We start from the raw sequence: 62,531 nt of genomic DNA, 5'->3' as shown, positions 1-62,531 counted from the left end.
CCCCTCACCTCTAATGTCAAGAATGTCAAGAATATGCATGGAAGCGAGATAATCGTTAACAAACAACATAATTATTTTACATTCTATTAAACAAATCGTTGCTATTTCTTTGAGATTTTATATTTGTACCGGTTCTATTTCATCGCTTTAAACGACTTGATGCAAACAAATTTGAAATCGATTTGATGTCTGGGTGAAACTACATTACCTGTTCATTGCAGTAAGACCTAGTATTGTTACAGAAAATATAGAAGTAAGTCACCATCTTTCTTTGTAAACGATTTCTGTTTAATTCTGGAAGTAGCGTCACCTCGAAGCATCACTGGCTCTTTTTTCAACGCACCCACAAAAAGAGGTTGAGCAATTATTTATATATATCTAAACTCCTGCGTAACAGACTACAAGTTGCACAAAACAAAGTAGTCATATTTATATATGGTTATGATTATAGAACTTGTTTGAAAGTGTCAGATTTTTGTAATCTTGGTTGACTAAATGTTGATAACAGAAGAGTAAAGCAGATTAGGCTTAACAATATTCATAAAATCTTTTTAAATATAAGAAATGTATATCATATCAAAATATGAAAATTTTACACTTGTCTTCAGGACTCACTCATATAACAAAAGTAACAGTTTAGACAATCCTTTGTGCCTCAAGTAGACGGTTTTACATCAAATTCAGGGCAATGAAAAATAAGTATACTTTCAAGAAAGAGGTGAAACAGCATCTCTTTGAAGATATGGAATAAGTTGAGAATGCAGATTTTATTTTGTTTTAGTGTAATGATTTTTTATGAAATGAGTACAGTATTATGGAGCTATTCTGTGATCCGTATGTCAACCTTCATTATCCAAATTTTCTGTGATAGGTCCAGTCTGTGGTAGATAAGATACAAATTATATCATAGTAAATAGCCACATTTCTTTACCTTTGAAATTTGTCACCAAAGGACCCCATAGGAAATAAGTTGCAAAACTATATTATATGTCTCTAACCTTATTAATAAGCTCCATTTCCTATAATGTAACAATATCTGTATCAATCATGTTATCTGTGTGACCATTGTGATAACTACCTGTGATATTTTGTGATTACATTGACATACATATTACGGATAAATCTTATTTTATCTTATAAGCTTGTATATAAAAAAACAAAAAAAACAACAAAAACAAAAATAAATAAAAAAAAAACAAAAAAAAAACAAACAAATGCATCTGAAAGCATGTGCTTCCGCAAAGAAGATTTTAACTAGGTTATGAATGTAATGAATATACTTGTATTATCCTTACTTTTGTTTACAAAATGCTTTACGAATTTATCTGATAATTCTACCATAAAATTTATTCTTTTTCTTTGAGATGACAACACAGAAATATTTTTTCTCACATTAATAATATGAAATTCTTATTTACATATTTCACACAATACGACAATAAGTAAGCTGTCTTGAAAAGTAAACAAAATGTTCATACTTTTGTCAAACGTAATGAGTACAAAGGACATATTATACCTAATAAAGAGCTGTAATTTAAGAGTTAATCAAGTATCCACATTTAAGTCATAAAACATCCGACAACTAGAGTGTTTTTTTTTCTACTCGACACAAAATCTATACAATCACTAACTATTTTATCTGATACCATCAAGAATGACACTTGATATCCTTGAGTAATGACTCGGCGAAAGAGAACAATGAGACATATTGTATTACACAGCAAAACAAAATTATGACTATTTTTCAACGATTTCTTCTGTTTGAAATGGTAGTACTTTGGAAACTAAAGTTTAACGTCTAACGATTTAGTATAGATTTAAATTCATAAATACATCTACCCGATTTTACACAGTACCCCGATGTCGAAATGAATAATATCATTAAATTCTACGTTCGATTTCACAAAGGAAATAAGAGGGAATAAAATTGCTTTTAAGACATATAAAGATAATGAACATTTTATGGACAATTTAACGAAAAATTACTAAAATTTATTGACCTACCTAACAACCTGTCTGTTACAGCAAGACGCTTAATTTAGGAGTTAAACTCCAGGGCTCTCTTCCGGCATGTTTATCTTCCATTAATAATTAATCATTAATTGTTCTTCCTGTTTCACTGCGCATGTGCAAATGTTTTAATCTGGTATTACGAGAAAGTCACATTGTGTTTGTATTTTTTCAAACATGTTTTTAGGACGTGCTTGTTAAGAAAACTAGTATTCGAATGCTTCAAAGGTGTTTTAATATTAGTTTCTACACAATAAAAAACATACATAAGGAATAATATCTGCAATATACACGTTTAATTGACAATAGATCACCCTTTTACATGAATCTGAAATTCTCTCAATCAGATTCCAAAAGTCTTTCTTTGGAATATATATAAAATGACAACTATATAGTTAGGTATTTAATTTGAAAGATATACTTCTGAAATTTTATTGATTTAATTTCAGACTCCTATGCTCTGTTTCTCCTGAAAGTGGTACTGTAATTTTAAGGACTGATAGATAACAGCGGATAGGGATATCTCACAACAGAGCAATTTCATACCGTATGGAATTCATTCTTGAAACATAGGTCATGTAATTGACTGGTACTTATCATAGGAATGACTTTGTTTTTCTGGTTTCAGTGCATTTATAATGATTGCCAGATCACATGCAAACTGAATCAAAACCGAATCTTTCCGTGCCTACTAATTTCAAATTATGATCCCAGAGGCAAATTTCTCTTTCATATGACATTTTAATGCACGGGGTGATTTGACATTGCACCGATCTGTTTGACTTCAGTTAATCATCGTGAGGCTTTTACACAGAGTTCTGTTACGGCCATTGTTGCCTCGATTTGTCGCCCGCGACAAACTACGGTACGGCACGACTCGCAACATTTTGATGTGAAGGTGTGATACGACCATTGCATCGCAATAAGGCCGTACAGTAGTAAATAAATTTGCTATATGTTCTATATAAAATTAACAATCTTCTGAGAGATGTAACACATAGTCAGGCCTGTTTTTAAAACGAATTACTAGACTTGTATTCTTAAATGACCTGTAAACCACAACGAAACACCAAGAAAAGTAGGGGTCGTGTATCTTCTATAGTAAGAGAGATTTTTTGTTTGTCAGGTCAACACTATGGAATATATTCCAGACTGACAACTAACTAGCCCGGAAGTGCTGCTTGATTACTTATTTAGTACTATTGTTCCAATAAAGCATATCATGTCTTGTAGGTCAGGACAGACCAATTTCTTTTTCATGGGACTATAGATAACATGTGATCTGCCAAGGCATAAAATATGTCCAGAAAATTCCAAATTTGAAAGTTATGCCAATTGTTTAAAAGTGCTGCAGGCACTTCGACGATGCCGCAGCCCCTTCGTGGTTCCGCAGGTACTTCTAAAAGTATAGGGGCATACATTTTGCCCAAAACTAACCAAACTTCCTATAACTCGCACTCGTACGATCACGCCAAAATGATGTTATATTCGTCAGATGCAGTGTTTCCCATTACTTGGAAATTCCCATTACTTTTGCACACTGTTGTACTTCGGTCACTATTTCAAACATATTATTTACATACTCTCTAACCAATCAATTAAAGTTCCATTATATACCCAAATAAGCATATGGTTCCAGAGATTAAATTCAAACAAAACCTTTCTGTTATGCGATATGTTATTCTTGTGTTTACAGGATCTTTGTGTACAACTTGGCTATGTTTCTTAATAGCTTTAGCTGGTGATGTTCAACCGAATTTACCCTTGCCCACTGTCAGTGAGTTCCAATAGTTCTTCCTCATCCACTTTTTCTTCAATGTCGAATACTTTATCTGAAATAATAACAAGTACTAGATGCCTTTCAGTCTTACAATATAATGTACAAAGACTTTTTTAATAAGACTGACCTTCAAGGTGCAGAGTTTGGTATCTTTTATGTCCTTGCATTTACAGAAACATGGTGAAATCCAAACATATCTTATAACGCCATCAAATTTCCTTGCTTTCACACTCCAGAAAGAAAAGACAGAACTGAGAATGGCTACGGCGGAGTAACTGTTTACTTAAAGGAGACCCTACACTACAAACGAAGGTTAGATCTAGAACACAGAGGTCTGGAGTGTATCTGGATCGAAGTGATCCCTTCTCATTCCAAGCATATCCTGTTTGCTGTTTTTATCGTCCCCCAACGCCGGTGTAATGAAGTATTTCGACCCCTATAGAATAATGACCCCCCGGTCATAGTATTATGACCTCCAGATCATAGTACTATGACTCCCCCACGTGAAGTAAACTGAACCTCACGAACAATATTGACTCCCATAAAAAAATGACCCCCCGTCATTTGGTCAAATTTAGTGATACCTCATGTATCTAAGGCTGCATTTTATGCCCCCACTCGTGGGAGGGGAGCATATAGATTTGCCCTTGTCTGTCCGTCCATCCGTCCTTCCGTTTGACCATTAGCCCCAGATACCATCACTTGACACAGAAATCAGAGCATTCCGCAACGGGAAAGGGGATTCTATTTCTAGACGCTGTATCTTGGTGTATACATTTTTTCAGGAAAATAACAATTCACAATACGTTTACAAAACACACCAGTGTCAATAATCCCTGCAAACTTCGGTATGAAGTAATTCTTCAGAAGAACCTGCACAAGAAACTGCTAGCATAGAACTTAGTATTAATAGAAGTTGCAATACTTAGCAGTGGCAGTAAAGTACGGTAGCGGCAACAATAGAAAGTAGTAGTAGTAGTAGTAGTAGTAGTAGTAGTAGTAGTAGTAGTAGTGGCAGTGGTAGTGGCAGTTGCAGTAGCAGCAGCAGCAGCAGCAGTAGAAGCAGAGGAATAAGTGACAGCAACAACAGCAGCAGGAGAAGACGAGGTAGATGTACAAGACGTATTAGTGGCAGGTCTAGTAGTATCAGTAGTAGCAGTTGTAGTAGTAGTAGAAGTAGTAGTAGTAGTAGTAGCAGAAGAAGAAGTACATGTAGTAATAGCAATAGAAGTAGCGGCACCAGTAGTAGTAGTACAATCAAAATGTTAACTATTGGCAATGGAGGGTATTAGAGTTGTAGATCTAGTAAAATTGTCCGTTAGGTTTGGTGGGGATCACTTTTTAATAGATATTGTCGTCGAAAGTCTTTTTAGGAGCCGGTGTTTTACACGGAAAGAGTAACTTTTTTAAATAGAATAATGTCCGGGAATCGATATTGTATGAGAGTTCGAATGTAGTAATTTCGGCAGTGAGTATTTTACATGGAAGGAGTCACTTTTTCTATAGAATAATAACCGGGGTCGTTATTCTATGAGATTCGAAGGGAGTATTCTTTAGGGAGTCAGTATTTTACTTGGAGGGGTCAGTTTTTCTATAGAATAATGACCGGGGGTCGTTATTCTATGGGGGTCGAAATACTTCATTACACCGGCGCCTATCATACAAATCTGATTGAAGATTCTCTCGGTTTAGCATTAGATACAGGTATATCAGATTCAATGCTAATGTCTGTGCTTTCTTCAAAAAAGGTGACCCGTCTTTACCTAACAAGTACTGACCGATTTCGCTGCTTTGTTGCATTGAAAAGGTATTCGAGCGCATTATATTTAAGTATCTTTTTAATTTTCTTCGTGATAATAACTTCCTATCTTCTTTACAATCTGGATTTACTCCAGGGGACTTGACCGCGAATCAGCTCACTTGTTTGTACAATACCTTCTGTAAAGCTCTCTATGATGGTATCGTAAGAACAGTTACTGTCTTCTTTGATATTAGCAAGGCCTTTGATAAAGTTTGGCATTAAGGTCTTCTCTTAAAGTTGAAAAATGCCGGACTGGATGGACGGTTATTTAATTGGTTTTCTGATTATCTCTCTAACAGACGTATGAGCGTTGTCCTACCAGGCACTAAATCCAGTTGGTCATCAGTTGATGCAGGGATTCTATTCTATGCCTTCTTTTATTCCTAGTATTTATTAATGATATTGTTGATGACTTGGGCTGTCATGTACATCTCTTTGCTGATGACATCAGTTTGCATATTTTTGTTGACCATCTTTTTTTCTGCTGCGGTAACTCTTCAATCTGACGTCGACAGGATATGCAGTTGAACTGATAAATGGTTAGTTATATTTAATCCTTCCAAGACAGAAACGATGACCATCTCATGTAAATCATCTAAACCTTTTCACCCGTATCTTCTAATGCATGGCCAACTTATTTTCTCGCTATCTTATCACAAACATTTTGGTGTCTACTTTTCTGACGATGTTCTTGGCATTCTCATATTAACTTTATCAAAGAACGGGCATGGAAAAGAATAAATATCATGAGAAAACTCAAGTTTCAATTTGACAGAAGATCCTTACAAGTAATATACTTATTTTTCATCAGACCTCTTATTGAGTATGCTGGTGTAGCTTATATCAGTTGCACGCAATATGGGAAACTCGAACTCAACAAAATTCAGGATGAAGATTCCCGTATTGTTTATAGGGCTACATCTTTGACTGAATCTGACAGATTCATCATGGAATCCAAGATTTATTGTTGTTGAAGATATTTTGCAAGTTTGTATCAAATCAAACCATAAATGAAGTCTCCATATGGCTGCAAAAGCCAAAATAGCAAATTTTGGACATTTAAGGGGCCATAACTCTGGAACCCATGATGAGATCTGTCCAGTTTTCGAACGGAACCGAGACATTATGCCAGTACAAATTGTGTGCAAGTTTGATTAAAGTTGATTGCAAAATGTTGTCTCTATCGTGTTCACAAGCAAAAAATAGCAAATTTTGGCCCTTTAAGGGCCATAACTCTGAAATCCATGTTGGGATCTGGCCAGTTTTCGAAAGGAACCGAGATGTTATGCCAATTCAAGTTGTGTGCAAGTTTGATTAAATTTGATTGCAAAATGTTGTATCTATCGTGTTCACAAGCCAAAATAGCAAAATTTTTTGTCCTTTAAGGGGCAATAACTCTTGAACCCTTGATGGGATCTGGCCAGTTTTCGAAAGGAACCAAGATATTATACCAATACAAGTTGTGTGTAAGTTTGATTAAAGTTGATTGCAAACTGTGGTCTCGATCATGTTCACAAGCCAAAAATGGCAAATTTTGGTCCTTCAAGGGGCCATAACTCGGGAACCTATGATGGGATTTGGCCAGTTTTCGAGAGGAACCGAGATATTATGTCAATACAAGTTGTGTGCAATTTTGATTAAAGTTGACAGGTGAGCTAAATCAAAACTGTATACGTCGGATTAGTTCGACTATATTCACCAATTGATTTAAAGAAGCACTCAAAACAAAATGAATTAGTCTAATTACACATTCAAATTACTAAATGGTATCACTTCATAAATTTATTTCTAATAAACAATAACAATACAGTAAGCAAATTTCATTGGAGTAAAAAACATTGACAACAACAGTTTTTTTTTTAAATGAATATACAGCAACAGCAAAAAAAAATGAAATAAACAAGACTCAGAGTTTTCTTTAAAAACGAACTTACAGTACAAAATTAACTCAGCAGAAGAGTCAAACCAGCACTTGCCGCGAGTTTAGTCCAACAAAGAGATATTTTTTTCATACGGGCAATATCCCCACTCGCGTCAAACACTCGAAAGACCAAAATAGTGGAAGCAATTTCCGATGAAATTTTCATTGTTGTCAACGCTTTACATGCTATAGGTTAAATGCCAATTATGTCACGAATTGGCCATAAATTCAAATAAAACTTACATGTATCGAAAGTGGATTCAGTTCTTCATTGATTTATGTAAAAATTATCAAAAAGTATCCAAAATTACAAAATTTCTGGTGATTTAAAGCTACGTATGTACTGTACACGATTAACGTTTACTCTGTCTACACGCAAATATGCGCAAACGATAAAACCAATAACTTTACACGACTGTGATATATCTTCCATTATTTTGGTCCTTCGAAGTTTTGACATTTAGACTGCCCCGTCACAAATTTAAACAATCTGAACGTCAAATTATTTTGACTAGCCGCGAGATGTATTCTAGTGCTCGGCATTAATGTTGTAAATTTCAAATAAATCAATAATATAAAATAATAATTAATTTTACAGTAAGGTCAAACAACAATAATCATCATTATCATTTACAACCGTGTCATTGTTTTAAGATATATCATTAACTTAATGTAGCACACACGGAGATAAATATCGTCAGGTAATTCGGCATTGTTCCGACATAAATATCTGTATAGAATCATTCAACATGAAAATAAGCCAGGCATCGGATACACCAGTCTAAAAGTGTTTAAATTCTGAAATCCGGGATAAAAGTTCGTACTACCTCAACTCAAGAACTTTAGAATGATGTGTAATATTTGAAAAGTAAAGAAATTACAAACCGACAAATGAAACTGAAAATTGTAAACATCAATAACTGAATTACATACTCATATTTATACTCTTCCAAGTGGCACGAGCAAATTACATACATCAACATTTTTCCATACAGTACAACCTGTCTTAAGCAGCCAGCCAAGAGAGTGGGAAAAAGTGGCTATTTACAGCGGGCAGCTGCGTTATGCAGGTAATTTATAGAATAAATGACCATTTTGGGAAACGAGAGCAGGCTGCTTAAGACAGGTTGGCTGCTAATTAGAGGTGACCGCTTAAGCAGGTTTTACTGTACTGGCAATTTTCGTATCGGGTACGTGACGTCATTTGTAACATCACTGTTTTGATCTTTTAACATCAAAATTTTCAATTTTACTTTGGTTAAAGAACTTATTTATTTCATCTACCAGAATAATTCTAAGATTAGATCTAACTATGTGTATGTAATGAAAATAAGCAGCTTTGCATCCAGAAATATGAATTTGTTCTTTCTCAGAATAATATTGCGCAAGTCCAGCTCTGCTGCAGAAATTATGCATATTTTTTGACAAAAATCTAATCATAAAGTCAAAGCAATAAATATATTTGTTGACAAGACTTAGTGTTAGTAATGACTTAGCAGGGCTTATGTCATATGACACAGTTAATTTGACAACAGTTACTGTCCTGTAAGTGACTTCATGAAATACATTTATTAAATCCAAAATCTGACCGGCTTCAGCAATACCGAAGACAACAAGAGTTTTTAACATGGTGTAATTTATGAAACTATCATTGTCCTACTGGTCATAATATACGGTCGGTGTTAGAGTTTATGTTGCATCTTGGCAATAATGTTCCATTCCATATGTGTGAAAGGTGCCATATTCTCGGTGTCAGAGTTTATGTAGCGTCTTTGCAAAAATGTTCCATTCCATATGTGTGAAAGGTGCCATATTTCTGTGAATAGGTTATTCTTTGGCAGTGATTGGCCAGAAGGTATCATCGTCATTGGCTCCCCGGGCGGGACCTCTTTTCATTCCAGGGTAACAATTTGAACAATTGTGGTAGAGGACCAAAAGGCAATGCTACATACCAAATATCAAAGACATAGGTCTTGTGGTTTCAGACCACTGAGATTCTTTAAAGTTTCTTTTCTAATATGTCTATGTAAAACTTGGGCACCCCAGGGCCGGGTTTCTTTTTAATCCAGGGGCATAATTTTAACAACCCTTGTAGAAGACTATTAGATGATATCTCATGCCAAATATCAAAGCTCTACGCCTTGCGGTGTTTGGACAAGAAGATTTTTAAAGGTTTTTCGTTCGGTTGTCATGGCAACCAGAGTTCTGTATGGAATTAAGTTCTTTGAATAATATTTAAAGAAGACCATCCAAGAAACATCCTTGTGAAGGTTCATCAAAATTGGTCTGGTGGTTAAGGAGAAGATGTTGTTTAAAGGAAAGTGTGGACGGACGGACGGACGCCGGACGCTGAGCGATCACAATAGCTCACCCTGAGCTCAGGTGAGCTTAAAACCAGGTATGGAGTTTGAAAAGTTGTTGAGTATAATTTTAGTACTGTGGCGAGTACCGCGTGGAGGCTCAAACTTTTAAATTTGAAATCAATAAGGTAATTACTATGTATGGCGCGGCAACATTGAAAAACAAACATCTAGTTCAGAACAGGATGTGATTTCTAAGCCATTCCCATAGTGCACACAATGCATACTCACGTATGCACGTACACACTCATCTAATCGTATCTCGCATTCAAAATTATTGAAAGTAATATCTAAGCTGTTAGGACTGTCGAATTTAACTTATTAATTTAGCGTTGGTTTTGCGACATTTAACGGTGGGAAAATTATTGCGACATTTAACGTTTAAGGTGCGACATATTGCGGCAGATGATTTTGCGACAATTAGCGGTGGTTGCGACATTTAACAACAACCCTGTGACATTTAATGGTGGTTGTGACATTAAACTGTTGTGCGACATTTAACGGTGCCACAGTGCTTAAAGAAGAACTTTGTATTTTGATTTGTCCGTCATTTTAGGTAACAAATACAACAGTTGCCGCTAACAATAACCAGACCGTGTAAGAAGCAAATCGTTTAATCCTACTGTTGTAATAAATATATACCACTTGCTTCACAACAGTAAAAGTATGAAACTATCTAGTGGTACCCAGTTAACCATAGATTAACATCTTGTAAATTCTAATCATTATAAACACTATATACATTTAAAGGTATATTACAGGTATATTGTAAAGGTTTTAAGGCAAATATGTTTTTTGCTTGTAAACATGTTGCAAAACGTCGGTGATAAACGCAACATACATGTTTTACTTCTAAACGACTCACCTCATGTCTTTAAAAGTATTAGCAAAATCTGTATCTTGGTTTGAGTTTCTAATACCAGATGCATCACTGTCTAGACTTTCATCTCTAGTGTTTGTTTTTAAGCCCTCATCATGAAAACCCAATGCTAGTCTACCTGTGTTTTGAGACCACAATAAGTGAGGTAACATTCTGATTTATGTTTTCGATTGATACATAGGCAATGAAACTTTAAACAGACTTGTAAAGACGCTTGTATCTGCTTGTTGATCGAACCTCTCAAATATTTTTGTTGGTACTGGAGTCACACTGGCTCAATTTAGGTCGTATAGCGACGTTTCCAGTTTTTGATGTTTGAGGAAGTCACCAGGTGCCCCTCTGGCATTATATCAGGTATGTGAAGGCACCTGGGTAGAACCGTCGGACTTGAATAATCCAACTGAATGGCTTCCTAACATAAAGAATTATACACGTGAAGCGAGGTTTCAAGCCCAAAGCTGTGAGGGGAAAGTGATTCAGATCAGCGACCGTAACTGCTCTACCACGAAGGTAACCAACTGAATATTTCAGGAGAAAGGCATAGTTGTCGTGGATATTTAAATGATTCAGAAATAGGGTGACTGGAGAGTGATGACATTTATTCCTCATAGTATTAATCTATTCTGAACTTATACAAAGGAAAAATACCCTGATAAATGCATAAACTAAATCGCCAAAAAAACTGCTGCTGCTGACTTTGAGTTTGAAACTGTAGCATAAATATTTGACAGTGAATAAGCAGATTTTATTGACACATTTTTCATTTTAAAGGGACTAACCAACACATTTGAGGCGAAAAATAATTTCTCTTAAAAATCCATAAAAAGTGAGTACTCTGAGAAAACCTAGTGGTACATACTTATTAATATAAGATTTTTGCAAGATATTCTCCCAAATAACCAAACATATTGTGCAGAAGGTAGTAAATTTATCGTTGTTATGAATTCTTAAACACGCTTTTAAAGCGTCTACCCGACATAATTATTATGATTCGGATTCTTAAATATAAATATCACCCAAAGGCAAAACGCCGCCACGGTAATACATGTATATATACATGAAACTAAATGGTTGATACGTTTCTTGTTTCCAAAATTACGGAACAGTCGAGTTTTTGAAGTTTTTCTCCGGCACTTTTGTAATCCATGATGACCATCTCGAGCAGTGATAACAATTCTGGCTGCATGGTTTTGCACTCTCTGAAGTCTGTTGATCTGATAGTCAATGCCATTTACTAACTTTATATTTTCGAATGATACCGCGGTACCAATTATCATTAACGAAATTGTTATTACATTTGATCAAAACAAAATTATATCGCAATTGATGATTGTTTATCAATCAAAAGAGGGGACAATAACATGCTACTACCGTATAAAAATACACCTATTACGTTACTCCTAACGACTATACATATATAGCCTTACTACCGATTACGGGCGTATTCAGATTCTGGAAATTAAAATATGTACTCACTGTATCTTTGAACATGGACTTCACGGCCAAGAATTTTTATTGGTCGCTTATGTAGAACTATATCGACAGCTGCAAATGAGGTAAAGAAAAACTCAGATAAATTTGTTTGACCAGTATGTGTAAATAGAGTGATGTTCTAATTATAATTGAATAGTAATATTATCATTATTATCAATATTATTGTTACTTTATCAAGGAAATGTTAAACTACAAGCTATGGTACAAACATCGTAACAATGTGAGAAAAAATACTGTGCTTTCATTTTTGTATTTTTCTTTCGAAAAGTAACACTTCAAAATTAAACAGATAATAACCAGTGTTATTTTATTATACACTGTAAGGGACTAGTCTGTAAACAGGAAAGTGATAAAACTGGAAATTCAGTACAGTGTAAAGAAATTATAATAAAAACTAAAATGTCACATAGCTTTAAATTTGAAGGATTTCGAATCCTGTTCTGACCGCTGTATATAAACCATTGCTAATGTTAAAACTATATTTCCGACATGGAAGAAAATATAATTGCCGTTTTCGTAGACGGCGCTTTGAATGCGATAACATTTCATAAAATACATTTGTGCACACGCCATGATCCTTATTCAATATATCTGCTTAGTAATGAAAGATCTGTATACGCGGAACCGTTTTTAAAATGAGGTTTGGAAAGAAGATTTAATTCGACTTTGATATTTTTACCTTTTTCTTCTTCGAATACGACAAGAGCAGATCCATCCGTTTTGTTGATACAGACTTTTTTGACATTTCCGCCGCCTTGTCTCTTCTCATTTTCAAAAAACATGATTAGAATTTCTTCTGTAGCAGCTTTTGGTATACCTGATACTCTAATTGTACTGCATTTCTCTATTGTTAGTGGCGTTACCTGGGCTGAAATGCGCATCGTGAACGCCTTGAAATACAGACATGTACTTCATTGTTTTCAGTGTTCCATGTTTAACTATCTGGTTATTGATAAGTTTTAAATCTATCATTTACGTCTTTTGAAAATTCAAATATATTTTCCCCTGGGACAGGACATCAAAAGATAATAATTAAGGGTAGATTTCTCGGAAGCACAGAACACCACAAACACAGTCCCAGAGCCACGCATTTGCAAAGCAGGCCAACAACAGAAAGAAGCTGTAACGAAAAATATTATAGACGGGTTGCTTCAAAACTCCAACAAGTACATTTTAATTTAATGTAAAATATAAAAAAAGGGGAGGAAAGGGTAGGGGGTAAAAATGGGTAGGGGGTTGAAGGGGAAAGTGGAAAAAGGATGAATATTAAAAAGGGAATGCTACGTTTCTTAATCACAGTTACCCTACAACGTAAACCACAACAGTACAGACACTGGTGTACAAAAGACAAACACACACCCACACGTACACACATATCAACTTACATAGATAAAAAGACAAGTAAGACATATGTATAACAACACTGAAGGGCACCGCCTAAGACACACAGACGCACAAGCACACAAACTCACACACATCAGTAGGAATAAACAACACTCGGGCACCGCCTTAGGAACCCGGCAGCCAAAATAAGGTGAGCACGATAACATCGTAATATTTAGTTAAATTATATAAATACGTGAATTGCAAGACAGATTAGATTTTATGTAAGATCCAAATATTCTTCATTCGTACATATATATTTGTATTATATTTGGTGTTCACTAATAAATTTCGACGTTACATTTTAACAAACAAAGGCCATATTCATATTATTAAAATGAATGCGTTGGCAGTTTGATTACTGTGTATTACTTCTATTATCACAAAGCTAAGATTGTTTATCGAAGTAGGTGCAGTTTAATACCACTGTATCTTGCCCTTGATACATATCATTGAAACTCGTGCAGGTTACTTTAATAAAGAAATTCTGCATTACCGTCATTGAGTAAAATATAAAACCTCAATGATTTTCTAACACGGCCTAACATATATTGTAACCTTTACTTACTTCCTCAAAACACTTAACGGCTCACAAGAAAATAAGCATAAATGAACGTATGTATTACAGTTTTGCTTTCTCTGTAAAAGTCAAAGTTCTTTTAAGGAATCATCATTCTGTTACAGTGAAACATAACATGTCTGTGCTAATACAATACATGCGGATTAAGTACAGTTCATATTCAACCGATGTCATTACAACTCTCGAGCATCAATCTTATTTTTGTTTTCTACATATTCTGTCAGGTATTTTTAACAATCCGACTAGACGGAAGGCAAGGATGCCTCAGAATTGATGAAATTACGGGTTCAGTGATTTGTGCAATAAAATACATCTTCTTACAAAATTAAGAAGAAAAAAATTTGTGATCTAACAATTTACATCTTTAATGCAAATGTATAGGTTGCTGAGGCTTGTATATGTTTAAAGGTATAATGGCTTTATTATTTAAATAATTATAAAATTCCAGTCCTGGTTCGAAAAGGACTCTTGAATAAAATGCAACGAAAGAGATCAAATGAGTGAAAGTCCTAATATTAAAAAGAAAAGGCTGTTTTAACTTTGAAGAAACAAAATTTGCCCTTTTCCGTAGATATCTAATGTTGAGGAGAAAGTTGAAACTGAAAAGGACGGAAGATCAGGTTTGGAAATTTTGGGTAAAGTTGATTTTTGTTGTTTGACAGATATGTTTAGTATATTTATTCAATCAAACATATTATCTATGACAAGCTTTAGATTTAAACTATTTCGGAGCTTTATTTCTTGCTTAACTTTTTTGTTTGCTTTCATTGCAGTTACATTTTGATTAGATATTTCCTGAATATAAAAGCAAATTATGTTAAATATTCGTTATTGTAATATGATTTATCACTTAAACTCATCTAATACACTCGCTTAAGCAAAATAAGGTTTCGTTAGCAAAAATGATATTATGCTTTTCAGCTTGATCCAGATTTAGCAGACATAGGAATATGCAAACAATTATGAAACAAATCGCTATATAGTTAATTTTTTAGATGGACCTGAAGGTTTTGTTATGTAAAAGGAAAATAACAATTTATTATAAGCTGAAAAATGGTAAATATGATACAGTGTGTTTGTGGTAAGTTTTTTTGGAAAGAAGGTCGGAGAGACTGCGGAGGGAGAGGAGGGATATTGCTAATATGCAGCAACATAAAACTGAAATCAAAACTAACAAATTGTTCGGAAACTTATGAAATGTCAATTCAGATTAATAATTTGATGAATTTGTTTGTTTCAATCTACCGGCACATGAACGTGTGGGGGTTGAAAGTTACGCTGTCTGTGTGTGAAAAAATAGTGCGGAAACTTGTTGCAAAATTTATGTTTTTACGTAGGATGACAAAGCAACAGTAATTCAAATACTCATGTTTATGACTGCTGGTTATGAAATATTAAGGCGACGAATCCATTAGGTTTCTATCTGTCTTTTTTGCCATCAAAGTCATTGCAACAGAGTTGGGTGTCAATTAAGGTGTGTCTCTCTGTGTTGACATGTTCAATTATACGCGACCGAATAAAATGAATTTTCCAATTAGATATGTACATATGCATACGAATTGCAAGTCTGTTTGGATTCCCTAACAATATATTTGTCGACTTCTTGCATGTTGTAAGGTAGATGGCATTTTCTGCTTTGCAATTTGTTACCCGTTTTACTGCAGACTTTACTCCATTAGATGATGAGAATGTACAGGTACTTTGCATGGTAGCGCATGTTTGGCTGGCATCTAGGACATCACAAGGATCTGACTGTCCTTTATTGATTTTGCTTGTAGCAGACTTCATTTTGGCCCGTACCAACATTTCCCTCAGACTTTAAGGCCTTCTGTAGGAGTTTCTCTGGAAACAATTTGCTGAGTTTCTGTGATGACTCAATTGTCAGTGTCTTTCTATAGTTGATTTTTGGTAGATCTGGATGATAAGTTACGAAATAACAAAAGGTATGCGCATATGTATGAAAATACACTAATAACAGCCACCAGGATATCTTTGCAAAACCAGGATTTTGGCAAACTTCACTACCATTTCTGAGTGACTTAGAAGCTTCTGTTTTAGCTTGGATGGTAGTTTAGGGGCCAAGGAGCAATAAATAATATAGTTTTGCATTATTATTAATTTCCTTATGTACAAAAAAATTGATTTAAAAAATTTGGCCAATTTGATTTTTCCAATTTCCAATCGGATATATGGCGTCCGATTGGAATTTTTGAAAATCCAATCGGACATTTTTCCAATATTTTGACGGGCTGGATTTTTTTCCGGGCGGAAAACGATAATTTTTTTATAACAAATTTAAAGGCATATCTGTGTTACTTTTGTGTTTAACTATCTTTTTGTCTTGGTTTGACAGCCATACTATGGTAAATAAAAAAATCCCATTTAAAAAGCTGGAAAAAAATCCGATTGGATATTTTCAGAAAAAAATTCAGATTTATTGTAAACACTTATAAACAGGATCAATGAACACCCTTAAACATAAGTAGTGAATAACGATGTTTTTAGTCAGTTTAAAATGGTTTTAAAAAAATCTAAATCCAATTGGATTTTTTTCCAATTTTAGGAGTTGGAATTTTTTCCAGCTTTAAAAAGTTGGAAAAATATCCAGCTTAAAAAGAGACTTTTTTTCCAAATGTGAATGAGTGTGATCATTTTAAAGCTAAAATACTTCTTTTCTAAGCATTTTTGAACTGCATTGATATAAATTTACTGACGTGTGAGCCATAGAATACGGTCTGTTATTTGATACCTATCTATAAATTATTATGAGTTCCAATGAAATCTGAAACGTCAATATTTTTCTAATATAATGTTGACGTCCAAATAAATATCATATAGGGCGTGCGACGTCATTTGTGACACCAGTTTCATGTCTGCCATTGCGTTTAAAAGTTTTTATAAACAGGAATTTATACCATTAAAATAGAAATAATATACTTTTTTAAATGTAACAAAATGTTTGTATTGCATCTAGAAATGGACACTCTATATTTCTCGGAATAATATTCCACCCATTACGTCGCCGAATATCTGAAGCATATTTCCAGCGTATTTTCTCAATTCTTATACAAATCTAATAACCAATAATTATTCCAATATAGAGACTAAATATAACTTTCTTCCGTTTTATGCTATAGCGCAACAATTGTTTATCATACTATATAAAGAAATAAATTTTGTTGTTGCGTTTCAACATGTGACATTTTTAGCCTGCCGAACGGATTTTGTTGTTTCTATGATAAAAAAAAGAGTGAAACACCAGTTTCAAGACACTAAATTTTGAGATATGAATGGTCCAAAATACAATCCTTGTGCGACCTGTACCTTATTATCTGCAAATGACTGGCCTAAAACATATGTATATTTATAAAGCGTGCGACCATATTTGTAACCATGCACTTTACCACAAATTTAAGCTAAACCTGGATGGATGGATGACCATTTCCATTTTATCTGAGTTCCGGTATCTTAGGTAAGATTTTAGACCAGACCATCTACATGAAGCTTCAAGCATTAGTTTATTTTACATAGTAATTACTCATACGCAGGAGTCCTTCATTCTATAATTATTATTAGTAACCATTTGAATATAAATGCCTTTACAGATCTACCTGTTGTAGTGAAAAAAAATCGTACTAGACCATAATACGAAACAGGCCCCTGCCACTTAACTTAGCGCAGGTTTTAATTCACACAAAGCGATAACACGTATATTCGTCAAATCCTGACCATAGTATTTACAGAAATATGAGGAAATGGTCTTAATGTCAATCATTTTGTAGAATACTACTTAACTTAAATATTTCTTTAAGAAATTCACCGATTTGTAACTGAATGACAAGTCATGGACATAACCGAATTGTTTGTTTTTATTTCTTAATTCCATTTTGGCGCATTTAATTTATCTAGAAACATTAATAAGATGTCAGTATCTACTCGGAAAGCAGGAGTGAAAAGGCTTTTTGCGGTTACGGTTGTATTAATAAAACCCGACCCGGCCCAAACCGCGGAAATAGCCGATTTCGATTGTACGGAACCCACCAGAAACTTACGGATGGAAGGCTTATATAATTACGAATGATATCGTGTCGATATCAAGTTACATTCTGTAACATATATATTTAGAAGTTAAAGTCATTTGTTTATCTTAATATTCATAGCTTTATAGTCACGTTCTCTTGTAGACCAATAGCCAAAGTTTCTAATTTAACTGGCATTTATCAAGATCAACGATTTTCACCTGCTTAAAAATTGTAGGACAGTTCTTATTTATATTTCCCCCACGCACCCACACACCCACCTGCCAGTTTGTGAAACAGTAGGACGAAAAACACATGCAGGCGACTGTACCGACACAGTAGAGGCCCCTTCGCCGTAGTACAAAACCCAGTGTCACACAGTAGTTGTGAAAGTAGTTCATAATTACGTAACATTAACTAGTCTGTCAAGTTCTGTTGAAAATGTCCAGCCACGTGTTATTTCATGTCTGCGCGTTACACAAAATGACATGTTGATTGCCGAGCTCCATTGAGTTTAATTGAAACACCTAAACTATCTCGTTATTTTAGGTATTTGCTTATGTCAAGTGAAATACCTCATTGAACATACGTTTCATCAATATTAAATACTTATCTTGTAGTTCTGTAATGATGAAGTAAATTACACATTTGCATTGACTAAGATGATGGTATAACCATTCGTAATTATATTAGCCTTCCGTCCGTAAGTTGCCGGTGGTTTCCGTATACATATACAATCGGTATCGGTTATTTCCGTTGTTTGTGCCGGGCCGGGCCGGGTTTTATTAATAAACCCCTTTTTCCTGGTCATAACCTCTGATTTTCCCTACCTTCCCGCTAGTAGGGTTTATACCAGTTTATCAATACAAAAACACAAGTCTTATTTATCTTATTTTTTCCTCTTTATTTTCATTTTCTTATTTTAATAATTATATTTAACGAAGACACAAGACTTATATAAATAATAGATACAGTTTTCCAAAAAATAATTCAGATACATCATTGATTAATTACCTCCCTTTATTATTTTTAATAAGAGTTGTCTTGTAGAAACCTATAACTTTCTTTAAGTAGCGGATGGTTTTTTTTTTAAGTATAAAGTATGTAACCCAAATTACGTCGATTGTATTGTTCACGTAAACGTCACTTCCGTGATTCCATATAAGGTTACTTATCATGTATTTGTTAGCCAGAATAGCTGCAAAATATGTAATCTAAGAATTGTGCATGTGACTTGATAAAGGCACTGGGCCGAAACGTTGTCGCAGTTAGTGATAATAAAAGTTAAAAATACATAATTTCTAACGATATTTATTAAATATGTACTTCAGTACTGGTATATAACTTTATATACAGTCTTAATAAAGTTAACACAATAAAAAGGTTTGAAAATTAGCATAAATTAACTTTAAAAAGCAGTATCCGGAATTTCGTTGGAATAAAAGGTCTATACCCCCTATCATTGACAATCATCCAACTGAAAACGAAATGAATTTCCAAAGTGATGTCCGACACAAATTGCTTTCTTTTCAGCACTTTGATTTCTTTCATGCTTCTTTATTCTAGTGAAACTTATTTTTCTCGTTTGTATTGTTTAATCTGAGTCCATTTTTATTGGCCAGACCAGACATCTAAAATAAAAATTTGAAATTTTGCAAATCAAAAGGAAAATATCTTCATTTACGACATACACTGCCGCTGCACTCACATAAAGCCATCACAAATACTCCGCGCGAAGAATTATTCAAGTTAAACTAATGGGAAATTTGCATTGGACGTTTATGTGAGGTATAATTAAGAAATGAAATGATTTGTTTCGGTGTTCATGCGAAATGAACGACAGAATAGGATCGACAAATCCATGAATCGCGCTTATGTTTAATTTGCGGATCCTATTCTGTCGTTCATTTCGCATGAACACCGAAAAAAAATAGTTTCATTTCTTATATTTACATTATATTTCCTTTCCATTTGTGAACTATATAATATTATGAATTGCATATAATTTGTAGCATTTAGCATAACAATCAGCTTCCTGGCCATTTTGTTCAGCGGACGGAACAACTGCGACGTCATCTAAGGAACGTTCTCCCTGACTATACGCGGACGTCGTCAAAACAGCAATCAGTTATCACTAAGCAGCAATGACGTAACTTTCGCGCCTTTCCTTTTGCTGTTCATACGAAATGAACGTCAAAAGTTTCAATGGAAAAGAATAGGGCGAATGTAAATATTAATATATATTTGTGAATATGCATACTAGTAATACTTAGTCACCATACCAGTGTATATACAATTTTGCAAAAAGAACTATACCCTTTTTACTACGATATTGTTATTTATATACATTCTTTCTTTATGATACTTTTGAGGCTTTTTAAATATGATAAAAGTTGAAAAATAAATTAATAAAGTGCATATCCTTTCCGCTATGGTAACGTAACGTAGTAAAACATATTAGCGTCTGATGACCCTTTTACGCTTCTGTAGAATCAGTATTTATTACTTGAAAATATTTATAAAATTTCTAGGTCTGCAGTTCAAATACGGAAATACCTTACAACCGGGGCATATATAGAGAATATTAGGTTACTGTCTTTCTTAATTTAAGTTTATCCACCCGAGGCTTGCCGAGGGGGATAAACCTTTCGCAGACGAGGTTTGATAAACTTAAGTTAAGAAAGTCAGTAACCTAATATTCTATTTATCCTGCAGTCAATAAAATTTGTGTATAACATATACTTAATTTCAAGATGTTTTTTCTATACAAAAATAATCCAGAATTTCACTCACTTGTGAATTCCTACGCCCTTCAAGTTCAACCCCCTTGTCTGCTTGATCCAGTTACACACGATTCCTTACAAAAAAACATTATTTCATGCCTCATACTTTGCCTTATGAAGTTCTGTGTATTATAAATCATCGGTGCTAACAGGGCATTCGCGTACAAAACAAGCAGAATGGTTTTGACTCGGATAAAATACAGCCGAAAACCACGACGCTTGAGGTGAATTCAAATGCCCGCAGTCTTAAATTTACTCCAGTTTCGTACAAGACAATGTGAGATAATGAAATTCCTTCCATCATGAATGGTTTAGATCCGATAATTACAATAAACGACTGCTTAAATCTGGTTATTTGTGTAAATTTCTAACTAAAAATGAGTGAACAAAGCCACGGTCGATTCACACAGTCTTTAAAAAACCGTCACAGTACCATTCCGTACGGAGGTTTACTAGGATAGAGTGAACCAATTTTAAATTTTTTTTTTACCGTGGCCGTCCTCATTAAATGATGAAATGTTTGAGCTTCGAACACAGCCCAGTTTACATCGCCTATAGCACATATACTTGAAAAAGTAGTCCGTCAGTTGCATTGACGGTATAGTAAACCTGCATTGACTGTGTAAAGCTCAAGTTTACACGGCAGACAGATATCGGCCTGGAAAATGCATAGTGGTAGGATAAAATGACACTTTCAGACAGCATAAGAAATGACCTTTGAACGATTTGACGAAGTTTAAAAAATCTCCACGAAACCTTACTCCGTGACTGTTTGTGGTTTTGTCCGAGTTCAGATATTTTTTCGTAGATGTAAAGCTGATATGTCGACAGTCGTGCTTATAAGCCCAGATGTTTTTACGGTGTTCCGTTAGGGCCAGCGCCAGCTCCCTGTGAACTCTAGTATATATAGAAATATACCAGCATTTTATAATTTGAAATCCTACTTTCACTTTCACATGCCAAGGTACGACGGCACGATGGTGAAGCGCGACAGTACGATGGTGATAACACAACAGTACGATGGCGAAGCGCGACAGTACGATGATAGTTTTTAGGTAACTAATGTGAACACATTACCAAGACAACACATTCTTTCTAGTTTCAACTTTTATCTCTTCATCAGAAATCAAGACAGTCCAACATTTTATTTATAAGACTATCTTGTCAAGTCTTGATATTCGGCACGGCCCTCTACACCGCCCGCGCCCGTTCCAGCAAACAGGATAGTAGAAACTACGGTGTTCCTTTTGAACAATCGTGACTTTTTATTTTATACTAAACCGCGATGCACGATGGTACGATGGTGCGATGGCACGATGATGAAACAACGATGGTACGATGGTGAAAACGCGATAACGCGATGATTTAATCGCGATGGTACGATGGTGAAATGTCGATGTATTATCGTGTTTTCATCATCGTACCATCGTGTTTTCACCATCGCACAATCGTACCATCGCGTTTTCACTATCGTGCCATCGCGTTATTATCATCGTACCATCGTGGTTTCACCATCGTACCATCGCGTTTTCAACATCGTACCATCGCCTTCTGGTTAGAAATGCGTAGTCCCGTACACTCGTATTTTTGTCAACAATAGATGAATGTATCTCAATGTATTTTGTGAGAAGAAATTTACCATTTAGATTCTGCTGTTTTGCAAAATATTTTACAGAATGTTCAGTGCTCAGTTCATTAAAACTATAAAATCTTCAAGGCCACGTTCTTTATATTTTATGTATGCATGAAATTAACTAAAAAGCTTGGTGTAATAGTCACATGGTATTATTCAAACTCAGCTTATTCTTGTAAGGATGTAGAAGGTACATAGTGCAATGTGAAAATGAGATTGCATCAAGCCTGTATTTTACTGACACATATACTGTACCACTGCGCATGCCCACCGGAAGGTGATGGTACGATGGTGAAAATGCGATGGTGCGATGGTGAAAATGCGTAGTACGATGGTGAAAACGCGATGACACGAGGGTGAAAGCGCGATGGTACGATGATGAAAACGCGATGGTACGACGATCTACGATGGTGAAAACGCGATGGTACGATGATGAACACGCGATATTACATCGACATTTCACCATCGTACCATCGCGATTTCATCATCATGTCATCGCGTTTTCACCATCGTACCATCGTTGTTTTATCATCGTGCCATCGCGCCATCGCGTTTTGGTAATCGTACCATCGTGCATCGCGGTTTAGTATTAAATAAAAAGTCACGATTGTCCTAACAGAACACCGTAAGAAACGGACAACATCGTTAGTTTTTGGAATTCGTCAATGTACAAACTTAAATTTAATGCAGACTGGACATTATCAAATGTCGTTTATGTCGCAGTATCGGCATTTCAGTCTTTTATCAACTGTGTTATGAAATCAGGCTAGAATTTCACCGGTTAAATATCGTGCATTTTACTTGCGATGAATTAAGTAACGACACTGTAATTTTAATATATACCAACCTGTTTACAAAATTTCTGTAGCTTTAATGTCATGATTGTATATTATCATTTCCTGTTTATATTCTGACTTTAAATTATAATTGATATTTTGTGATAAAATATAATTTATATAAGCTCTAATATTTCTTATTTGAATAATTTATTTCTATTTTATTAGCTCCCTTTATTGTTGTTCTAGTTTTTTTAATGATTTTCGATCGTAGCCTATTGTCATTTTTTTCTATTATATTATGACCTTCATACAAATAACACATTTAAACTATTGAATATGTCCTCCCAGTCATAGTTATTGACTGTTGGAAGTACCATGTAGATGTAGATGTTCGATTTTACCACTGACAGCTAGAAATTAGCAATCTTTAGACTACGTACGGATATGCAGCTCGTAAATAAAATACACCGAAAACATTGAAAATGTGATATTTTTGTTTTGCAATAAATTTGTCATTTTTATCAAATTCTAATCAAAGTAGCCCATTTCCAACTTTGCATTCCAGGATTCAGATATTTTTTATTAGAGAAACAAATTAACGAAAAAAGCATCATCGTCGAGGCATGTAGCGTAGAGAGTAGATGTAGGCTATATTAGACTGGCTCCCGTCCCTATGTTTGTTCTTATTATCATTTATCTGTTTTCTTCATTAAGAGGGAAAGTAACTCCAGCAGGTTGTTTCTACATTGATATTTTTATTGCCCCTGGCTCCAAACAGATAAAATTATGCTATTTTAGAGGCTTAAAATTTTCTTATAAAATGTTTTCAGTATTTATATAAAACAATAGCCATGCAGCCAGGGGCCAGGCTATGTGTACTTGTACGAAAGGCGGTATCCTGGACAGTTTTAAATATTACTATGTTAATGACGGCGTCGGTGCATTTTGGGACTAGATTCAGAGCACCCACTATTACATTTTACTCGTCAACACTATTTTCCATCGTTAGTCTGGTCTGGACACGTTCGACGAAATGATTGCGTTTACTTATTTAAAAAGATTTGCCTAGCTTTCTCTTATTTTCGTAACACGTCAGACTTACTGAAAATATCAGATATAAAGAAATATGCAAAAAGAATTCCCGTCGGATTGGCAGCGCTGTATTTCATATAAGCTGAAAACAACAAAACTGGTAAAATTATTAAAACACAAAATAAATAAATAAAAAATTTGTATTTTAAATGTAAGATCAAAACATCTTTATCCGAGTGAACAGCATATCAAAATAATTTCGCAAGGGAATACGGACGACCCCCCCCCCCCCCCCCACCACACACCTCCCCCCACCCCACCCCCACTTCCTCAAACAACCCCCAACCCCCACGCCTGCCGCCCCTCGCAATTTGAGCGCCTTTAATTTTTTAATTGTATCTAAATTTTCATTTCATTCCGTTTAAAAATCTATGTTGATCATATTATTTTTTTAGGTTTACAATAATCTTTGTCCGTCCGTCACGTCCGTGCGTGCGTGCGTCCGTCCGCAGCCATTTCTCAGTACCTAGCTGGTAGAATTTCATGAAACTTGAAATAAACATGAACCAACATACTGCGATGATGCCCGTCAAGTTGTTTTTCTTTTTGATTGGTCAATTTACCGTAGAGTTATTGCCCTTGATTTAATGAAAAATGCCCAGATATGTCCGTCCGCAACCATTTCTCAGTAACTATCAGGTAGAATTTCATAAAACTTGAAATAAACATGCACCAACATACTGAAATGATGCCCGTCATTTTTTTTTTTTTTTTGATTGGTCAATTTCCCTTAGAGTTATTGCTCTTGATTTAATGAAAAATCCACGTCTGCAGCCATTTCTCAGTAACAAGCTGGTAGAATTTCATGAAACTTGAAATAAATATACATACTTCCATGATGCCTGTCTTTTTTTCTAATTGGTCAGTTTTCCTTAGAGTTATTGCCCTTTAAATGTTTAAAAATCTACAGATTTGTACATAACAAACCAACCAATTGGTAGAATTTCATTAAACTTCTTTCATTCTTTTCCATGAACATTTTTTAGAAACATGTGAAGTGATGTACCCACACCTGGTCACACCCCCTTCCCATCAATATTTATAATCAACATGTGATGTTTTGTACCCTCACCCGGTCAGCCCCGCTGCACCCGCCCGCCCCCCCCCCACACACACCCCTGAATTTGCTTGTTTAATTTGCTTCCAAGCTTACGCCTGAAATGTTGTGTAATTTAAATTTGTATTAAATTTTCCTGATACAAGATAGTCTGTGTGTATACGTTCGTTATGCATTGCCACTAACTACATCATGTTTAAATTCAAACTATCATGCTATGTATGTTAAATATACGCACTTTGGAGACCATGAAGGTAGGTAAAGGTAAATAAAACAATATATACTTCATACTTATTGAATTCCGGAGACTTAGGGTGATACGAAAAATCTGTGATAGGAAGGTAGAGTTTAAGGGTGCACTTATACGTCCTTTCTATTAAGCTAGCTTTTATCGCAATGCAATAGTATTCACCTTAATTGTCTGCAACCACCTTTTGGATCTCTGTCGTTTATGCTCTCATTAGTCGTGATAGTGACCCACTTATTTGGACTTTTTGGCTGATATTTTACGGAAACTGTGTACAGGTAAATTTTCTTCACCACAAATTTTCAAAATTATCTTCAACTGTATGTCTGGCGACATACCAGGGGTCCAATGCTATACTGCCCCTGAAAGGGCGAATGGACCCTTTTTAAACTTAAACACTGACTGACCGTCCGCCTTAGGTGTGATAGGTCCCATCAGACATTAATGTTTCAGCATGTTGCAAATATTCACCTCGAGATATAGGAATACATGATAAATTAATATGAATCAAATATGAATACAGTCCTCTCCTGGAGTCATAGTCAAATACATGTAATTGTCTTGGTGCTGTGTGTTTGTGTCTTAGATTTCTGTGTCGTTATTCACCTCGTCCCCCACCCATACCAAACCCCCACAAACATACAACATCATTACCAAATCGTATTTAGTTAAAAGAAACCTCAGAATACTTCTGTTCTAAAACACTTGCCCTATTACAAAATAATAAATATTTTTCTTGCGTGACTGTCCAAGCAAGGTGTGGAACTCAGGTGGGTGATCTAGGGCCAACAAGGCCCGCTTGTTGCTATACGTAACAGCACTTATCATTAAGATAATTATTTGTAAATAAAACTACATAAACCTGTTAATTTTTCTTCACTCAAAAAAGTAAATATACACAAGGAATCGATAGTCACAGTGTCAAATAGAAAGTGCGACATTTAGCGTTGGTGTTGCGACATATAACGGTGGGCAATTTTTTGCGACATTTAACGTTAAAGCTGCGACATTTAGCGGCGACGATTTTGCGACATTTAGCGGTGGTTGCAACATTTAACGTCAACCTTGCGAAGTTTAACGGTGGTTGCGACATTTAGAGGCGTTGCGACATTTAACGTTGCCACACAGTTTATCGTAGTTTTAGCCTTATACGTTCGGTAGCAGATTGCGTTGCTGAGTATCTAATTATTTAGTATTTATATTGTCTTTCTAAAATGAATGCAGCTACACATGGACCACCTCATTTCACTTCGCTGACAAGTCTGATTAGGTGGTAGTCTGATTTCTCGGCACTGTCCTGTTCTATCCGGCGTACAGTGATTTTCACTGGACTAAGCTACAAATAATATACTAGTATTTTCGCGATATAAATTCGGATAAACCTTTGAAATTTTGTGTTTATCAACAATGAAGGAAGAAATATAATTCAAGAAATATTTGCTTTCTAATCTAAACAGGACAGAATAGGAATCAGTAAAGGTTAAAAGTCTTGTTTTTTAAAGCTCACGGAGCATTCGTTGTTTTAAAGACCGGTGAGATTTTTTTCTCTTGTCGTTCATGCGACCATCAAATCCCCTTGGGAGGAAAATAAATTGAACCAAAGAGAATGGGCGTATTCGACGGTTATAGCTCCAGAGCTCATTTTTCATTTGTCTTTTAAATCAACAGATATCGGAGCTTATAAACAGCAGTCATCCTCGTCTAACTTTTTATCGAAATATAATGTACTAGTATGCATGAAATTTTAATCAACACACGTACCGCTGTGAAATATAGTTAAAATGTTGAAAATGTGTTCCTTAAATAGACCAGTAGATGAGGGATTAGTACAAGATTCGTTCAAGATGGCAGTATTTGGTATTGAAATAGGAACTAAATTTGTACATTCAACAGTAATAAAATATAATTATACCAAATGACAGGAAGAGGTCTTACTTAATGTGCTACTCCGTTTCTACTTTCCAAATTAAATCAGGCGGTTACATTCCGCATGTCATTTTATTACAAATGCATAAAAGCCACAAATTTCCAGAGTTTAATCACAACTTATGAAAAATAAGACGGCAAATAGTGACTGTTTGAAGTCGTTTAAATAAAATAAATACTCGAAATCACCTACTTTGAAGATACAATGTATTGATTTAACAGGGTTACTGTCACGTAACGTCATGAGTTTCTGTTTTAATTGTTAATTATTTTTGGCCTTGTTTAACAATTAAGTGTCAAATCACAGACAGGTTTACGTAATTGTCCATAAAAGTGTAAAAACAAACACCTATAGTTGTTGTTAATGTTGTTATACACCAAGTTCCGTTTCTGAATAGACATGAGAACATTAGAGTCTTATGACACACTACACAATTAACTGGATTGCGTGATACCTGGAGATTTGTTATAGACATCGTTGAATATATTGTTTGATAGACATCGTCGTCTAAATTAATTTGAACGATGATAATTCAATTTATAAGATTAACATTCAGAATAATATCAAAATAAGATAATAAACAGAAATAAAAGAATACGAGGGTTGTCCAAGAAAATAGCGATTTTTTTAATACAGTTAGCTCTAGTCGGCGCACACTTAATTTTACACATAATTCCTTTTAAATTCATGTAACTTTCCCGACATGCACCCACACAATTAAAATCTATATCGTCGTTAAACACTGACTGCAGTCAATTATTTAAAGAATACTCAAATAATATGAGAGGTATTCAATTATATATATAGAGAGAGAGAGTCCTGTCGAGTATGAAATACCAACAGTTAAAATGTTAAAATAATTATTTCATGCGTCGCTTACTTTCGAAATAATAAGAAAAGTTCGCGATTTGCTGGGATAATCCTCATATAATTATTATTTGTCGCCACAAACCACGATTTTGTTATACGAACAAAAAACAACATCAATTGTAATAATAATAAAAAAAAAAAACGTTTTCAATAAAAAAAAAAACTCCAATTGGACCTTTTTCCAATTTTTTAGATTGGAAAAAAAACCAACTGGAATTTTTTCCAATCGGAAATTCGTCCGGGCGGATATTTTTCCATTAAAAAATGTTGGAAAAAAATCCCATTGGATTTTTGAAAAGTTCTAGGAGACCGCTCTTTGATACAAATTACGTTCTTATATACACTATATACAATAACCAATTGTTTTTACACACTTCGAACAAAAAAATGTTTTCCGCCCGGAAAAAAATCCAGCACGCCAAAATATGGGAAAAAAATCCGATTGCATTTTCAAAAATTCCAATCGGACGCCATATATCCGATTGGAAACTGGAAAAATCCAATTGGACAAATTTTTTAATCAACTTTTTTGTACATAAGAAAATTAAAAATAATGCGAAACTATATCATTTATTGCTCATTGGCGCCTAAACTACCATCCAAGCTAAAACAGAAGTTTCTAAGTCACTTAGAAATGGTAGTGAAGTTTGCCAAAATCCTGGTTTTGCAAAGATATCCTGGTGGCTGTTTAATGAGGTTACCAACACAGTCAAAGCCGGATATGCAAATAGAGCCTAAATAGCTATTATTGGCGTGTACAGATGAAAAAAAAAGATATTAATAGTCCTGTACTCACTGTATTTTTGTACATCAACTTCATGGCCAAGAATCTTTATTGGTCGCTTATTTAGAACAATATCGACAGCTGCAAATAAAGTAAAGAAAAACTCAAGTAAATTAATTCGATCAGTATATGTACATGTAGATAGAATGTTGTTTAAATTATAATTGAATAATAATATCTGTTATTATTATAAATAATAACATTAATTATCATTATTATTATTACTTTATCAAAAAAAAACATGAAACTGTAAGATGCGTTTAAAACAGTAGCAACAATGCGCACAAATGATGGTTTCTTTGTTTATTGTTTTTTATAAAGTACCATTTTCAAATTAAAGAGATATTGACCAATGCAATTTCATTATATCAATCTCTAGCTTACTAGCTATGAGAAACTAAAAGTTCAGTACATTACAAAGAATTACTGATAAAGACGAAAATGTCATATAGCTATAATTCTGTTCTAACCGCTATTTTTAAAATATTGCCAATCTCAAAACTATATTTCCGACAGGATAGTAAATATATTTGCAATATTGTGTTGACAGCGCTTTGGCTGCGATCTTTATACCTTTCATAAAATACATTTATGCACACGTCATGACCCTTATTCAATATATGCTTATTGATGTAAGAACTATGTTGGCAGAACTGTTCAGTAAGTTCACTTTTGAAATATGATTTTATTGATTCTGATATTTACCCTTTTCTTCTTCAAAGTCAACGGCCGCAGATCTATCCATTATGTTGATACGGACTTCTTTAACTTTTCCACCGCCTTGTCTATTCTCATTTTCAAAATACATCATAAGAATTTCTTCTATAGCAGCTTCTGGTAGGCCTGATACTTTAATTGTACTGCATCTGTCTGGTGTCATCGGTGTTACCTGGGCTGAAATGCGCATTTTAAATGACTTTAAATACAAACTTGTACATCATTGTATTGAATGAATTCTTGTTTTACATAAAGCTATATCTGATGATTGCTCATTTAAAACATGCCATTTACTTTTTTCAAAATATGAAGTATATTTTCTTTTAGGACAGAACATCAAAACGTCGTAACAGTTAGTTAAAACTGTATAAATTCTTGAAATGAAAGCCACTTTATGCTACACGCAAGATCAAATTAAACTTTATTCACACATATTCATTGCATCCGATGTTCACTTACTTAAATAAAATTATTCATTACACTGTAACAAACACATGCAACATGTGTATACAATGTAACAAAAACGACTGAGTTTGATTTCTGTGCACTACTTCTATTATCACAGTTTTATTTACTAAGGCTTGTGAAGTTCATCTTGCCCGTGAACTCGGACATGTTATTTCATTAAAAGTGTATTCCATACGACTGATCAATGATAGAAAGCTCAGAGATCATCATGAAATAATATAGTAAATATTATTTTTGAGGTATATTCATCTAGATATTGTTGTAATAATATGCATTAACTAAGATTGATTTAGTTTGTCTATCTGTCTGATCTCAAGAGTAAAAACGAGACCCTTCACATACCACGGCAATTTATAAAACATTAATTCATCAAAATTGTAGATAGCGAAACCGAGAAATAGTGTATGAAGCAATGACTTATTTTTAAAATGAAGTCGATTTTTATTGCCTGAATAAATATGCAATACATTTTCTTATCTTACAGTGTTTCTGTTCTTTAAAAATGTTGCTCTCAAATAACTAGTGATATAGTCTTGAGATAAGGAAAATGAATATAAAATGTTTATTTGGCATCAGTAAATAGATACTTTGTCGTATAAATACGTCTCGATGCTCCATCCTCGTTGAGAATTCAGTTTTCTTTTAAATCGGGGTCGTAGGATATAGAATGAATGCGATCACGTAAAATCCAATATGAAAATCATTTTTGCTTTTATCGACTTCAGATATTTGTAATGTCCTATAGAAAAAACATTTTGATAAATATCAGATTTCTCCATGAAAAATAAAATAGAAACAGAAACTGGCTTTCACTGGGAATCACTTGATTTTCCACGGTTAAGACTTCAGATCGCATAAATTGGGACATTAGGGCTTTGGTCCAAGTGGGTAAATATACAAGCATTTTAAAGACACATCTGACAGTTTTCTATATGTATGTATGCAAAAATTTTCCTACGGACAGAATTTCTTTACAGTTTGTATACTGACTAAAAAAATCAAATCTAAAATGGAAATGTGTATTAAAAATCATAGGTACCGGTGCTTGATCTTGAATTATCTGCCCTTGAAAATCAGAAAATACCAAAACCCAATTTTCAAGGGCAGATAATTCAAGATTAAGGCAAGGGAACTTTGCATTTTAATTTATATTTCTGTTTTAGCCATCTTTGCATTTAGTATACAAAGGTTTAAGAAATTCGGTCTATAGGAAAGACCAAGGACTTTGAGGTATCATTTTGTCATGTTCATGCCACAGTGTCTATATTAACACACAGACACTTGGGGTTCGGACCCCATCCATCCCGCTCTCATCCGCCCCTGGTTAAGTTTAGCCAATAATGTTTAGCATTTTACCATGTATTGAGCGTAGGCGACGATCATAAAACGCATTTTGTAACATTTTAGCGTGTTTTAAAAAAATGTATTTTTACCATCAATGCTCTCAATACCACAAGATTTGAAACATCGCACGGACACTAGGGAAACTATAGCCAATTAAACTTTTAAATTGACCCCTACCAATGAATCACTGGTATCAATCGACGTGTCTGTTACCATTCTGTCAAATGACACCGGTCTTGACAACTGTCATTTGTATTTCGACGGGAAATCAATAAATATTATAAATTATTCAATCTAAATTTTTATGGAACACTTCCTTGCGAATTGATCCCTGCTTTGTACTGCGCATATCGTGGCCGGATACCAAAATTAATACCGTTACGACTACAATATACCGGATTATCGCTTCAGCAAGAGTTACACGAGGTTTGCTTACATAGCGGAACTGTTTGTTTGCACCTTGAAATGTTACAAAACACGCTGAAATGTTACAAAATGCGTTTTATGATCGTCGCCTACGCTCAATACATGGTAAAATGCTAAAAATTATTGGCTAAACTTAACCAGGGGCGGAGGAGAGCGGATAGGATGGGGTCCGAACCCCAAGTGTCTGTGTATTAACATGGGGCTAAATTTTCTTACGGACAGAATTTCTTCTTTAATCTATGTTTACTGACAGAGAATCAAATCAAAAATAGAAATATAATATGAAGCAAATCATAGGTATCCAGCCTTGGTCATGAATTGTCTGTCCTTGAAAGTAGGAAAATACTAAAAAAATCTATTTCCAAGGGCAGATTATTCAAGATCAAGCACCGGTACCTATAATTTTTAATACATTTAAACTTGATTCTAATTCAGTACGCAAAGTTTAAAGAAATTCTGTCCGTAGGAAACATTTTGCCCATATACACAGGAAACTGTAAGATGTGTCTAAAATGATCGACCGACCGACTGATAAAACACAAGAAGATCTTGTTGATATTCAGTCTCTATTTGCTCATTAAACATGATGATCAAAAGTATACTGAGCTTTCTTTATTTTTCAAAGAACTCATGAATCAGAAGTCATACGGCTATTTGACGTCATAATTAACGTCAAAATATCCACTCATTGGTCTGCGGGCCAAGCGTTCCTCATCGCTGACTATAAAATGCGTTTAACTATCTTCTTTGTTAAAACGACATAAGCTCGATTATTATGTTGAGTGAAATTGATATAGATTGGGAAATGTTTTACTCCCGGCACATGCAATGTCACATAAATTCTTTGATATCAGTTAATAATAGTTATCTTATAACTTTTAACCCTCATTGTTGTGCTCCGCTGCATAAAAGGTCGCAAAATAAAAGGTTGAAAAATAGAAATAGACCTTTTGAAACATAATTGTGTAGGCGTCTTAGCTGCACACGAACTATTCTGAGTTTGCGATCAGTCAAGATCTGCACTGTTCGCCATTTAGTCAGTATCTTTTGTGGTAAGCACCCCTTTTAACAACTAATGATACTGTCCAAAATTGAAAAATGGACAAGTTCATTATAGACTTAGAAATTAAGCGGGGTAAGAGTTAAAGAACGCTTATGCCTTATGGGGCGATATCAAATCGATTCAACGCTGATAGGGCAATTTAACCGAGGATTCTTTAGCTTTTTTATGCGCACATTATTAGCAGAATTATGTTTATGGTGTTTATGGGAAAATGTCTGAAGATGTTTCGTAGATACTTTCATTTCTCTCAAGATTGATCCATTTCTCTGAATGTGAAAACAATATGCTTTATGTAAGTAGATTAAATTGATGCCCATGTAAGCAATGTTAGTGGGCAGTTCTTGGGACAATGAATGAGATTGATAACTATTTGTTGGGAGTTGGACCTGATGTCATTTGTTTCTCAGCACGTTATTTTATACAGAAATATTACTAACAATAACAAGCCACTTTCTTTATTTTTATACGAAATACAGAGTACGCAATATAACTTATTGTACGTCAACTGTCTGTTGTACACAGTCCATACCAAAGTAATTATTTATAAGAGGTGTATTTACTTCCAGCCAACACTCTTAAATTACATTGGTTTATTTTAAATTCCTTTAAAATATTTAATTCAAGCACACCCACTTTATCCGTATAAACGCACACATTCCGCTGTAGTCGACCGGTAACTTGTTTTATAATATCAATTGTCATTGGCTATTGATTATTGTTTATAATCCTTATATTGAAAACCGCGAAATTTAGCGTCACTTAGTTCTCGTTTCATTGTTGTGTCACGACGTATTTCAAAATTAAAGTAATAGTGAAGGAACTAATAAAATAATGGATATTTCAGTATTCGAAATTATGGATAAAAAACTATCGTAGGGTTATTCTAACATTTTCATAAAGACATTAGGCCCTTTTGGGGGTCTAAAAAGTTAAAAAAGTGGCGTTTCAGCATAATGTTATGCTGTTAACAAATAACTGTTTCATATTGTGTAACAATCAGTGTAGAAAACTTCGGTTTATTAATTTTCTCTCAGAGACATTACTTGAAGATCAATGGCAACTGGTAAAAAGTCAAACAAATAATTATAAAATGATGAATGAGCAGGGTTTGATTCACACCGAAGGTTCTGAAGAAAAAGACAGCGGTAGAGGAGTCGATAAAGATGAAGGAGAAAGCAAAGGTTGGTTTTCTCGCCAGTGAGAAAAGGATTGAGTTTAGAATCGAGCACATCTGTTCCGAAAGCGTTAGACTCTGACGATGAGGAAATTCTAGCATTACAGAAAGAGATGGTAGCTTTAGAAAGAGACGAAGCAAAGTTACGAAAGGTGAAGCAAAAAGAAGAACTGCGACAAAAATTGGTAAAGAAAAGAAAAGACGTTGACGCTCTGAAAGGTTTGGACATTTCACCATCTTTCAAATCTAATGCTAGCATTGCTAAAGCAAGCAACCCAGTATACAATGGTATATAGCAAAACTCTTAGAAGTAAAAGCAGTGTTTTAGACTTAGCTTCAGTTACCATAGCTGATTTAAGAAAAGCCAAGTCGTTAAGAAAACAGACAAATAAGCAAATTAAAGAACTGGGTTTGGTAGAGTCAAGTGATTCCAGTTCGGATAGTTCAGAATCGGATAGCAACTCCGAAAGAGACAGTTCTGATGAAAGTAGCGAGGATGGCAAAACAAAACAGGAACAGGTTGATAAGATCAATAATTCAAAATCAAAACATCTGGTATAACTATATAATCTTCGGATAAAAATAGACAAAAGTATCCGCACGCACAGCTTAGAAATGAATTTGTTAACCAACATATTATTTTTCAAAATGTAGAGCTCAATTAGTAGCGGGTGAATTTGAAATAATATCAGATACCTCAATCAAATCAGTAGAAAGAAATGGTAGGAGAGCTTTGCTCAAAAGAATTATGTATTTAAATACTTCATATGATTTTAAAATTTTGAAAAAAAATAAGCAGCAGTTTTGAGGGGAATTGAGCTTGGAACCAAATATTGGTCGGATGATTTTACATATTTAGAGCTTATTATGTTAAGTAAACCTTCATACAACTCTGGTATGCATCAGAGTGCTAGAGGCAGGAATAAAGGTAACATGAATCAGCCTTTCAAACAACAATCTCCTGAAGATGAGTCGCCAGTTTGGTTTTGTTCCTTTTACCAACGCAACATCCATTAAAGAAGTTCAGTCGTTATTAGGAAAATTAAATTTCATTGGTGCATGTGTCAAGTACAGTCGGGTTTTTATAAGTCGTTTGCTGAACTGGTTAAAACAGCTATATGTGTTCAAGGATAGAGAGTTACACAAAATTCCAGAGGATTTTAAAAAGGACATGTTATGGTGGAATAATTTTTTACCATTGTATAATGGGGTGTCTCTAATGTCATTGGGGTCATAGTCGGCGGCAGATTCTATTTCTCATCAGATGCATGTTTGCAAGCTTATGGAGGTTTTTTGAGTGGAAATTATTTTCATTCTCGGTTTCCAGAAAGCATTTTATTGAGAAATTTTCACATTAGGAACTTTAGAAATAGTATCGTTGGTGGTGTGTCTTGATTTATGGGGAAAGTACTTTAAACATTTAAGAATAGTCATTCTGTGTGGTAATATATCAGTCTGTATCACTTTGAACATAGGCAGGTCAAGATGTCCATATTTGCAAAGTTGTCTTAGAGAAATCTGTTATATAGCAGCATTGAATGAGTTTGAAATTAGAGCTCAACATTTAAAGTCTGAGGAAAATCGTGTTGCAGATCATTTGTCAAGGTGGCCAATATCATGAACATGAATTCAAAAAATTAGTTGAAGGTTTAGAATTGACAGAATATCAGGTTCTAGAATCAGATTTTGAGTTTGTTAATAACTGGGTAATAATTATTACAGTTATTCTAGTTGGTTCAGGCAGTGTTGTACATTGTTTTTTTTTTCAGAATCCCAGTTGAACAAATTTGAAGAAAGATCTTAGAGTGGCTGCTTACGCAGATGGATCTAGTAGAAATCTAAGAATTCAATGGGAGACTTTTTAAATGTTTTGTTTATATTTCAAATTATGTTTTTTCCCCAGTTTCAACTGAAACACTTCAGTTATATGCACATTTTTTAAGCAGAATCATCTAGATCAGTAGACTCAATTAAGAATCATATAAATGGTGTCATAATAATGCAGCAGTTATTAGGTTGTGATACAAATGATATAAATGCCTTTTTTATTGAATTTATCTCTACAAGGTATTTCAATATTAAAACAGCATATGGTAAAACAGGCAGAAGCAATTACTGCTGAAATTTTGAGAAATATTTATTTGATATTAGACTTTTCTAATGCGGATGATATTACTTACTGGTGTTTGTTTTTGTTTGCTTTCTTTTTAATGGCAAGAACGTTTTCGAATTTAGTTCCGACAAGTAAGAAAGATATTCAAAATCCAAAATATTTACTTAGGAAAAATGTAAGAGTTAAAGGCGAAGAGTTGTTAGTCTCAATGCATTGGACCAAAACCATTCAAGCAGGGGAAAGAGTTCTTCAGACTCCCTCATCAGCTATTAAAGGTCCTTGCTTATGTCCAGTTACAGCCTTTCGCAATATGATTAAAGTTTTTCCAGCCAAAGATGATATCCCTCTCTTTATTTTAACTTCTGGAAACATAATCACATATCAAATGTTTCAAAAAAATTAAGACTTTGTATTGGAAAAATTGGTCTAAATGCATCAGACTTTTCAACTCGTACATTCAGGAGAGGTTTCGCAACATTAGCTTTTCAATTAGAAATTCGTTCTGATCTCATTCAACTCATGGGTGACTGGCGCTCTGATGCATATAAGATTTATATTCAATATTCCTAAACTGACAAATATAAATGTTCTCGTTTTATTGCAGAAAATTTGATAGACTCAGGAAAATTACAGTAAAATTAAGTTATTAAATTTCACAGTAGTTGTTTCACAAGTTTTGTTCATGCCTTTGGCTTCGTTGCATATATACCTGGGCATTTCGTCTTAACAGAGAAATGATCTGTTGTCGGTTAGATGTATTGACTTTTCGGACAGAATTTTACCCGGGTATGTATGTGACGGGTTTGGAGTATGAAGTAAAATTCGTGTTACACATTTCATAGTCTAATTTCTTGCTGACTTTTTGTTCAGTTTAAGATATATCGTTAGTATAATCTTTTTTTACAAAGTTTTTATTTGCTATGTTATACAAGAGTTAAGGTGCAATTAATAATATGGTAATTTTTTGCTTTGATTTCTGTGGTGATTTGTTCTTACATTATTATTTATTGTTACAAACGTTCGACGAGTGTGCATAATAGGAGATTTTATCATTAAGCATCTTCCTTCCATTGAAGGTGTAGCAGTATATGCGTTTCTGGGGGCAAAAATCGGGAAATTATCTTTTTTGGTTGGCTCAATGGCAGTTCCGCTGGAAGTCTTCAGTTTTTTTATTATACATACTGGTACAAATAACATCTCAAATGGTCATTCTTTACAAAATATGTCCTCTGACTTTACTAATCTAATTGCTACCATTCGCACAATTAACAGGGACATATATTTCTATTATTGTCTCCTCCGTTTTAACCAGGCTTGTTGATAGTAAGCGCACAGATTCAACAATAGGCCAGTTTAATTTTTATCTTCAGGAAGTATTGGCTGCTGATTTAAATTTTAAGCTCGTAAGTTCGTATAGACCATTTTGTTTCAAGGGTGGAATCAAAAGGTACTTATTTTCCAAACTGGACGGAGGTCTTCATCTGAACAATGAATGCTCTAATCGTTTAAGATTCTTTTTTCTTAGAGTGCTATCAACTTTGTCTTATATTGTTTACAATACAACTTCTTACGTTTGGCTGGAGTACGTTAATTCAGCAGGTAATAGTTACTTATCGTTCGTCTCTAGCTACATGTACATGTGCATACTATACGTTATTCCTTAAATTACAGAATTTACAGTCTTCTGTAAGGTAGGATTTTGTTGTGTTGTGTTGATTTCATTGTCGTTCTTACATGCCTTACGTGACACTTATGCTGACATTAAATCAATTTAATTATTACCTTTTCGTGTTCTTTATCCTTAAGTCTAAATACTTGGGCTTTAATTGGTTTATTTTAAATTCGTTTAAGATATTTAATTCAAGCACACCCACTTTAGCCCTATAAACGCACACATTCCGCTGTAGTCGACCGGTAACCAGTTTTATAATATCAATTGTCATTGGTTATTGGTTGTCGTGAATACAGTTTATTTGATTGGATATTTATAATCCTTATATTAAAAACCGCGAAAATGAGCGTCACTTAGTTCTCGTTTCATTGTTGTGTCACGACGTATTTCAAAATTACCTGCCCTCCCATGGTCAATTCCCTTAAATTTTGTTTGTATGTATACTGTATAATATTTATGTTATGCATTCTTCTGATTTTATGTTTCGTATTGCGTTATATTTTATTTTGCATAGTTTCTGCTTAAATATTTATGCATGTTTAATTTGATTATTGCTTCTTTTAGTTGTGTTTCATAATTGTACTTTAGCAATGAAGGTTGATAAATTAATGTATGTTGAAAATTTACATACATTTAGTTTAAGTAATTCATAAGTAATTCATTATGTTCTGGAGGTGTGCAGATAGTCAACTTTCTTTTAAAAGTGAAAGTATAAGAAGGAAATTCTAGTATTTGACACAATTGACACTTGTATAGTACAGTGTTTAGTTCATGGAATATGACATTGTATGGAAAGTTGGAAGTGCCTTTATAGTACACTCAGAGACATATTAAAGTAATGATTCTGAAGTTTTAAAGTAATTTATGCTGTTTGATATCTGAGTTAATTCAATTAATTGTTATTTATGTTAGTTCATAGCATTGGTATGTAATTGATATGTATAAGGATAGAAAGTTGATATTATGCGGGTATTTCAGTTTTCACCTGGATTAAGAATTAGTTTTTATCCCCGTATTTAAAATTAATTTCGTTGTCGTTCTTACATGCCTTACGTGACACTTCTACTGGCATTAAATCAATCTAATTATTACCTTTTCGTGTTCTTTATCCTTAAGTCTAAATACTTGAGCTTTAATTTGAATAATAATTTCAAATTGTACTTACTAATTGCCCCTATCTGCACCTCCGTACCACGTATTACAATTGGTCGTTTCTTCATGATAAGGTCAATGGCTGTAATATGAATTATCAATTCATTAAAACATAATTCATATAAGGTATTGTATTACAATGTACAAGATTACGGAAATGCAACAGTTAAATAAACCATTTTAAAAATATTCCATACTAGAAGGTGAGATTAGGTCGTATCACCATCGTTATGTCTCCTCAGTCTCGAAAGAAACGCAAATATCGTAGAGCTACAGCATAGCAGGACGTGTACCTGTCGTGTTGTTTGAACATTTTATCAAAATCTACCCTACCTGATGGTTCCTCAAATTCAACAATAGCTGAGTGCTTTTTGTCGTCAACTGTTGCGCATTTTACTTTACCACCACACTCTCTAGTTTTGTTTTCGAGAAATATAACGAGAATTTCATGTGTTGCCCTCTCAGGTAATACCGATACTTTAATTGTCTTTGGTCGTATATATTCTGCTGATGTTTCATTAGCTACAATTGATAATAGGCATACTTTAAAAAGTGTAAATGGCTGTTAATAGTTAGAATGATTTTGAGACATATGTTTTCTCTAAATGCGAAAGTAACACCAGGAATTATACTCAGATATCTGAATATGAAGTTTATAGTCACAACAAGTATTAATTATTTTGCTGAGTTTAACGTCGCACCGACACAATTATAGGTCATATGGCGACTTTTCAGCTTCAATGGTGGAGGAAGACCCCAGGTGGCCGTCCATGCATTATTTCATCACGAGCGGGCACCAGGGTAGAACCAACGACCTTCCGTAAGCTTGCTGGACGACGGCTTCCTCACACACAGAATTGAACGCCCCGAGTAAGGCTTGAACCCACATTGATTGGTGGTGGTGGTGGGGGGGGGGGGGGGGGGGGGGGGGGGGGGCAAGTGATTTAAAGTCAACGATCTTAACCACTCGGCCACGAGGCCTCCACCCCCATAACCGGTATAAGTCTACAATGTAATTTAATGTTGTCATATCAAACTGAACCGCCTGAACGATCCATTAGTGTAGGACATATTGAAATCTGTTTCTAATAATTTATTTAATTGTTCCTTAGATTGTTTATGAAACAATCATTTAATGGCCTAATACACATTAGTGTGTTGGCCCTCGTGATACATACATGTGACGATTTATCCAAGTTTAGTCTCGTGTTACTTTATATATCACATTTGTTGGCCAAAACTGAAAACATGATTAACCTTAATAAGCTTCATTAAATGTACTGAAAGACGGAAAACATACCACTGTAATTTCAAAAGATATCATTTATTTTTTATTTTTTGGAATCACTGTTCAATTTTTGAAATACCTGAGTTAACCGGAGCGCACTCCCGATCAGCTGTTTCATCTGCAATGAGTTATAACAATGTTATTAGGCTAACTATGACTGATTGTATGTATGTGCCTCTTATCAAGATCTGTTTCATTGAATACATTATTTAAACGCATATTTGTATATTCATATGTTGTCATTACACTCTAATCAGGTAGACTACCTAAAAATATAACATTAAATTAATCTTAAGAGTCCGCTCGTTATTGCTTATTTCCGATAATATAATTATAGTGAAAGGAAAGAGTTTTGTAAGTAAAAGCAAACATGGGAAATTATCTATTTGGTACATTTAACGCGTGATGTGTTACATGCCTGGACATTAAAGACGCAGGTTGAAACGGTATTTGGATATGTAACAAAAAAAGAAGGTTATGATATCAAGAATACCTTCTGAGGAGGTAGTTTACCGACTCCTTCACTTTTCAGTACGAAATGCAGTAACTAAATTACAGTGATACGATTTATTTTAAGATTATTATATCATTTCGCGTAATCTCTTATCATTTTCGCCGTTTCTGTTATTTGAATATACATAAATAACTTTTGTTTTACTTTCAGTGTCAATAATTTTTCAGCCAGCTGAAATGAATCCAAAAAGCAGTTAAGATTTACTATAGACAGAAAACTGATGTAAATTAACATGTATATGACATCACTTTGAAGGTTAACAATAGGTAACACCGTTGGATGTTCTCTGAAAATATTGAAGCATAAGAGGCTTTTCTGTCACAAAGGTTGTGTTAAAGAATGATGTGGTCAGCCGGAGTTGTGGATCTTTTTACACTGCACTCCCTCTCACTTATCTTTATGAATAAGTAAACTATCAGGGAAATACATTACACAGTATTCGAATTATGCCCCGGACAAAGTTTTCAAAAAGTGAGATAATTAAAAAGTTACAGATCCTTGTCGATGCACTTTCTCCAATTGACCTCTATGAATATGTCAAGTAAATACTTTACATAGTATTCGAGTGTACTGGTCATGGCTTTCAAAAAAGGGAGATCATTTAAAAATGGATCCACCCACAGTAATGTTTCTTTATAACTTCACTCCCTCTCACTGACTTCTATATATAAGTAAAGTATGAAGACAAAACCTTACATAATATTCAAGTTATACTCCGGAGAAGATTTTAAAGTAAAAGGGAGATAATTAAAAAACTGTGACCACATATAGCTATTGATGTCTTGTCACTACACTCCCTCTTGCTAACTACTATCAGTTTGTATGTTATAAAGTCAATCTCTTATAGTATTCGAGTTATGCTCTGAATAAGTTTTTCAAAACAAATCAACAATGCGACTGCCTAGATTTATGGTTCCGTATAATTGTACTCCTTCTCACAGTCCTATATCAACATGTAAAGTATGAAGCCAATACTGTATATTATTCGAGTTATGCCCCGGACAATGATTTGAGAAAAGGGAGGTAATTCAAAAATGGGACCACCATGATTTTGGTTCCTTTTCACTGCACATACTGTCAAAGAGCTCTATCATGGTTACATCTTACAACCTTTTAATATTCTATGAGGTATATTCCGGACAAGAAGTGTGACGGACGGTCATACGGACTAACGGACAAGGTACACGTGGCGTCTATTTGCTCCAACATTTGGGGAGCAAAAGAATGGACCATTCTATTGATTTGTCTTGCATAATTGCGATGAGTTATAACAACGATATGAAGGTTGTATTTTGATCAGCCATTTACCTACCATATATTTTAACAGACATTGTGGTTCCGGATAAACATAAAGGTAGCTTCTGCATTTCTGCTTCTACGGCTGCATCGAAAAATGGGGAAAGTCAAAAATTATTTCCTAAAAGAAGGTTTTAAGAATTTACAGGAAAGAAAGATTTTGTCAACCTGTTTAGTATAACATTTTCGTTTATTTCCGTACAACTCTTTAATACACCTAATCAAGAGAGTGTTTTTCTTGAATTTCGGCTTTATTGTTTAAAAACCATATAATTTAAAAAACTATACATCATTCTAAAGGTCTCGGAGTTGGAGGTGGTAGTCGATCGTTTTAGAATTTTATGATATCTTTACTGTCAAAATGTTTAAGATGAAACAGGTGCTTCTATACCAAGGAACAAAAAGACAAAATTGAACTTAAATGGCTAAATTTTACAATTGAAAAATACCTATTTTATCAAAAATGTTGTTGAGAGTAAATGCAAAAGTAATCAGGATACTTCTGCAAATTTAAATAGTTACAACCACATTCTGAGACCTCTATGAACATGAATAATATCAATTGTATTGAACAATATAAATCAAGAAAAAACCTTGTTAAAGAAACTGTGGATCATCAAGTAAGTTACTGTTCGTACACATTAAGGGTTTTCTACATCTAGATAAATTATACACTTCTGATAAAGGCCAAGCAAACCACACATGATAGGTTAATTCAGTTCAATTGTTTATTGTCATAATTTTTATCAGTTCGATTTTTAAACATCTACAACGCTTTAAGACCTTTTAGTGCATTCTGTAAAATATATAAAATACAATTATGGGAAATAGAGTAAAAAATTTCAATTCTTGATATTGCGTGTAAATAAAATTACACGTTATATCTATATTAATAAAGTAAAGATAGTATCAGAATGCATGTTACAAGTATACCATTAGTATGTAGAAACTCGACGATTGCGTACTGGCCTTCTTCGTCAATGATCACTTCTTTTATTTTACTGCCACTCTTATGTTCAAAGAACATTTCCATTAATTCTTTATCGATCCCATCCGGTAAACATGTTACTATAATTTTTGTGGGTTCTATAGAGTCAGTCTGGTTTGCAAATTCTGAAATGAAAACTTAAGTATTCTGCTGACAGCATTTTACTGTGTTTATTTTTGTCAGCATATGCTGCAGATTTTATTCTGCTTCAAATCTGCAATTGTAAGAACAATATGTTTTATAGTTGATTAATTTGGACATTGTCTACATTTTCACTGAATTCAATAGAAACGTATTAGCACAACAAACTGCTATATATCAGCTAGGAAGAGTCGATTCAATGCGATCGACACTGACGCATCATTCCGGGAAATATGGTATTTTTATCTACAAAACTAAAGGTAACTGTTGATTCATTCTCGCAAGCAAGGACTGTACTACCAATATAACCCTTTCCATATAATACAAAGAACCAAACTATTTTTAGAAAGGTGTTTTGAAAACAACTATAGGTCCATTTAAGATCAGTATGCACCAACTTACGTTGTATTTGTGTGTTGATATATCATAATAAAAAATTATATGAAAGAAAAGACCGTACTTTATTTGTAAAGCATCCCAATTACAACTCTAATACTCCTTTAGAATGCGGCTTATAAGAAAACATATACGACAAAATCAAGTATTTTATCAGTTACATCATGCCACATAAACATCATATCAATATCTGTGAAATGTTTTCCAAACTGTACAAACTGCTTTAATGACGTAATGTATGTATATTTCGTTCTATTTATCTCAGTTGATCCCCTTGTACTACAAAACAAAACCGTATAAACACCTCTGAATAACTTCTACAACAAACCTTTCTTCGATGACATGGTTTGTTGCTGGGCGACGGATGGAGAATCATACGATGAACGGTCAGTGATCATTAAAGCACAGATGAGCTACAAATTAGAACTGATTAGGAAACACACAAAAAAAAAAAAAAAAACAAATGCAGAGGGTTGGTGGAGCATTGACCACAGACTCTCACTTGAGATTTGTTTAGAAACGTGTTTTGCGAGTGAATCGAACAAAATATTTTGGGAAATTCTGATTACTCGGAAATGTTTTGTTTTATGATGAGGTATCCAGTATGAAAGATGGCGGAAAAAGAAATGAATGGCATTGTATAGAATATCTTAGCTTCTATAACTTCGCTTAAATAAGCCGAGCGGAACATTCGGATAATATCTTATACAGAAGCTGCAGCAACAAATTAACTAATGACAAACCATAATAATTGCACAATTTAGCAACATGGACACCTCTAACCGGTTTTGCGAGTTTGCTGGCATGCCTGCTTTGCTTAAATAAGCATTGGCTTGTCTTGATAAAATGACATGTTAATTAAAATACATTCAAAAACCACAAATGATATGCCAAAAGCTTTAGACCTTGAGCTGACAATAACCTTCCCCCCCCCCCCCCCCCCCCCCCTCTAGGGATATTTCTACACTATGATTTTCTTTAAGCATATAATATGAGCTATCATTCCAGAAATTCTGCCACCTGGCAGTCGGGTTCTTTTTACGTTACAGCCCATTTTATACGTTACCATTAATAATTTCTAGAAAATACTGATTGGCACTACAGTTAGCCATAAATAGTTTACTAGCTACACAATATATCAATATATAAAGATAGAATATACAGATTTATATTTTGCAGGTAAAATTGACACATATAGGCATGTGCTTTACGTTATCAAATGTACGTTACCAAAAATTGTAATGAAAATAGAAAATATAACTATGTGATTTTTTTTTTTGAAGTGTCTATTTCAAAAGTGTTATAAAAAGAGGTTGTGGTTATAACAGATAAGAGCTTGACATAATTATACTGGTTGTTAAATATTTCTAATTATTAAGAAAAAATAAGCGGTAATGTATAGTAAAGAAGATAAAATAATATAATGTTGATAATATGAGTTTCAAATTTATAATAATTATTATTTTTAAAAAAAGTCGAAAAGTATTTAGGATGTGGTAAAATATTTTGTTTAAACAGATATGTAACATGTACAAATTTCATAAATATGTATTATATATTTTAAAACATACATTGTAAATATATCACAAATTATAAATCTATGTAACGAAAATTACTAACATAGCAACATAATGACGTCAAAGCGCCATCTGCCGGCTCTTACTAAAAGCGGGGTGTTTCTGTGTTTTCTCGTTGTATCTTTTTTATTAGTGCATCAAATTAAAAATTCAAACTATACTTCAATCGCGAAGTAAATATCTATGAAAACATTACTATATAATTATTCGTCTTTAATTCTCCGAGTGTGTGTAAATCAGTAAAAATGCAACGTCAAAACGTTATAAACGTACCTGTTCTAACGCACTGACGTTGCAATTTTACTGATTTACACACACTCGGAGAATTAACGACAAATATATAGTAATGTTTTCAAAGATATTTTCTTCGTGATTACAGTGTAGTTTGAATTTTAAATTTTGATGCACTAATTAAAAAGATACAACGAGAAAACACAGAAACACCCCGATTTCAGTTAGAGCCGACAGATGGCGCTTTGACGTCATTATGTTGCTATGGTACCGACGTCAGAATAAAACAAAAAGTACATAAAACCAACGGCAGTTGTATCACGTTTATTTAATCTAAATTTGAAAGGAATCCGACGACTTTTTAAAAATCTCGACAAAGGGCGCATACTACCTTAAGGATGTACGAGCGTTTTTTTTCAGGATATCCGCCATTTTGAAAAATGTTTCTTCAAATATTGCCTTCCAACAAATGTTTTGCCGAAAATTAATGCTAAATCATTAAAATATGGCTAATAAAGCTAATTAAAGCAAATAGATTCTGCTTTTTGTGAAAAAAAATTTTCACCCTTATTTTTGGCTGGCATTTGTCTAAAATTGACGTAAGTTTTACAATAGGGTAGGGGTAGGTAATTTCAAATATCTACGAAAGTAGATCAGGTTTCGTTTTGATATTTTCCTGACTGATACATATAATGATAAGCTATAACTGAAATAAAAGTTTTCAAGATAGCACTTTTTTTCTTTGTGGAAAATATAAATTAAATAAAAAAGAACACAAAATATCAAAATTCACCAGTTTTTGACAGTTTTTTCTTAATAAATCTCTTAGATGCACGGTGACCCCTACTTTTTTTTCTTTCCATTTTAAAGCATTTTTGTGCGTCATTAAAGCTGTAAAATATTTTTAAAATCTTACCGTCAGAATTTTTTTTGTAGATCTAAATATATTTTTTCCATTGAAAATAAAGTGGGTGGGGTAAATTATGTCAACGTGTAAAAATGAAAGGGATTTGTTTGTGACATTTATGCTTATATAATACTGACATCACCTTGTATTTTCATATTAACCTGTAAGACATGAAATCCCTATAACATTAAATGGGATATTATATGTTTTATAAAGTACAACCATTTTTTCAATTTTACAAAATTTCAGAAATTCTTAAACAGTGGGTGTAGAAAATGCCCTATAAAATTAAAACGAGTTCGGTGACCTATGTTTTTCTTCTCTTGTTTGTCTTGAAAACTAATATTCTGCAAGCTCACAGAGTATGAAAAAAATCTTAACGTTAGAAAAAATTCGATCGTACATCCTTAAGCTTGTTACAAAGAAAACACTTTTAACATTTCGTACATTTTTATCCATAATTATGCTTTCCTATTCATCTTTCAAAATAAGTCTCACATTCCATATTTAGTGCCTCTGCACCTTAACATTACAATTGCTTTCTATCCTTCCCGCCGGGTATGGATAAATTGCGTTTTCCGTCCGTCTTTCAGTCCATTTGGAGTTAATAAAATAAAATATGGTAGAAATTTGAATTACTACCTTGAAAGTTTCAGTCAGATTGTCTGAGAAAGACAATGTTTATCGCCCTTAGTACATCTATATAACACAAATATAGTGGTTTATTCCAATTTCCATATGTCCGAAGCCATAACCAAGATGTGGTTTAGACTGTTTTAATTAAACATTGTAGAAATGTAAACTGCTGTAAGGAATGCGGTCATGTAAGCTTCAGTCAGATGAAGACGAGTAAATGCCCCTTGTACTTATATACATATAGTTCTCATTGTCTTTCTATCCACACGTAACCATATCTAAGACAATGACTTTAACTGCCATTTCAAAATGCAGCACTACACAAGAATATTGCCCTGAGTACTTGTATAATGTGTACTATACAGGGCATTTCTTCGCAAATTGGATGTGGCATCCACATTTTGTACATATTAAGCTTTCGTAAGTGAAGCACGCGCTCTAGTCACCGGGGTGAATGATAATGTAACCGTAACTAAACATAGAAAACTTATTTTCTCACAAAAATGAGATAAGCATACCAAACCTGCTAGATGTGCAGCCTTCAAAGACAACAATGTATTGAAGTGCATTTTTGGTACCTTGCGTCACTGTTACTAAATTTTGGCCAAAGATTCAGTACAAAATCGGAAGCATGGAAATCTACACTCTATAGCCTGAATTCTCGATTTTCTGTAGACCAGTCCTGAAAACACTGTGATCTGATTATTATAATTAACATAATATTAAAAAGAATCCGCCACACGAGACAGCGCTCTTGATAATTTGATGGTGGATAGTGAAATTGGGCAAATGAGAAAGCTGGAGCTGCCACTGGAGTGTTTAATGATTCGTGTTTGGTATCATATTTTAAATGAATTGATGCTATAAATGTTGCTAATTGTTGAAAAAATGACCGCGACATTCTGTAATCATCTCACTTTTCAAAATATTTCATATCGAAAGGCAAAATGCATTTGTCTTTTCCAAAAACGTTTGTCAAAAAGACTGAATGAGTTCATTCGTCGAAAAGATAGCAAATCGCTTCGACAAACACATCAAGCATACCAAGTAAAGTCTAGGTACAATGTTTATAAGCTTCGTATATTTGTAAATAAATTGTGCTAAAATATCTGATCAAAGAGAATAAAAATAAGTCGACTTTCGCAAAACATATCATCAAATGGAGACCCATAGCTCATTTATGCTTACCATACTAAGTTCCTTTTTGCGAGTAGAATATTTTATTTGTTTTTATTTTCTAGATAACGAAAATAAGTCAATATCAATTCAGTCAGAAGAGACATGTTCCACTTTGGATATACACACCGAAGATTAGCTACATGAAGGATACGTACATATTGTCATTGACATATGATAAAAGGGCTTTGCCAAGGAACGTTTGTTTTAACAGCACATGAGCGCAAGAATCTCTCTGTTAACACAAGTTTACTCTGTTGTTAAAGCACACCACACGCGTCACAGAATAACTGTATTCTTTTGTTTTTTCCATGATGGAAATCGTACACGATTTGCTTGAACTATTAGTTATTTTGCGAAATACAAATATCTTGTAACAAATTAACAGTGACATACATTAGGTCAAGACAATGTGTTGAATGTCTAAACATTTTTTGAATGAATGTAGCGCAGTATTTGATGTATTGAGTTTCGAGCACATTTTGTTTCAACAGAGTGAGAGTTCTTTATCTGTGTTTCTAAAACATTTCTAAAAAGAGATTGACTAAATAAGTTTCGCAGAAGAATTTATGAAAACACATTTAATCATGAAGAACTAAAATGTCATCTTTTAGTATAGATGTGTTATATAATAATAATAATAATTTCTTTATTTTACGAAGGTAAACTCATTATGCAATCACATAAGCATATACAAATGAAATCACAATGAGGCCTTCAACAAGGTACAAATCATTTAAAAAAAATCATATTAAAACAATACAATATAAAAAACAACAAAAGGTAAAAACGCATTTGATCTGAGCACCTGTAGCATTATGATTATGCAGTGCAGACTTCATCAAATAAATGATTTTGTAACTGTATTGGAAAGAGTTCACATTCGCTGCATTTCGGATAAGTAATAGTTATAGTATGTTTGAGAGTGTGTTACCAGGATATATCAGAGCTAGGGGTACATCGAGGGTATTTTTCTCTGCACATATCGTCGAGGCCAGTAGGCCGAGACAGATATGTGAAGAGAAAAATAACGAGATGTACCCCTAGCTCTGATATATCCTGGTAACACACGAGCATTACATATTATAACTGTTTTATCGCATAGTTTATCATTAAAATTTATATATTATTTTCATTTAAATTTGTTTATTATTATTTTTACTATTTTGATTCCCTTTCTGCGCCTCGCTGACTGAAACACTAAAACTTCTGTTTTAGAAAATGTGTTCCCCAGATAAAAGTACCCAACAAATTTCTGCACTGGTTTTAAATCTTTGCATTTCATTGGCCAGACATATTGTAAAACTTGTTGTTTTGTTTGTAAAAAAAATCAAAGAAAAAGAAACATTTGAGTAATCTCAGAATTTCATATATTTCATGTATTTCTGAATTTGGCAATAACTATCAAGTTTTTGAAATATTCTAGTTTATTTATTCTTTAACTTTATAAATGTAGGTGTTTATGACAATTCTTTCTCTGTGAACTGTAAATTGGAGCTAAAATCATCTTTTCTTTGAAAGGAAAAAATTATACTCCCTTGATAGGACCTCAATAGAGAAAAAGTGTTCCGATATATATCGGAACAGTTTTACTGTGCTGATATATATCGGAACACTTTTTTTCTTATGAAACTCCATAGAGATTTCCGTGTTGATATATATCGCAACAGTTTTGTAAGATATCAGCACAGTTTTGTAGTAATAATGTGTGTTACTATGTATAACATGCTGCAAAGATCAAAGGAAAATTGCCGCACTATGCGATAATAACTGGTATAGAATTCCACACTTTCATTGATAAAAATTTGAAAGATTGTTTCATATAATCTGAATTGAGTCTGAAATGAGTAATTAAACATTGGGAATTAGATCTTAGGTTGTATGACTTGTTGTCAGAAACAGTAATCAACTGAGTAATATATTCCGGGGTGGAACCATGTAGAGCCTTAAACGTCATTACAGCTTTATGTAATTTATGTCTGTTTTCGACAGAAAGCCATTTCATTTCTTTAAACATAGCAACAGAAGAAGTTAACAAAGGTTTTGCTAATATCCATCTAGCAATACTTTTCTGAAACACCGAGCCTTTTGAAAAGTAAGTTTTGGGAGCATTACACCAAATTATCGCACCGTAGTCAATAATCGGAATGATGTAGGCATTATAAAACTTTTGTTTCATTTCTAGTGTAAGAAATTTTGAGATCTTTCGTAGAAGTGTAAATTTGTTAGATAATTTTTTTGCAGACATTTTCTATGTGAACATCCCACTTTAAATGCTGATCGATATGTACACCTAAAACTTTTTGATTTGTGACAAAATTTATACGACAGTTATTCACTGTTAGATTCAGAGAGGCAGAATGTCTTATTTTATACTGGGAACCTATCAGCATCGAAGTAGTTTTTACAGGATTAAGTACCATATTGTTTGCAACGCACCATTTATCTATGATATGTAAGTCAGACTGTAGATTGATCTCAATAAGAGAAACTGACCGATCAGCCACATATAAAGTTGAAGCATCAGCATACATGTCAAGGTTAGAATTTTTCAAATGTAAAGGCAAATCGTTAACGTATAAGAGAAACAATAACGGACCTAAATCTGTATTATCAGAATGATTTTCGCGAAGTTCCTGTGAGAAGTAAAGTTAGGTCATTAGGTTGTGGTGTCTTTAAGTAAAACTTCGAATTCTCAGTTCATATATTGTTCTTCTGCAGCGATGTTTGAACTTATTGTTGTTTTGGGGTTTAGCGCCGTTTTTCAGCAGAATGTCAGCTTTGCAATGGCAGTTATTTAACATAACCAGTGTTCCTGGATTCTGTGCTTGTACAAATCTGTTCTTCGCAAGTTACTTCCCTGGCAACTTCCACACATGAATCAGAGGTGAAGTACGAATATTCAGACACAATATCTTTTATCAAATCGTCACGGAGAATATACGCCTCGCTCGGGGATCGAACTCGCGAGTCCGCGATCTGTAGATCTGCGATCTCCCTTTTAACTAAGCGGGTGCGTGTACTTGAATATCATTCAAATACATGTTTTGTCCACCTTTAAAGCATGCACGTTTGTACACAATGACATGTAATAAATATAGATTTTCACGACGACCTTTTGCATTTATATATAGTTGACATTTTACGCCCTAAGATAAACATAGAGATATAAGGAATATCTAGTTAAGATAACGATTTTAATATCGTCTTTTTAATGTTTGTCAAAGTATTTACTTTAATATTCTAGATTCCTTGTACCTAATGTCAAGGAAAATGTTAAAAATCAATGTAAGAATAGTTCATACCTGCACGATAGAAAGTCCTGTTCCTGCTATCGTCTCGGCCCCCACATTGTTATCTAATCACAAAGCGTAGATTATCAATACAACGATCACATGACTTAACGGAAAAGAAAGTACATTACTTTCAAAGCATTTGCGGATCTGACAAGCGTATGCTGTAGCCATTTGTAATCTTAGTCATCTAAGAGAAAAGCTCACAAGAAAGATGCCATTAAATGGATCTAAGATTTTTTTATATTACATTGATAAGCATGGAAAGGTAAAGCTTATTTGGAGTTCTGGGTTAACGCCAAAACTGGCGAGTAGATTGCAATCAAATAGACCTCTAATAAATGCTTCTGAATTTATTCTAAGAAAGAAAATGCAGATATCGGAACTGATTTCTGTATGGATGGAGTACGTAAATAATGTCCTTTCATTTCTATATGCATCACTTTCAGGTAATACATGTCTGTTGTCTGTTTATATCCTCAGTTTCTATTCAACCCTTGTCACACGAATAGTTTCTTACAAAATGTCGATAAAGTAGTATTTTCACAGCACTTATAGCATGGATAATTTCGCTGTTTGTATTTAAAAATAGTCATAAATTTAATGATGTGACCAATTCACTTTTTGCTATAATGCTATTGAAGTCTTTATCTCTTATTATCTCTGTTTGTTCATTTCTTTCACATGTCGTTTTGTTTCTTTGTTATCGCCTTTTAATGGTACATAATTTGCATCATATAGTTTACAATAAAATGCAATAGTTATTATTTATACAGGATTTTGCATGTTTCAGGAATGAAGCCATGCTGATTTGTGTAGCCTTTCATAGCAAACAAAGTTTAGTCCGTAGTTGAAAAGCCTTCTCGAAAGATTATTAGTCGGTATCAGTTTTCTTTGGTTTATATTCTGTTTCGATAGAAAACCATCTTATGTGTTTAGAGCGATGTCTGTTTTTTATGGGAGTTGTGGAATTTATTTTACAGCTTATTGTTCAAATCTCTGGATTTTTGTTTTGTCAGCTTTCGAAATATTATGCCATATATATGACGGTTGAATAAGATACCTTTTTGACCAATGATGAAAATGTTAGAGGATTTATATCACGACATTGTTTTCAAGAGGTTGTACAGAAAAGAGGGACGACTGACCTTCATTAAATGACTTGTGGAGTTTTATACCAACCTGTGTGACTGAGTCGCAAGATTTTATTTCAGAATCGCCAAATTTCGCTTCGAATGTGTTGTCATGTGATTTCCTGTCAAATTTCAATATACAACATTTGTTATAGTTAAATTCGTAGCACAATTTATTTGCATACGTGTTGACAATATTAAACTGATGTTCCAATGACATAGCGACGGGCCTAAACGTATCAAGTTATCGGCTTATGTTGTGTTTCCACAGGCAATATTCCCGGAGATGATACTTTGATTACTGGATTCAAGACTTTGCAAAAGTTCGCCAATAAAGAGTAGATAGCTGCAGGTAGACAATATACCTCACTGTCGAATGCTTTGCACAACTGTAAATGTATCTAATATTACACCATTTACTGTAGCAGTTTATCATAAGGCGTAGAAATTTTCTTTTGATACCTAGTTGTTGCATTTTCACTATTATAGCACTGTGTCTCACATTGTCAAAGCACCTGCTGTATCTAGAAAAGCGGCATAGACATTGTAGTTGCTTTCCGTGTATGATAATACAGATTCTTGTAGATTCAATGTCACTGTTACGGTTCCTAAATGTTTTTGATATGCATTTTGCCGAGTATTTGAAAATTTTAGCTCTTTGCATTGATGCGTTGATGTAGAACTCATTCGAAAAGCTTATAAATAACTGGGAGAAGGGTTATCAGTCGGTAGCTTTTAGGCTCTGTTTTATGTTTTCTATCAATATGAATCTAATGCCGCATGCTTCGGGAATGTAAGACTATTGAACCATCATATTAAATACAGATTTATTGCAAAATAAATATATTTATGTAAGTACGGGACGGTACGGGTTTTAATATTATTCAATTGCGGAGCAGGAAAAGCTTACGCGCAAATTATCAAGAACTTTAAAATTGTCAATAGAAGAGGTTCTAGCACGTACAGTTCTGATGTTTTACTACAGTTTGATGTCCATCGCAAGTAATGTTTTGCTACAGACATCGCCGTAGTGTACAATACAGGACAATCGTATTTGTATTGTTTTAATTTTCTTTATTCGTACTCGGTCATTTTCGACCCAGTAAGATATAGCTTTCTTGGTGCTAGAGATGTCTTTGCTGTTCATGGGAGATTCTCATAGAGCTCGGTTTGAGGCGCATATTGATAAACTACAAAATTATGATCCATTTAATATTGATTCGGCAATTGACGTGAAGTTCGGCGGAATTTGGGACGGTTGTTTAACAAACTCGAACCATGTTCAGTTCTTTCAAGATTCATTAGTGAAGCACAATTCTGACTATGGTGTCATGTTCATTGGTGGTAACGACATTGATTAACCAGGCTCTAATGCATTAAATGCAGAGACCATACCATTACGAATTGTTTCAATTGCTAACCTTTGCTTACGTCGCTACAATCCTAAACATATCTTTATTTGCCAATTAATTCCAAGGCTACACACCCGCCACATCCCAGTGTACATAAACAGTGAATTTATTATTACTGAGAGAAGCAAACAGGGTCTTTAAACAAGAACTTGTTGGAAATGAATATTTATGTAATGTACTGGAATTTGAAGGGAATGAAACTTTCTAATGCTAACATTTTACAGATAGATGGTGTTCATTTCAACAACCTGGGATTTGAATTTTTTCCGCAATGTGAGAGGAATAATTTTTAAGTGCATTGCAGAAATGTAATTCACACATGTACTGGAAGATACTGTATTCTTATTGGTGGCACATTTGTATGTATATTATCATATAGCAGTAAGTATAGATATAGTAAGTATATGTGCTTGTCATATATGATAGAACCAAACCCATATGGGGTCCATTTCAATTAGACAAACAATACTTTCTGCAAGCTTATGAACATGTCAGATCTTGTATATCACAAATTTTTTGCCCGTTTGTGGTAAAAGACTAAATGCAGTTAGGCCTAAATGGATTTATAGAATTATAAAGTCTAGACACATTGTCTGTATTTGTTTATACGTTTGTGGCCGAATAGATTAAATGTAGTTAAATGGACTACTAGAATTGTAAAATCTAGACACATTGTCTGTTTTTGTTTATATTCTGTTCCACTATATAAATAATGGTTACAGACAAATTATCTGCAGTCAGATACACCGCAAGTTGTCAAATGGACAACAAAAAATGATTGTATTTGACAACTGTCTACATTTATGTAGTCAAATGGGCTGCATGGAGCCAAATGGGCTACTAAGTCTGTGTTACTCAGATATTTTGTCCGTATTGGTGTAGTCAAATGGACTTCAGTATAGCCAGATTGACTACTTTGTATAGTCAGATGGACTTCTTTGTATAGTCAGATGGACTATATGTAGTCATATGGACTACTTTCTTTAGTCGATGGATTATTTTTACTGTATGGTTAAAAACAGGATGACTGTCATACAGTTGTAAAATGTTACAAGAAGAGATTGTTGTAGATACAGTATATCTCGTGAAAGTTGATCTTTACATGCTCTAGTATATGGTTTTCTATTTCATATGCCACCCAGAAAACGACAAAAACAGCGAAGGCTGCTGCAGCTGAGGAAGCTGCTAAAACCAAATGAAGAACAAACCAAATTGAGCAGGTTATAGAAGCTAACACATCCAATTTATCAGAAAAGACTTGAACACAATTATATCAAATGTTGTTCCTGCTGTCACACAAGGTGTGTTGCAAGTTTTTAAAAGACTTTGAAGGTACTACCGCCTGACAATACTCAGAAACAAAACTTCGGAGATTGGTATTGGTGAAAAAATCAAAGCTAAGATTGTATCAGATCAGTTGTGGAGTTAGATTCCATATTAGATAAAGGTGATTATCAATATCAATTAGTCGAAAATGGCAGTGGGGAACCCTCGTTCAAAATTGTTTTTAAATCGTCGACCAGTATAAAAACGCTGGATCAATGGTTCAATGCATTTCATATTTTTCAAGTGTTTACACAGACAGACACCCAACATCTGCTCCCGCTGTAATGAAACACTGCGACAAAGTTCATAAACTTGCAAAGCAATCGGGGGGATCCCGCTGCCATTTTTTACGATAGACAATTTTGTCTCTTAAAAGAAGCTAGGTCGGCTTCGATTTCATATGGAGAAATCGATACCCAGTTGTACACGCAGGCACTGGCCATGGGGTTAATTAAACCAAAACAAAAACAGTCCTTTCTTGGCGCAAGATCCCACCAAAACAAACAGTGCTTTGATTTCAACAACGGGTCTTGTGCCAGAAAATCTTGCACCTTTCAGCACAGATGTCAAAAGACGAATTGTATGTTCTAAAAAGGTGCAGTCAAATTTCAAGTCAAAGAACTGATAACGAAACCCCATTGCACGGTGCCTGCAGTCTTAAATACGGATACTTCTCATATTGTTATACCTATTAATTCCGATAACCTACGATACTGGCTCCAAGGTACGACTTGAAATTAACTGAATATTTGGTGAATGGTTTCACAAAGGGCTTTAAAATACCTTTTACAGGTACTCACTCTAATACATTCCTGGGAATTTAAAATATGCGACTGAAAATTTAGAGGGTATTAAATCACTGTTTAAATTGATGCGGGTCGTGTTGCGGGTCCTTTTAAATGAACCACTTTTTGGCAACTTTATGATCTCACCTATGGGCTTAGTACCAAATCAGGAACCCGGTGAATTTCGTGGTATACATCATTTGTCATTTCCAGAAGGTCAATATGTTAATACTGGAATCCCATCAGAATTGTGCTCTTCAATATCAGAATATTGATGATGCAGTAGAACTTGTGAAAACTATTGGACCGGGTGCGCTTCTGTTAAAAGATTTATGTCCAAAATGCATTTAAAATCATTCCAATTGCACCACAAAAATCACTCTTTACTGGGGTTTTGCACTATAGATAACAAATACTACTATGACAAAACTTTATCGATGGGTCTCAGTTTTTCATGCAGTTTGTTCGAACAATTCAGCTCGGCAATCCATTGGATAGCTGAAAACAAAAATCCCAGGATGTGCACATATTTTGGATGTTTTTTTTAATTTTTTTTATTTGTATCATATGATCACAACATTATGGCACTGCATTAAATAACCTGACCCGTTTCCTGGATTTGCTAAGCAGAGAGGCCTTTCTCTTAAGACACAAAAATTTGTTCTCTACTGCACTACCATATGCTTTGTAGGTATTGAGCTGGACTCTGTTGCTATGGAGAAGCGCCTTCCTTTAAATAAGCTCCAAAAACTTCGTGTTGCATTGGACACCTTTCAGAACAGGAGAAAGGCTACATTAAAAGAATTACAATCCCTTAAAGGACTGCTCTCGTATGCTTGTTCTGTTGATACCCCAGGTCGTACCTTCCTTCGCCGTTTAATATATTTAACTCTGGGTTTACAGAAGCCACATCATAAGAGACGGCTCACAAAAGAAGCTAGGGATTATTTGAAAGCATGGTCAACTTTTGTAGAACATTTTAACCTGTTTTGTCGGATAGATGGGTAGATTAAACTGCACTGTGTCTGTACACAGATTCGTCTAACAAAGGCTTTGGGGGTTACTTTGGAAATTATTGGTTTGCCGGTGAATGGCCAAAAACATGGTATAACTTACACATTCCTCTCAAAAAGCTGTTCCCAATTGTGTAAGCATTGGAGTTTTGGCTACCTAAGATGCAAAACAAATGTATCATTTGTTTCTGACAATATAGCAGTTGTAGGCTTGGTAAATAAACAAACATCACGGGACCCAAATATTATATGACTGGTCAGAAGATTAGTTTAACAATGTTTGAAATATAACATTTTGTTTAAAGACAGGCATCCTAAAAGCATTGCAAGATTATCATAATTTAGTTTAGTACTTTTTGACTATAAGTCTGACATTCAATTTAATATTATACTGGTCATTGTTAATTAATGGATATGTATTTCAATATTTTTCTAGATGTAAGACTCTCATTCATTGTTTATTGGCATAAAGGTTAGATCCCAACCTTTGATGATGCATATTAACTGTTAATATTTGTCTTCTCTTGATAAAATTAGTCACCTATCACATATTATGTTTGATGCTGTAACAGAATCATTTATTGTTAATTGTGTTTTCAAATTCGTCATTTAGATATTAAATGACAGATTTCAATCAAAGATATATGTTGGTTTTTGATTTACTACTTCATCAAACAGAGCTCATAAAGTGAGTGTGAGATATATACCTTGGTTATAGGGAGCTAATGCTACGGACCTTGCATAAACAGTTTTAGCAAGTAAATGGCGAATGTATCGCCTGCATGAATTATATGTTTGGATGCAAATGAGTCTAGCCCGGGTGCTCTTCTGCGCTTCATATCTCGAATAAGTTTTTAGCTCATTAATTGTTATCTCCCTGGTTAAAATGTATCATCTGAAAAGTCGTCACTCCGAATGTCCTTATACTTATATCAAGATTATGCAAAAAAATCATTTTCAAAGACTGATTTATTATTCAGGGTAAGTACATTGGAGTAATAGTTTCTAAATGTGTGTGCATAGCTCACGATTAACTTGACCTTCGTCAATGATTTTTTTCACTGGATTTGATCGCTTACCCTTTTTATTAAAATCTAATAGAGCCTCGTACCACATTCAGCAGTCAAAATTAGTCAAATGTATATCTAATCTTTTAATGCCCTAAGGGTAGTCTGACATTTTTTTGTGGTGAAACTTTTCAACAAACAGACGATTTTTTTATAAAAGTTAAAACCCACAGAATTTCATAAGATAAAATATATTGAGAAAGAGATGACTTGAAAGAGAACACTCTCTGCTACTAATATACATGTATATACATTAAACTATGGGAATATATATATATAAATATGAGATAATCAAAGAAAACAATTTCAGGACTGTTAGATGCATGACTGTGTTATCATGTATAGCAGGTATCGTACTTAGATAGCTTACATTATTATTATTTTAATGAAAAGTGTTGAAATACAGATAAAAGGCTAAAATGTGTTCTTCAAATAGACCAGTGTCACGCTTTTGAATTTTCTGTTTAGGTATATAGGCTTTGGGATTCGTTCCCATGGTAACAATAATTTAATTCAAGAAATCACTATTTTCTACTGAAATTTGGACAATATTAGAACATAGTTTTGGTATATTAGTACCAAATTATCAATTGAATTGGAAAAATAGATATATAAAATAAACAGCCCAATTGTTATTTGAAAATAGCCGTCATAAGTCACCTTTCACCTACCTTTATTCTCAATAACACCATTTTTTTACATTCCGCATAACGTTTCAATATAACTACATAAAAACCGCAAAATGTTGATCATTATTCAGAGCTCAAAAAATATTTCGGCTAATAATGACTGTTTAAAAATAGTTCAAATGAAAAAATGCTCAGAATTACGTACTTTCAAGATATAAGCTATTAATGTTGCGCGGTAACTGATATTTACCGTCATGACGCCGATGACATCATTCTAGCGCAACAATGTGTTGTAGCGTTTCTGTGGTAATTAATTCATTATTTCAGAATTATTGTTTCTTCTCATGAGAAGGAACACTTATGGTGAACATGTCACACTTGACTGAGCAGGTAATGGATACAAGGGTATCATCAAAGGCATCCGAATTCCAGTAGGCGCCGCCATTTTGTACTCATGCATATTCATTACCTCATAGCCTCTTTGCCAATGTGTTTTTACGCATCTTTAAGTCAATCTTTAGTGAAACACAACTACGTAATAAACAGACCTACAAAAACAATAATTTAGTTTAAACTATCTAACTCCTAAATCTTACATGTCATATTGTAGAATCGAGATTAACTAAATGAATATTCATCATCTAAAAATAGACCCCCGCCTAAAAACATCGTCTACTATTATTCTTCTCGGTTTCATTCTTTGCTGCTTCCAGAGGTTCTTTTTACGATTTTATTTCATACCAACTTTAATATTTTAACATTTTTTTGTATAACCATCAAAACATACTGTACTAATAAAGTTATTCGAGATTTTTTACTTGTCTGTGAATGCTATTGCACGATACGTACCGTCACCGGATAACAACATTTCAATTATTTCCCTTGTTTTTATCTAGAACTGTATAATGCATTTCTTCACTTTACTGAGCTATAAATATTTCGAACTTGGTAATTTCATACCTTTTGATTAATTGTTTTGTAATTGCCAAGTTGTGAACTTTTTATACGCACTTTTTTCAAATCCATCAGTTTGTTGGTGTCGACTTATATAAAAGCCCTTTTTCTCCTGGTTAAGTCGTTCTTGAGCTGTAAGTATCCATTCATGCAATGCAATTACTGGCATACGGCAGAACTTTTCTTCCATTGTATTGCTAATTAAAATTAAACAAACTCGCATACGACCAAATTCTGATCTGTGCCACTAGGACAGGTGTCGACATTGGTTCCCCAAATTTTGACAGAGTGATGGTATTTATTGTCCGCTAATAATATTTAGGTAGGATCGCTCATCAAAAGGTGTTTGTTTATTATTTTAAGTTAAATAAATGTTGGTGTGAAATAACTTTAAGTATTCTTAAAATAAATAGATAAGAATGCACGTAAAATTGATTAAAAAGCAAACTCCATAAAATAACATAAAACTTAAAAATGTATTTAAATATTGATTTCCGTTACCGAGTTTTATTCATTACATCCTAATAAGAGTAACCGTATAAAAGAAGTTTGATATATGTTCTCAAATAAATCATGTATCTCTATGTTTGCAGTTCAAACTTTGTGTCACGGTTCCCGCTAGCAGGGTAGTGTTTAAAATGCAATTGATGTTGTGAGAAATCGAGGTTCGCTCTTACTGTAAAACTTGTTAATCTTTTTGTGTAATATAAGTGATTCTTTGTAAGCTCTATAGTCAGTTTTGAAAAGACCTTTCCAAAATTTGATTTAACGTTATACGAAACCTTAAGAAAAGGTACTGTGTTCTTTTGACCTTTCTACCATTTCTGGCCTTGACCTTGAAGATGGTATTCAAATTATGTGCACTGCACCTCGCGTTGTGACGAAATCCTGAGTCAAATGTAGCTATTCAGATGAGATGTGACAGATGTACAAAATGGCAGCAACTTTTGAATCATATTTCACTTCCCGAAATAAGTAATATGTTTACAAGTGATTATGTTAGAAAGTTCTGAGATAAAAATGTTTTAAGAAATACATGTTCTCTGTATTGATTTACATGTATATGTACTCTTATGCCTTTGGAATGAAATATGTATGCTCAAACAAATATATTTCTATTTGACATTTCATAAAAAACTACTGCTGTATAAACGAAGACAAACTGATATGTTCCTGATATTATAGCTGAAAGGACCCTAATATACTTAGGATCATCTGCATACAGCAAAAATCAGCTTCAACCGAGTTTCGAAACCAAACAGTGATTAGCCTTAGCAAGTTGAAAATATCTTAATAGCTGGTAACATCTTTTTCATCTTTGTTCTGACAACTAGGATGATGAAAAGAAAACCTGGGCTTTACACATCCTGTGCTTCCCAGAAGATTTTTCATTTTATATATAGCGTACAGCAAATTTATTTACTACTGTTCTGTCTTAAACAATGATTTATAAATTTGTTTTGGCATTTTCTCTTGCATAAAGTATTAATAGGAACATCGTAAGGATTTAGTAGGAAGCTCACAGCTTATATTGAATATCTCTCCTTATTCATGACAATTAGTTCACTATATTATTAATGCTTTTTATGTTTATTAGTGTTTAACTTTATTTCAACACATATGGACATGTATGAAAATATAGTATGATGTTTCATTCCTTTAGTGTAATAATATTTATGCACAAACGGCAAACATTGTTTTATTTTACCACTTTTAACCGAATATCAGCTATATCCCCTCTATTCTAAAATGAATAATGTATTACCCCATGCTTTAATGTCTCGTATAGACTTACTGAAAAGATATTCTAATCGCTTTGAGTCCCCCGAACGTTTGTGCAGTGCTATGGTCATACCACAATGCATGGAAAACTTGCTTACACATATAAACAGTTTATTTAGCAACTGGATTAGGCCTAAAAAAATCTTTGTTTCCGGTAACATGCTAAAAAAAATTAGGGTAGGTAGGTCGGGAAATTTTTTGGGGGGAAATTTTTTTTTTTTAAGTAAGACTTTTCGGAAATTATTTTTATGTCAAAAAATGAATACAAATAAGGGGGTTATGCCTTTAGAGCATCGGTATATTGATTTCTAACATCACTGACCATGTTTAAAGCATTAATAGTGAAGTTTTACATTTTTTGTTAAAAAGTTGATACAAATATTCTCCAAGGCCATAAAAACATTTAGGGTCGGGCCAAAAATTTAGGGTAGGTCAAGATACCGGAAGCAAACAATTTT

At 33.9% G+C, this 62,531-nt stretch overlaps 1 protein-coding gene across 1 annotated transcript; it reads right to left on the bottom strand.

Annotated features, from left to right (window-relative positions):
- Positions 1-12,573: 12,573 nt before the first annotated feature.
- Positions 12,574-44,550, bottom strand: LOC123531141 (uncharacterized). Its single transcript, XM_053534101.1, has 9 exons — positions 44,481-44,550; positions 43,561-43,740; positions 40,897-40,935; positions 39,863-40,051; positions 39,543-39,611; positions 30,106-30,294; positions 29,413-29,481; positions 12,926-13,114; positions 12,574-12,578 (listed from the first exon to the last, which is right to left on the bottom strand). Exons 1-9 carry the CDS (start codon positions 44,548-44,550, stop codon positions 12,574-12,576), a joined length of 999 nt encoding a protein of 332 aa, XP_053390076.1.
- Between the last annotated feature and the right edge of the window lie 17,981 nt (positions 44,551-62,531).

Source organism: Mercenaria mercenaria, unplaced genomic scaffold, assembly GCF_021730395.1.
Source record: "Mercenaria mercenaria strain notata unplaced genomic scaffold, MADL_Memer_1 contig_3370, whole genome shotgun sequence".
Lineage (NCBI taxonomy): Eukaryota > Metazoa > Mollusca > Bivalvia > Venerida > Veneridae > Mercenaria > Mercenaria mercenaria.
The sequence above is the reverse complement of the archived record's forward strand: the minus strand, read 5'-3'. Positions and strand labels throughout refer to the sequence as shown.

Excerpts from the sequence above, each read along its gene's own strand:
- LOC123531141 (XM_053534101.1), bottom strand. The coding sequence starts at position 44,550 with ATGATCACTGACCGTTCATCGTATGATTCTCCATCCGTCGCCCAGCAA. Across the intron at positions 40,936-43,560 it reads CGAGTTTCTACATACTAATG|ATGAAACAGCTGATCGGGAG; the intron begins GTATACTTGTAA and ends AACTCATTGCAG. Across the intron at positions 30,295-39,542 it reads GGTGCAGATAGGGGCAATTA|CCCAGGTAACACCGATGACA; the intron begins GTAAGTACAATT and ends TGCGCATTTCAG.